This window comes from Salminus brasiliensis, chromosome 7 (assembly GCF_030463535.1).
Source record: "Salminus brasiliensis chromosome 7, fSalBra1.hap2, whole genome shotgun sequence".
NCBI classification, from domain to species: domain Eukaryota; kingdom Metazoa; phylum Chordata; class Actinopteri; order Characiformes; family Bryconidae; genus Salminus; species Salminus brasiliensis.
In genome coordinates, this window is record NC_132884.1 from 1,617,548 (window position 1) to 1,674,125 (window position 56,578).

The following is a 56,578-nucleotide window of genomic DNA, read 5'->3' on the forward strand; positions in this document are numbered from 1 at the left end:
CAAAAAGTCAATGACATAAACAAATCAAAGAGTTCTAACAGTTTAATTTGTGATGTCATAATGCCACGAGATCATCTAAGAGTTCTGATTGATTTATTTGTGATGTCATAATTCCGCTAGCATATTTAAGAGAGCTAAATGTTTTGTTGTGATGTCATAACGCCACGGGATCATCTAAGAAGTTCGGGGCGTTTCATTGTGACGTCATAACGCCGCTAGTATAAGTTCTAAAATTAGTATCAGGGCTCTTGCTGACATCAGCACCTTTATGACATCATAATGAAACCATAAAGCCGACTGCGTGCGTCCATAAGTGTAAGGGTCCTACACTGACCACTGACGAGGGGCTAGAGGACGACCACTGTAGCTATATAGTGAAGAGGGGTGGAGATAAGCGCGCGCCCACTGTGTTGAACTGAAGCTGAACATCTGCCCAACATCTGCTCAACACTAACGCTCCACAGACAAACCCCCAAAACCAGCAAGAGAGCCGCGACGCAAACCTCTCCCACCGCCGCTGCACCAGCTCCTCGCCTCGGTTCATAGAAGCCTCGGAGTCCCGCTGAACTCGGCGTTCCCCTCTTCCCCCTTCCGCAACGTGACGGCACAGAAGGGCGCGCTCCAATCCCATCACATGCAGCCTAGTTAGGGCACTGCGAAGGGACGAGGGGGCGGCCATTTTGTTGTTTCTTTCCTAATCGTATTGTTAAAAATGTGGTTAATTATCATTACTGTTACTTAAGGAAGAACATCCTCGCCACTTAAAATAAATAAAAATAAATAAATAAATAAACGAATTAAATTGTTGTTTTTTTTTGTTTTTTTTTTACATAAAAGTGAACTGTAATATCGTAGTATCTCAGAATAACGAGATAGTATCTCAAAATAATGACGTAGCAATGACTTAATGACTAAAAAAGGTGCACAGAAATTGATTTAATTTCATTAGAATATTAATTTATATTGATAATAGCTTCTTAATTGATCTGTGTTAGACGCTGATGGAGAGCATTTATCTTTTTTAGTGTTTTATTTTACACCAAAACATAAGAAGAGAGTTTAACCCTTGTTGAGGAGCTCCACCGTGGGTCCAGACTCTGTTACAGTGTAGTATTTTATATAACGCAGTGTGTAATGAGCGCCCTCTAGCGAGGAGGACTTCGTAGTGCAACCCAGAGGCACTTCATTAGGGGTCTTCTCCACGGCCTGGCCTCTTCTATTCCTCCTATAACCCCAAAGCATACCTTACAGACTGTCACTGATGCACAAAAGCCTTGTATCTCAACCTTTGCCGGGTCAGACAGTGTTAAGCAGTCCTCGAACCCGAGTCTGAAATACGCTGTGCAGTTCTGCGTTGAGGAAATCAGAGCAGTTTTCTGTATGAAAACACGATCTTTTACCCATAAATAGTTCTGGAGAGCCATAACTGCAGCACTGCAACAGACACACGGGTCACGTGACTGAGAGTCGGGTTTTACTGGAGAAATCAAACCCTGAATAAAAGAAGGGGGTCATATATGTTAACGTTATTACTAGTAGGCTGTGATAAGGGGATATTTACACAAGGGCAGCTGGGGTGGCCACTTATTTAAAATTATATTGTAAAAAATTACAATTATAAGAATTGAGTTTTACACACAATTCCACTTGGAACCTACAACAAACGATTCAATCTACTATAAATGAGTCAGTATCTTACTGGACATCCTTTATAAATGACTCAACATATATTTTGGTCTACAATAAACAATTCAGTATCTACAATAAGTGATTCAGTATCTGTTGGTCCTTACAATAAGTGATTCAGTATCTGTGTTGGTCCTTACAATAAGTGATTCAGTATCTGTGTTGGTCCTTACAATAAGTGATTCAGTATCTGCTATAAATGATTCTGTATCTACAATGAGTCCATATTTGAATAATTTTTGTAGATATTGAATCATTTATTGTAAAGACCAACATAGATACTGAATCAGATATTAAATCATTTATTGGAGACTCTGAATCATTATAGCAGATAAATGATTCAGTATCTGTGGTGGTCTTTTCAATAAATAATTCAGTATCTGTGTTGGTCTTATAAAATGATTCAGTATCGGATTCAGGATCTGTTCTAATTTTCCAATAAATGATTCAGTATCTACAATAAATGACTTACAGTGAAACTAGTAGGTAACTTAAGTAGTTGGATGGTATGGGCCCCACTTACAGGTCATGAGGATTTAAAAGGTTAAAATAAATAATAATAATAATAATAATCATTATTATTATTCTACTACTACTGCTAATAATAATAATAATAATCATAATAACAAACAACAACAACAACAATAATAATAAAAGACTCCAAACACACAAGGTCTCATAATTCAAGTTTAATAGTTTCAAAAATGTAAAGGCGCTATTTTGTATATTAATTCAAAAATTATTTTACACATATAATAATCTTCAGAGAAAAGATATGCAGTGTTTATGATGGGAGGGAGGGAGGGAGGGAGGGTACAGTATGTGCAGACAGAACGAGACACAGTGACGAACACGGGGGGGAGACTGAAGACACGGTTATAGCCCTCATACGCCAATGAGACCAAACACCCCGGAAAGACACACACTGATCTGAACATGAACCAGAGGCTGAGATTTCTACGCTAAGCTAAGACTCGTAGCTACTGACGCATGCTGACGAGGAGTAACGTCGGCTCAGATGGGCCCGGGACCACCCACACACCCACCCACCCCCACAGAGAGCTGAAATGTATCTGAACAGTGAAAATAAGACACATGAAAGATGTTTGCGTACGAATGAAGTCACGACTGTACAGGTTAGACGCTTCCTGGAGGGATGAACAAGATCGTTTGACCAAAATCACAATTTACACAATATTTTAATCTTAACTGATCGGTTTGGTGTCTGGAGGTAGCTTTTACGCTAAAGCTACGATGCTAACATGGCTAACAAGCAGCGAAAGTGTAGCAATGATCAGTTAGCGCCGTTTCTTCCATTGCGTTTGTTTATTAACTACATTAGCCTAGCAGCTAAAGAGGTTTTACACTAAAGCAGCTTCTAATCTATGCTAGCCCTGCAGCGCTAGAAGCTTTAGTCAAACAATTAGCGCAGTCTACCTGTTAGCCACACTGAACCAGTACAAGCAGCGAAGCACTGAAGCAGTACACATATTTGTTAATGCTTAGCGATGAGGCTAATGTAGCTAATATTTAATATGTTTATGTTAGCCACAGGTTATGAACCGAGATTTTGTAGAAATGGACGTTTTGCAGTTGGAGCTGTGAGGCGAACATGGCAAACATTGAGGCCTCCACACGTTCTCTAGACTTACTTGTTAGCCACATTAGCCTTTTATGTCTAGCGTAAAGCTAAAGAAGCAAACCAGACACCAAAACAAAAAGTTGTGCGAATCTGAAACCGGGTCAAACCATCGATTTAAAAAAAAAAGGTTCGGTTTCGTCCGCCGGCTGTAAACCCACCCAACGCACGACTCTGTGGACCCAAAGCCAGACTAACCAACCCACCACAGGCGACTTTTCTTCGTCAGGTTCTTGTACGCACTCCAGAGCCGGCGGCGTCCGGAGTTGGTGCTCGTTCGGGAGTTGTGTGCACAGAATTCCAGAATTTCTCTGGTTGTGCTAATGCGCTAGGCTAACGTCAACACAAGACATCGAGCTGTAGAGGAGTTTGGAGCTGGAGGCCAGGGCAGAGGCCCTCGTCTACTGCTTCGGTTGGCTGTAAACTGTTGAGGAAGGAACACGTGCATCTCTCAACACCCGGGAGTTTAGTCAGACGGGCGCGTATTCGCTCAAGCACGGCGTTAGCATGTAGCGTTAGCATGCTGCGTGTCGAGAACGGCGGTTTAAGAGCATAGAGCAGGGTTCGAATACGAACACGAGTGTAAAAACGAGAGAGTTTCAGGACAGCAGACGATCGTTAAACATAGAAAAACACAGCCCTCTGTTCTTTTACGACTTTTTTTTTTTTTTTACAGTAAAGCATTTCATGGTTATTGCAACACTCAACAAACGTTTCGCTTGAGGATACTCATGTTTTTTGTTGTTTGTTTTTTTTAACGTTAAAACAACCTCTTCGTTGAAAATAGGTTAAAAATCTTTATGCCACAGAACTGGAGTTCTTGTCTTCTTCTCTTACACTTTTCACACCACGTAGAAATCCTGCGTCAGCCAGCTTGCAGCTGGGCGACGGACGGCGCGCCCGGGATTTCAGGTTTGGGGCCGGTCCACATCCACCGCTGTAAACTCACCGCTCGGCTCACCTGACCGCAGTTTCAATTAACAAGCCAAATGGTCCACTTTTTTTTCCTTTTTTTTTTTTTTTTCAAGCCATAAAACATTTATCATCACCATCAGATTTCACAATCACTCTTGATTGGCAGCTCGTAGAAATGTCTTCTCAAATCCTCTGGTTTTGAAAAACTGTGCTCCAGAGGTTCGAGGACAGTCCGATTGAAAGTGTGTAAGTGTGTAAGTTTGTGTGTGTAGGAAAAATGTAAAAATCACCTTTAAACTGCACTCAGCTCCTCCAAGCTCTCACTCCTCAAGTCCACACTTCTTCACCTGTGCTGAAGCAGCTGGAACCTAAACAAGATCATCTCCTGAAACCTTTCGGATTCCTTCCTTCCAGTCTAAGCGTCTTCAACCACAGTGAAGGACCTCGGCCCAGGTTCCCCAAACGACATCTTGGTGTTATGGTAACTGGTAAAGTCAGAGTTCACCGTGATGCTCGCGAACATGATTGATCACTGAGCCCAGATTCAGCTCAGCTGATCAGTCTAGACAGGTTCGTTCTCTGGCATGTGCTTCCTTAGTTTACAGAGGGGAAGGTGTTAGGCTAATGCTGCTAACAAACTCTGGAGTTAGACGGTCACCAATCTCCGCTACGTAAATATACAAGCCCGTGTCTTTTTTAAAAGGTTCAAATATTTGGTGCAGACGAATCAATGCTGTTTAGAGCACGGCAGCACTTGCTTTGGTCTAGAAAAAACCCACAAAAAGAGACGTTTCCGCAAAAAGCAGAGGAAAACGTGGGTATTCCAGTTCCAGGGTTAGCTCAAGCTTTAGTTTATAGAAGCTTTATCCATAAACACCTCGTTTCCACAGCATTCCAGTTGAGTTTAATCAAGTGTATTAAGATTCTGGGATGTGCTTACTTTGGTGACAGTCCAAGCCCAGTGTTTGTTAGCAACTTTAGCCAAAGCAGACCCCGTTTTAAACTAAGGAAGCAAACCTCAGGCAGAAAACGTCCTGGATATCTGATCACATTTGGGGTCAGTGATGAACCACGTGAATCTGATTATTTTGCTGAACTTCTCCTTTAAGGAATTATCTTTGCACCAAGAGTGTTTTAGGAAACCCAGCCCTTCCTTCCAGACTGGATCACATGTCAACGGCTTGCTTAACCACTCAATAAACTGCAGGCGTCTGATCCAGTTATTAGAATTAAGCCCTATTATTCAGAAGCTGCACGTTACTCAGTAAAAGCTTTGGAATTCACATGCTGGTCATGTAGTAAATTGTACTTAAACCAAGCGAGAATGAAGGAGTGATTAGCGATAAGTCTGATCCGAATGTAACAGCCGCTTCAAAAACACTGCAGAAGCTCACTCCGGTGGGAACGCCCTCGCTTGGCTGTCGGCTGCACCACGTTTGATAAGGAGTGCGTTCATCCGACCGATCCTGACCAACCACCAAGAGAACTCCTCACGTAACAGACATTCAACCTAAAGGAGCAACCATGGCTCATGTTGATCTCATCGTGCTGCCGGCCACCGCCGAAGAAGAGCCGAGCTTAAATATTATCCACACACCAAAACTGATCACCCAGGAAAACGTACATTTCTCTGATAGTTTAACAAACATTCACAAAATTCTGACCTTCGGTGACCTCTCTGTAATAATGCACTACACTGTAACTCTTACTCACGTCTTCACTTCAAGTCTTGCAAAAGAAACTGTGAAGAAATATAGAAAAACATGACCTTTAATAACACATGACCTATTAGAAGATTTATAAAATAAAAAAAAGCACAATCAGCAATTTTTGAAAGTTTTTGACACTAATTTGAGTTTTGGGAGTGTTTAGGTTGCCAGATTGGAAGCTTTTCCTCATTTGTTTTGAATAATGAATACAAGGCAGGCGCAACAGCAGCTTTAACATATTCACACTGAACAGATTTAAGATGCCTTGTGTAACATTTCACATTTCCAATCAATTGAGACCCATTTTATTGATCAATACAAAAACTGTAGCCAATAGATCTGCATGCACCTCAGCTCTTTATACTGTGCTGATTGTAACTTCACTGGGGCTCAAACACTGCACTACACAACTCACTACAAAATATCAACCATCTCCTCACTCAGAAAAGCAATTTTGACCTATAAACCGCTAAAAACGAGCCCTCGCACTCAGGCCCGCTGCCTAACTGCATAGAAACTGATCAGTAGCAACTCTGACAATCTGTGTCAAGGCATTTCCATGAGTTCAAAACTATTCAAGCGACACGAGTCACAACCACTAGAAGCAGCGCCAACATCGCTTTGTTTCACCACTACCGCTTCCTAAAGCGCTGAACGTCTGTCTAGACTCCAAACCCAGAAGCCAGTAGACACTACACAGCTAAGCACTAGAGAGCACGTAGCACCCGGAAGACGCCGAATCCGTCTCCGAAACTATGGTTCGTAGTCCGATGATAAATACAAATTTCATACGGTAGAAATGTCCCCTAGTTATTGCTCTGGCGGACGCCTTGCCACACTTCGAAACCCGCACTTCTGACCTAGAAACGTTTCACTAGAAGCACGTTCTCCCAGTGATATGGCAAAAATGTAATCTATACAGTATTCGAGAAGTCTGTGTGCTGCGTTTGTGCACTTGTTTTTGTTTGTGTGTGTGTGTGTGTGTGTGTGTGTGTAACAGCGCATTCAAACAGTTCTCCGTTTCACAATCCACCCCCATTCAAAAGTTTGCGTATTGCTAGGTCCAGCGCCAGGTCCGTCGGCGATGTACAGATGTATCGCAAACTTGGAGCTGGAGAGGGGGAAAGAAAGAAAAGAAAAAAAAAAAACAAAAAAAACAAAATCAAATCTTGCCCATGAACTGACCTGCAGCCCAGCTGAGCGCTATGGCAACGCAGATCCAAGCCCTTTATAAACAACTCACAACCATGTTGCTTTGATTTCTGTATTTTTCTTTTCCTCTGATCTTCTGTTGTGCAAGCATGCTTCCGGAGGTCCTTGCTGAAAGGGGTTTAGGGAGGGTGGGGCTCATGGTGAAGAGGGTGGAACACACTTTGGGCTCTTTGATTGGACAGTCGAGTCCAGCTCTTCTGACAGAACGCGCTGTGGAGCGTTCCTGCAACGTTCCGCAGGCCCTCCGGAATCTACCTGGAGATCATGGAGCTGGACTGGGACTGGCTGGAGGACGTCGTGGCGGCACTGAGCTGGGAGAAGCCGCTGTGGCTCGACTCCAGACTCGTCATGGAGCCCCTGAGAACAGGACAGGGAGGAACAGTGCAGCGGAAAGAGGGAAGAGGGATGATGGGTGATGAGAACAGCAGCACACCTGGATCACACTCATGATGCAAAGCCATATTTTTACAGTTTTTCCCCCAAAGGCAGCCGACCAGCCAGGACATGCTGAGGACCTGAAGAGCCAAGGCTCCAGCTATCGGGTGGCCCACACTCAAAGTGCACTCAGAAGTTTGGAATCAGTGTGTATTTATTTATTTTAACAACTTAAACAACTTCCCTTCTAATACGGAAAATGTAAAACTATGTCCAAAAGTTTGTGGACACCCTTTTTTAAATGGATGCATTCACAGCCACGGCTTGTCCAGTCCCTGTAGAGAAGAAGTTCTGCCAATAGAATAGGACTCTCTGAAGCAGATAAACTAGATGAACCTATTGGCACCATGCTGCCTAATGCCAGGCGTGGGCTAGAGGAGGGGTATAAAGCCCCCCAGCATTGAGCTGTGGAGCAGTGGAAGAACTGTGCTCACTGGAATGATGGTGGTGCTCCATCCAATACTTGCGGTGGGGTGGGGTGATCACCTGAGATCAGCTCCATCCTGACCTCACCAAATGTTCTCTACTGTGAGGACTTGATTGCTTTCAGTGACAATCAACCCTAATTGTGACCCTAATGTGACTTAGGTTTGTGTTTAGTTCCTCGCTGAACTCTCTGAAGCTTAATAAGACATTCATAAACATTACTTGCACAAGTATAACAGTAAGTGATTCCAAACTTTTGAATGTTTTGGTATATATACACTGACTAACATGCTCAGATCCTCACACACTCCCCTCGAACCCTCTAAACATGCGGTTTCTGACGAGATACAAGGACAATTCTGGCTTCTCAAAGCTGCCACTGGTCGACTACATCTGGGGAAAAGAGTGTAAATTTGATCGTCACCAAACTGTTCCTTTATTAAAATGAGACCCACCATAAAAAAAGATCCCACTGTGATTCTATCCCAAGCCCAGTCCCCTGCCTACCACTCCAGCACAGCATGCAACAAAGACACCAACCACTACACTTTCATGAGCCTCTATTAGTGCACAGTGTTTCTGCATCAGAGCCATTACGGTTCAGGTGTTCAGTCCCAGCGGTGTACAGGCTGGGATCTGCCCTCTGCCAACACCTCCAGTAAAGTTCCTCAGGCTAGCTTTTAATGAATTAGGAGCGTTATTAGAAGGGAAGTTAACGAAACACTTCATCCAAAAACGCTGACGTGGTAAATATCGAACGGAAGCTAATGGAACCGTTCGCTTGGGGTTATATGCACTAAATGGACAAAAGTATTGGGACACCTGCTCATCCATTGTTCCTTCTGAAATCAAGGGTGCTTTTGTTGGAGTAAATGTCTCTACTGTCCAGGAAAGAAGACTTTCTACTAGATTTTAGAGCAGAGCATTGCTGTGAGGATTTCATATGATTGCATTCAGCAAGAAGAGCTTTAATTAGCGAGGTCTGGATGTTGGATGATTATAATGATGATGATCACCACCCCACCTCATCCTCCACTCCCCAACGTACCCCAAAAGTACTGGATGGAGCACCACGACCATCATTCCAGAGAACACAGCTCTTCCACTGCTCCACAGCTCCTCAATGCTGGGGGGCTTTATACCCCTCCTCTATCCCACGCCTGGCATTAGGCAGCATGGTGCCAATAGGTTCATGATGTTTATCTGCTCCAGAGAGTCCTGTTCTGTGTGGGTGTGCATTGGCACATCTACATCAGCAATGGGTGCAACATAAAGTAGCTGAATGCATTCATTAGAAGGGGTGTCCGTAAATATTTGGACATGGTGTATCCCAGTACGCAGAGTTAATTTATCCCACTGGGAAAGAGTTTTAGAAGCATTTTTGGATCAAGCATTCCACTAAAGTGTTCTTCAGGAGTTCTCCTTGGATTCTGGGAACATCAGTGTTGTGCAGATCAACTACAAGAACAAGTACGTCTGGCAAGAGTGGTGTGTGACCAGTGCTGCAAGTGTGACCACTGAACGAAGCTCAAACCAAAACAGTAATCAGGAAAAACGTCACAGCAGCCAAAACACACCAAGCCTTCGAAGTCAACAATTAGACCAAAAGTGAAAGCTGGGGACAATCCTGCTCGGTGCTGTGCCCACACCCAACCCAGTTAGTTAACAAACAAGAAACTGCAAGGTTACTGGCTTAAAGCGTGCAGTGTGTGACGTGTACCAGCAAAGCCTGCTGCTTTAAGAACCCTTAAGGAATCTGCATGCTAGCATGGCTAATAAGGGCTAGGTGAAAGGGAGCAACTCTGGGTGAATGGCTTGAATGCAGCTTCTGATTGACGTATATTAGCCATGTGAGCATTCCAACAATTCCTTTACGATTAACAAGTAAGTAGAAAGCCCAAGTTGAGGTTAGTAGGACAGACAAACTTACACCAACCAGCCACTTCATTAACACCACCTCCTTATCGCTACTCTCGCTATCCATTCCATCAGCCCCACTGACCACACAGGAGCGCTGTGCAGTTCTACAACTGGATCCATGTGTTTCTCTGCAGGACCCCTAGAGGACAAACCACCACATACAGACTGTAGTGTTTTTTGGGTGGTGGGTCAGCATTCTCAGCACTGCAGTGACACTGACTGACCTGGTTGTGGCGGCGAGTGTGTTAGTAGTGCACAGCAGTGCTGCTGGAGTGCTTAAACACTGTGTCTGTCCACTCACTGTCCACTCTCTATTAGACTGGACCTAGCTGGTCCACCTTGTAGAGACTGAGAATGCTGACCCACCACCCAAATACTACAGTTGGCTCTGTGGTGGTCAGTCCCGGGGGTCCTGAGCACTGAAGAACAAACAGGGTGAGAATGGACAGTGAGCGCAGCGATAAGGAGGTGGTGTTCATGAAGTGGCTGGATGGTGCATTCTCACTGTATAAAGGATTTTAGACTGAACATTAGTGTCTTCACATAAGCTACTGATTAACATTTGCATCAGGCCTTCAGCACAACCTCCAGCCAAACAGGCTAAGACACATCTGTAGTAAATTTGAGACACTGATTTTGATCATCTTCATCATCTCCAATATTAAAGAAATTATTATGATTTTTTTTTATTATTCTGAGAAGGTCTTTTGCAAATGTGTGCTAACTTTATGCGTTACAGCCGTCGTACACAGGCCTAAGCCAGCCTCACACATGCTTAGTGAACAGCTACACCAGGAGAGTCCAACGGAGGTCACGGAGGAGCGCAGTAAGCACAGTTTGGCGATTTTCCTGCTCTAGGTTTGATTTGATTTTTCAATCATTTTTGCTATTTAAACCCAAAACTTTAGATAATATTAAGAGAGGTTTACGTGCTTGATGAACAATTACTGGCATCGGACTGATGTTTAGATCTGACTGATATCTGAAGATGATCAGTGTTGTTCAGGTAGCGCTGCATTTTGCACAGTTTTGCTATACTGGAGCTGATCTACAGACCAGTAACTCCCAGCACTTTACACTGTGCGTATATCAGCTTTCTGTTCCTGAACCCATACTTCCCATTAAATCTCTTCAGTTCTGTACTGGGAACTGAGGGAAGTGGTGCGAGAGAGCTGCGGAAATAAATAAATAAATAAATAAATAAAATCGCCGGACTGTGCTGGACTCCAGTCCTGCGGGACCAGAGCTGGACTCCTCTGTGCCAGTTTCCTGACACCCAAGCCAAGCGTGTCTTCAGCAGAGCTTAACAGTGCTGTTTATAGCATGCTGTTAATGCTAACAAAAAACTGAGCTTTGTTAGCATGGTGCTACTGCAGAACGACAGGGGTTCATTAGCGTGGCGCTAAAGCTAAGCTAACGGCAAACAAGATCACTTACAAACTCTGCACATCGCAGCAAGCCGTTCTTTACGGGGAGAAACAGAAAGGAAAGGAAACCGTGAGGAGATAAGCGCAGAAACGTGTCAGAGAGAGAGAGAGGAGACAGTAAGAAAGCGAGACGCACTATATGGACAAAAGTATTGGGACACCTGCTCACTCACTGTTTCTTCTGAAATTAAGGGGATTAGAAAGAGTCGATCCTGCTTTTGTTGGAGTAACTGTCTCTACTGTCCAGGAAAGAAGACTTACTAGATTTTGAAGATGGAGCATTGCTGTGAGGATTTGATTGTGTTCAGCAACTAGAGTGTTAGTGAGGTCAGGATGTTGGAGGATGATCACCACCCCACCTCATCATCATCCCCAACTCCTCCTAAAAGTACTGGATGGAGCTCCACCACCATCGTTCCAGAGAACACAGTTCTTCCACTGCTCCACAGCTCCTCAATGCTGGGGGGCTTTATACCCCTCTTCTAGCCCACACCTGGCATTAGGCAGCATGGTGCCAATAGGGTCATGATGTTGATCTGCTCCAGAGAGTCCTATTCTATTGGCAGAACGTCTTCTCTACAGGGACTGGACAAGCTGTGTGTGTGCGCACGCATTTGGACATCTGTGTCGGCAATGAGTGCAAATTAAAGTAGCTGAGTGCATTCATTAGAAGGGGTGTCCACAAACATTTGGACATATAGTGCAGATAGAGAGAGAAAGAGAGAGAGAGAGAAAGAGAGAGAGAGGGATAGACAGAGAGATAGCAGGCTTGGACAATGTTCTTATGGGTAATATTGGGCTAATTGGCAGTTACTCTAGCAAAGCTGCAGGTAAATAAAATACAATAAAATGAAAAAAAAAAAAAAAAAATTCAGTAAAATCAAAAACAGAAAAACACCAAATTACGAGTAACGCAGCTAAGCTGGCATTAATCCATTAAAGCATAAAGACTAATTTTTTAGAACTAGACATCCCCATCTGAAGGTCTCCTAAATACCTCCATCCTCTCATTACTAAAGGCAACATTTCTTGCGAGTCTCAGACTCAGGTAGTCTGGCAGTAACGCTGCTCCACCTACAGTAAACAGGCCTACTCCGAGTTCTACTGGTGCTGTGATGATGCACACGAGACCGGCTGCGTAAGAGCCAGCAGGTGAAGCGCTGTAGACAGTTACCTGAAGTCCTCGGAGCCCAGGACCTCAGTGTAGTACATGACCTTACACTTATGGGAGGACACCTGCAATGTGGCCAGCACGTCGTCCACGCGCGGCAGGTTAGTGGTGGCACATGCAGGCATGGAGTGAAACTTCCACTGCAGGATGTAGAACCCAGGCCAGCGGGTCACGTGAGAACCCTGAAGAAAGAGTGAGAGAGAGAGGGCGGGCGAGTGAGAGCCAATGCAAAGCAATGAATAATATTTGCATAATAACAGGTTCTACATGTGGTCACCCAATCAAATGACTGCCTAATGCTTTGACAGATTATCACAGTCAAAGTCCCCCCCCACCCATTTTGTGTGTAGTGATGTATTACAGAGAGAATTTATTTTTTGTTACAGTCTGATCAAAATAACTTGAGTGTTTTGAATCCAGTATGAATCTGCAGTGTATGCAGCTTGTACAGTCTGCCTGAGATACTTGTAAAGTGATTTCAGTCCAGTATGAATCTGCAGTGTGAAGCTTTTGAATCTGCCACCAAAACTAGCCACGGTTAGTCCAGTAGGGGGCATACCTGCACGCTCTCGCCCTCTTTGCAGGTGAGTGGGGACTCCACCATGCTATAGTCCTGCCCCAGCTGCCAGGACTTATCGATCAGCTGCACGTTGTTTCCTCCGGGCGACGTGATGCCGTGGGCTGCCAGCGGGTCTTTCTTGGGCGGCTGCGGTGCCCTCTTAGAGTGGTAGATGTTGAAGACCACATCTCCCTTACACACGTCAAAATCCCATGTGATGACTGAGGAGGCATCGATGATCTCGATCAACAGCTGTGGGGTGAATGGAGGGGGGGGGCGCAAACAAAAAAAAAACAAAAAAACAAAAAAAATACAGTTAAGGCACGAATTACCATTGCATTTCATCACCACTAGGGGGCAGCATTTGCAATGAAAACTCTCTCATATGTTCATTCTCAGTCATATGTTCAAACCCAGGGGAATCTCTGCATTGCAGAGTTCAGTGTTTTCTAAGCTCCGACACACCCAAGGCAACTCGAAGCCAAGAAGATAATCGAGGTCTTCAACATTATGAAAGACATGTTCCATCAGGTGCCTTCAAACTTTCCGTCAATCTGTGTCTCTACAAGCGTGTCTTGCCTCATGTGGAGCTCCTTTGAAGACACTGGCACTCTGGTAGATGGTCTCGGTCCACAGTCTGATGTCGTCATTCTCCAGCTCCTCCGGTGTCCGGTACAGAGACTTGGGTACCAGGCCGCCCTCAGGAACCTCACACTGCCACACATCAAACCAGAAACATTCAGAGAGCTTTTCCTAAAATCCTAAATTATCCTACAAATCCACCCATTGCTGACACAGATGTGCAAAGTCTCACACACAGCTTGTCTAAACATGAACCTACATCTTGGCACCATGCTGCCTAATGCCAGGCGTGGGCTAGAAGAGGGGTATAAAGCCTCCCAGCATTAAGCTGTGGAGCAGTGGTGGAGCTCCATCCAGTACTTCTGCCACGAGTTGAGGTGGTGATCATTCGACATCCTGACCTTACTAAAGCTCTTCTCGCTGAATGCAATCAAATACGCTCAGCAATGCTTCTCCAAAATTTAATAGAAAGCCGAAGACCTTCCCTGGGCAGCAGGGCCAGAGACTGCTACGTCAACAAAAGTAGCAGAAACATTTTTTTTTGTTTGTTTAATTTTAAATACCTTTGATTTGGGAGGAAATAATGAATTAGGGAGTGTCCCAATACTTTTGTCCGTATATTAAAGAGTAGGAAAATGGTGTAGGTCAGAGTTTTCCCCAAAACTACTGTTTGAAATGCAACTAGATTTAAGAGAAGTGTGGACTAGAAGGATTATTATACACCTCTAAACTAACTCAACAGACAACCAGGCTGGAGCATCATGATCACGATGCATAAATAAATAAATAAATAAATAAATACATTAATTAATAAAACACCTCTGCCTTCCGGGTTTCTGTAACTATGAGGATGGCACTTACCATGCACTCTCCACCTAGAAAGTCGGGGATGATCTCTTTGTCAATGTAATCAACCAGGCCTCCTGGACCTTGGTAGTCGTTCCCAGCGTAGATCAGGAACTTTTTCCGTGTGTTCTCGTCGATGAAAGGGCTCACCTGGACACGGAGTTACAGAAAAGCGGAGTTTACCAATAAATAAATAATGAGCAGAAGGTTGTCATATACTATAATGCACCGCTCTTAGCCAATCAGGAGCGAACACAAGGGCACAGTGAGAAGCTTCACTAGAACATGGCTTGTGCTACTGTGCCACAAGGGGGCAGCACTCACACTGCAGTGCATCAGCTCATTTGTTTCTGTCCCAATGAAGCACATGGCAGTGCGATTGATCGTCTGTACTGGTATGACATAATACTGACAGACTGTTTTGCAATACTGTTATTGATATTTAATAGATAATGATCGTAACGTACACAATAATTACACCCTTGTTAACATGCAGCGTATTCTTAGCTTTTTAATTCTGTGAGCTTTACTCACAGCATCCACAATCCCACTGTTAACTGTAGTAGTTTAACTGTTGTTTATTAGGAGCTTCAAGATGTTTTTCCTAGATGTTTTGAAAGTGGTTTTACTGTCTGATTAAATCTGGCATCATTTTTAAGAGGTAAAGACAGTGAAATACTTTATTAGGCACAGGATCATCATCAACAACACACTCAAATACGACCTGATATGCACCAACTTTTGGAGAGATATTAAAGATAAAGATATTAAATTTGATCAATAATGTTTTTAGACACTATTCCTAAACATAAATGATGAAAATGACACTGAACTGCCTTCACTGAATCATCATCATTTTTTAATAGAAAAAAAAAAGTGAGAATTTCCTACTCACTGATTAATTATCTGTCCAGAAGCTTCGTTACACACCTGATGATCTCTAAATCTAAGCCTTGATATAACACTTTTAAATCAACAGATACACCAACAGCTAAACCGGACTAGTGTTTGCTGTAAGAGCTACAGACTGATGCGTCAGTGCATTTCTACAGCTCTATAACCTGCTATTAGATTTCGAGCAGTGTCTCACCAGAGTCCAGAGCACGGGGAACACCCGGGGAGCTCGCAGGATGAGGAGGCGGCCGAGAGTTTCAGGATAATTCGCTTCCACAACTTCGATGATCCTCAGCAAAGCTTTCACACCTGGACGCCACAGATGCCTCATGTTCAACCCCTCCAGATCCACCAGACACGTCCAACAGCTGAGAGAGGGGTGGAGAAGGAAATGAGTGTTTAACTAAAAACATCAAAACACTGAAGCACCAAAGCTCTGGAGCACAAACACTCCTGCTAATCTAAGCCGGGGTCATGTTATGAGCATCACTTAAACACCAACTATGATTACATAAGAGAAAAGCCAGGCTTTACACTGAACACCCTGGAATGATGATGTCACCGCTGGCGAGAGGCTTGTACCTGATTGGTCGACCAAAGACTTTGGTGTTCTCCTCACATCTCCTCAAGCCCTCCTCGTTGATGGACAACACCTGGAATACGCAAACAGGTGTAAACACAGGTAGATATATAACAAGTGGATGTGAAACAATGCATGCTGGGAAATGTAGTCCTTACATGTCTAAGTAGAGACTCCTCCCCTAGAGCTCGCACCAGGCCTTTAGTGTCCATCTGTCCCAGACGGAGGATATAGAGAGGACGGCCATCTGCAGAACACACACACACACACACACACACACACACACACACACACACACACAGAGAGTAAGTATACACAGACACTAAGGATGTCGAAGCCAGAGATTCAACTGCATGGACTTTAGATTACAGGCAGTCGTAATAACGTCACTGTCAATCAATCAATCAATCAATCAATCAATCAATCAAACAAATAAAATAAATAATTGGGGGCATTTCTATTGGTCCATTTATTATTATATATGCACATCACGTAAGGGAAGTGAAGCAGGTGTTGTCAAAGGATAAAAATATAAATAAAATGAACATAAAAAAATAAAGTTACCTATTTTAAGGCATGACTTATTACATAATAAATACATTAGAGAGGGGCATCAAATTCCTTTTTAATAATTAAAAACCCTGATTTATTGTTTATAGTCATGTTCTCCAGTTCAGTATTTAATTTAATTCAGTAATTTGTAAAAATAATCTGTGCGATTTCATGAAGCTCTGAATCATTTCCGAGAATCAGCTTCAAATCGTTGCCAGGTCGGAGATTCACACCCCGAAAAACATGCATCGTTGTTTTGCAACCAACCTACTAAAATGGTGGAGCGTCTGCGGAGAGAACAGGAACAGGCTTGCTGCACAAATGCAAATCATCTGAAAGAACACAACAGCTTCAGCTCAGCGTTTACCGGAGCCACGCAGACCGGTTCCTGTTTCTAGTTCTGAAAGCAGCAGGGAGGGAGAAGCAGTTCAGACGCTTCCCTTATTAACCACATGTGGACACAGTGGGGACGGGTGGGTCCAGACTTTTGCACTAGCTTGCATCTACTTACTTTACTGAGTATTTGATTCAGGTGTAGCTGAATCACATTTAGCTCCTGCTCAAACTGCACAGCACGGTGCTACACAATCACTTTGCACTAACCAGCCGTTTACTCCTTTCTCATTTCTATTCTATTTTTTTTTTTATATTTAGATCTGTATATATTTTATTTTCTGAACATACATTTTCTTTATGTTTATATCTACTTTATTATATAATTATATACCCATTTTATATATAATCTTTTCCATTTGATCTTTTCTGTAGATATTTTATTTCTATTCGATCTTTATTCTGATCTATTACTGCTTCCTGTGACTGTTATTAATGCATTTCACTGCTAGCTGTACAGTGTATGACTGTGTGTGTGTGTGTGTGTGTGTGTGTATGTGTGTGTGTGTGTAGCTGGGTGAAGCTCAGACGCAGGTTCTGTTTATGGGGTAAAACTGGTTACAGTACTGGAACACACACCTCTATAGAGAGAGGGACTGAGATCAAGACCCCTCTGTGTGTCGACTCCTTTAGTTCACATTACATAACCACTCCCTGAATGGACGTGTGTGTGTGTGTGTGTGTTCAAGGTGAAATTCTGTCGCAGCGCATACTTGCCCTCCCCAACACATACATGCACACAGATGGCATTCTCTACCCTGTGAAGCACACGCACACACCCACCCACCCAAGACTCATCCACAGCATTCAGGCCTGACAAATGACGTCTAACATAAGGGCCTCAGTAATCTCTTTCAGGGCGATGACAGAACATACACTATGCCCAAATGTATGTGGACGCCGCTTTTAACAAATAAAGTCAGCTACTGTAAGTTGCAGCCACACGCACACACACAGCTTATCTAGTAATCCTTTAGAGATGCACTGCCAATAGAATAGGACTCTCTGGAGCAGATCAGCATCATTAACCTATTGGCACCATGTTGCCTAATAATGCCAGGCGTGGGCTAGAGGGGTATAAAGCCCCCCAGCATTGAGGAGCTGAGGAGCAGTGGAAGAACGGTGTTCTCTGGAATGATGGTGGTGGAGCTCCATCCAGTACTTGGGATGAGTTGGGGAATCAGGAATGAGGTGGAGTGGTGATCTTTCAACATCCTGGCCTCATTAACGCTCATGTCAGTGAATGCAATGAAATTGCAAAATGCTCTTTTTAACACCCTTAGAAGAAACAATGGATGAGCAGGTGTCCCAATACTTTTGTCCATATAGCGTATAAGAGGTGAGAAAGAGAGAGAGGTGAAAAGGGACTAGATGAGGAGGATGAAGAGGAGGAGGAGAGCCGTAGGGTGTGGGTCAGCACTCGGACTGTACGACAGATTGTTAACTGAACTGACCCACTTTCATTAGACACGGCTCCAACTGGGCCAGTTAGATCACTGGTATGACCCCAAAAAATAAACACACACAAGCTTGGCTTTCAGGGTCTTGTACAATTTAGCGTCATTCCAGTCCAGCTCCCAGTACACTCCATTTAACACTCCTCACTTGATAATTAGAATATGACCCAAATGATGTGTGTTCTGGCAGAAAATCATCAAACACTGCAGGACATTTGACCCCTGACCCTGGAAAACGCAGCTACGGAGTCACAACATGGCTGTGGTGTAAGCATGGACAGACTCACGCCAAAAAATCGTCATCATCATCATCATCTCTTTGTGTAAGGTTAGGGCAACTTTCTGCAATGTCCTGACAGGCCAACCTCATTGTGGCCCCGAAAGCCCACCCTAAATATTATTACTCTGACAACGAAGCTAATCTCTCAGTGGTGCGCCAACTCACCTCGGTCGTGGTGGTGCCAGCCGCCGGTGTAGAAGTCATGGAGCACCTGCGGCGAGCTCCAGGTGTCCAGCAGGTAATCCACTTGGTGCTGCTTCCTCCAGGTGAGGGACTGACAGAGGATCTCCCGCGCTTTGTCCATGTTGAAGTCCCGCGCTCGCAGGAACCGCAGGATGTGCTGGTCTTTCGGGATCTGAGGGGACAGGATGGGTTAATGCTTGACTGTCGTTAAGATAGAATAGAAATGAAGCCAAAGAGTCTGCGCAGTAGAGACCAGAGTCTGCGCCAGACACATTTGGTAGACCCGCCCCCTTCTCCCAGGCCGAGCTGTAGTGTCTCACACCGCCTTCATTGAGCTTCCGGTGCAGAAGGAGAGCGGATTTCCCTCTGGAGTCCCAGTCTGTCCAGTAAGTGGACGATCCACCAGAAAAAATGCAGCTCATGCAAGTTCCTCTACAGTTCAGCTCCTCCATGTACTAAAAAGAGAGGACGCCATTCCAGCAAAGACTGTCTGTCAATCACTGTAGCCCCGCCTTCTTACTATAGAGCAGATCAAGGGTTATAACTGATTTCGGGGGGAAATTAAAAATGGGCCAAAATCAGCACCAGGAAAGCGACACTGGAGATGGAAAGGCAGTATAAAGGAGGATAAAGAGCTGGAAAATGGAAACCATTGAAACATATGGGGATGGGCGGAGCTACACATCAGACTGCAACCAGCCTTCAGAGCCACTAGACCTGTGGTTGCCTCACTTATGAAGGACGTTGCGCTGTCCATGACTTCTAGAGTCATTTGTTTAGGATAGTCCACATCTACAGTCTGGGAGACTAAATGCCTCGGGCTCACAGAGGGCAGCATATCTTCAGACCTTCAGCTTTTATCAAAAGCCTTACTGAGAGGCTGGTCTGCAGTGGAAAACTATACACACACATGCATACAGCTGATTTTCTCAGAGCAGCTGCGTTTTTTTGGACTGTCATTATCAGAGTACTGATCAGAGCAGGTCACAGACATCTCTGCATCAGAAGCATGTTTACGAAAAGCAGATAAACGCAGACATAACGCACTCCCATACAGCACCGGAAACGTTACATGCACTTTAGATAATGCCTTTGTGTGTGTGTGTGTGTCACACCTTGCCCTTGTGCGTTTCCTGCAGCCAGCTACGGAGGCGTATGAGGCAGCTCTCCTGAAAAGGTGTGAGATCTCCCAGGTAGCGGTTAATATAGTCGGCGTCCAGTTTGTCTGAAAAGCAAAACACATACAGACATGAGGAGAGAAATGAGGAATGCGTTACATATCCATATATAAGACTTATATAACTAAAAATTGGAATACTAATATTTAACAATTGGTCAAATTGTTGGATAAGGGTTTTCCCCACTGAAGGACAATTCCTTGGTGTTTCTGTTAAAAGTCTACAGCTGACTGATTAGTTATCCAGGTCCTAATTTATCCTGAATGAATTGCTAATACTATGCTGTACTGACATGAAAATACACAAGGCAGCAACACAAATCTCTAGTTACACCAAATGAAGTGTAGAATCAAGCAAAAGTTATATTTCTCTCTTTAGAGCATTGCGGTCATATAAAAGCTAAATTTTTGCTTTTTGTTTTTGTTTTGTTAATGTGAATCTGGCAGTTATTCTTTATACTGTATCAGAATGTCATGATGAACGGACAAATAGAAATGGTCCCGAATGACTTGGAATAAAATCTTTGTACAATGACTTCCATTGAAAGTTAATCATTTGTTTTCTTCTCTTGCTGATTTGAAAATGGTGTTAATAAATAATAATAATAATAATAATAATAATAATAATTGGGCTGGAAAACCGCTGCAATCTAGTCTGGTTTGCTCACCATCAGGCGTGGCAGAAAGTGCCTCTGTGGGGCTGCCCACTGGACTGCTGCTTTCCTTCACACCCAGACTTTCTTTAGAGCTCTCTACTGGTGGTATGATGGTGATGGCGGGTGTGGTGGGCGGTGCAGGACGACTGATGGGCAGAACAGCTTTCACGGGTGAAGCGGGACTGGCGCTCCATCTGGGAACATGGGTAATGCCCTCCTCCTCCAACTCCCGAAGGTAATACTCAATGATCTCTTTACCCTGAAAAGGAAACACACACACACACACACACATTCAGAATGAGTAAACCGTATTAGTAACTGAATTATTAATTATTATTATTATTATTATTATTGAGGCTGAACTGACTAGGTTTTATAATACGCATTATTATAATGCAAACTGTGGAATAGAGACATTCAGTACAGTACAATCAATACAGCTAGCAGCTACAGCTATTTTAATAAATGTAATATTAGAATTGGGTTTTAATTAAAACATTATGTAAGCATTTCAGCTGAATCGCCACGCTGACTGTCTTAAAGTTTGGTTGTTAATCTGCTAATCTGGTAAGCCAGAAAAACACATGCAAGCAACTAATGAGCTTTATGAAATGCTTAAGAAGATTACAAATGATTTAATGAATAAGTGACATTCTGTAAACAGATTATTTTAGTGTAGCTTTATGCAGCCAACAGGCCCTCTTACCCCACTATTATGACAAGACGGCCCTTTAAATGTGTAGTTTATCTTACCGTAAACAGCCTAGCAGCAAATGAATCATTCTTTAATACTGAGGTTTCCCCCCAAAATGTCATGTAATACAATTAAGTAATAAGTTTAGGTGGTCGGTGACAAGCAGACCACACTACATTAATATGGTCCCTGGGCAAGACTCCCAACTCTACAGTCTACCCGCGTTATAACCATTCACATGAAAGTCACTCCGGAAAACAGCATCAGCCAAGTGCTGTAAAATGCTGTAGCACCTTTTTGATGCTGTTGGCGTACTGCTTCATGGCAATCTTCTCAACAGTGCTCTCGAAGCCGAAGAACGATTTGATGTCCAGGCTGGCGGACTGTTCAAAGCATGTCCAGTCCTCGTTCTCAGGGTGAACCTGCCACAAAAATAAATAAATAAATAAATAAATAAATAAATAAATAAAAGTAAGAATAGCATGGAAAGAAATTAATGCACAAAATAATTAATAATAATTAATATATATGAAACTGCCTTTCCCACTCAGACACATATCTATACTATATGAACAGAAGTATTGGGACACCTGCACCGTCATCTGAAATCGAGGTTATTAAAGAGAGCTTTGCCTGCTTCTGTTGGAGTAACTGTCTCCTGCCCAGAGAAGGCAGCGGAGGAGCATTGCTGAGAATATGGGATTGCATTTAGTGAGGTCAGGATGTTGGATGATCACTGGATGGATGGAGCTCCACCATCACCATTCCAGAGAACACAGTTCTTCCACTGCTCCTCAGCTCCTCAATGCTGGGAGGCTTTATACCCCTCCTCTACCCCACGCCTGGCATTATTAGGCAGCATGGTGCCAATAGGATCATGATGTTTATCTGTTCAAGAGAGTCCTATTCTATTGGCAGTACTTCTCTACAGTCCATCTGTGTCAGCAGCAATGCATGCAACTTAAAGTAGCTGAATGCACTCATTAGAAGGGGTGTCCAGAAACATTTGGACACAGCACAGTTACACAGCACCTGGCCGTTTTAAAGAATAGCTGAGAAAATGAGGTGAGGAGTGCTCCAAAAATAGGGCCTCAGCGGCCGGCCGTTTCTGCTGAAACACAGAAACTACAGCTACGGAGCAAGTGGCCAGCTGTGGCATCTGCAGCGTGAATGTGCAGAACTTCAATGCGAGGCCAGTCCAGGTCAGTCCCTGACCCCAGGAGACTCGCTCGCACTCTCTCTCTATCTCTCTCTCTGCAGCGGTGCGATGCTGTGCGCTTCAGTGAAGACTATTCTTCTGCACACATCCCAAAATAGAAACTTCTGGAAGGCCTTCAGCAGCAATGACCTTATTAACTCACTCCTCATTCATTCAGCACTGCGCGCCATCACAGTGTGGCGTGTCTAGAAAAGGAAGTGGTTCTATACAGAACCAGGATAACAAACAGAACCGTCTCAATGGTTCTGACCGATGAAATGGCTCTGCAGGTCTTTTAATGAATACATTCAGCTACTTTAAGCAGCACCCATTGCTGACAAAGATGTGCAAATGCACGTATGCAGCTTGTCTAGCCCCTGTAGAGAAAAAGTACTGCCAATAGAATAGGACTCTCTGGAGCAGATCAACATCATGACCCTATCGGCTCCATGCTGCCTAATGCCAGGCGTGGGCTAGAAAAGGGGTATAAAGTCCCCCAGCATTGAGGAGCTGTGGAGCAGTGGAAGATGATGATGGATGGAGCAGCAACCATTATTCCAATACTTGATACTTCACCTTCAACTTTCTCTGCTGTAAGGATTTGATTGTATTCAGTGACCATCAACCCTAATTGTGACCCAAATGTGACAGGGAGCATAACTGGCCTTGCACTGAGGAGCTGTGGAGCAGTGGAAGAACTGTGTTCTCTAAAAATGATGATGGTGGAGCTCCATCCAGTACTTTTGGATGGGATGAGTTGGGGGTGATGAGGTGGGGGTGGTGATCATCATCATCCAACATCCTGACCTCACTAACGCTCTCACAGCGACGCTCCTCCTCCGAAATGTAGTAGAAAACCTTCTTCTTGATTTTAATCTGAAATTTGTATCTTTTAAAAATTCAGTCGTATTTCTGTAGTTTCCCATAATTCAGGCCATCTGTTGTATTTTCTGCTCTTCTCTGCACTCCTGCACACTCCCAGCAGGACACTTCTGCTGACGACTGATCTCAAAATTGTCCAGATTTGTGCTGAAGCTCATTAAGATCCTCGTCTATAAGGAAAATATATACACAGGCACTTTTCATCCCTACATCTGAAGCTAATAGCAAAAAACATGACTCCACACATTGGGAATGCTGCTTCAGCAAACAAAGAGCTTAATTTCCCCACGCAGCAAAGATTTTCCCATGAGGGGGGAGGTACTGGGTTAAGAAAACTCTTATTTGGGGTTGAGAGAGAGAGTGTGTGTGTGTGTGTGTGTGTGTGTGTGTGTGTAACACGCAGCACGTGGTAACTGTCAGCGCCTTGCCGTGCACATGATTAGTTGCCGTGCATGTGGGAAAGATTTGGGGCTGGATGATGGAATATGAACACAAGCTGTGCTATTTAAACTGCAGTGCTGAAACTGCGTAGAGGTTCTAGTCCCCTAATCCCATCACTCTAACCCCCGTCTCTCAGCAGTGAGAGGGTTTTACAGTAGAAGCTCCAGATCTCATCAGATCAGATAAAGCAGCTGAACATAAATCCAGTAAAAAGGAGAAACAAGAGCTTCTCGTTCTGAAGAAAGAAAGTAGTGAGATCTTGTCGGTGAGCTAGTCTGAAGAACAGAGCTCGGTTCCTCCAGGTTTCTCCTGGACGCCGCCAGTCCAGCCAGCACAGCGTGGAGGATGTGTTCAACTCCATCAGCACCAGCAGCAGCAGCAGCAGCAGCAGCAGCAGCTCACCTGATTTACCATCATTAAGCCCTGATTTACCACCAAACCAGGTGTTGATCTGAGGAGAACTCTAAATAATACTAGACTTCATGAGAGAGGAGAACTTTGGAGATGTTCTAATGATGAACACAGTGATGGAGAACCTCCACCACCTTCTGTAGGAGTGATATTATTAGTGTTTATTCTGATATCAGTGATTTACTGAGCAGATAAGCAACTTTTTTATATGTAATTTTGCACAATACTTCACATATAAAGATCTCTCATCCTCATTCTGCAGACTGCTTGAATACTCGGTCATTAAAACTCAATTCTGTGATGGAAACTTGTTTACACTGGTCATTATTAAACAGTACAGACTAGGATACATCCTTAATTCTATATTTTTGTACTAAAACAGAAGCATTGTGTCTCACCGAGTAGCAGCAGAGCTCATGGATGATGACTCTGTTGGAGAATGTCTCATTGTGGGACTCGATGTGCAAGGTTCTCTCGCGGCGGTTTAGAGTGTTCTTCTGGATGAAGTAGACGTAGTCCACCCCCGCAATCTGCACAGAGTCAGAACAGCCACCATCATTCATCTACTGCATCTACAGTCACTGCTGCAAGCCAGCGTCAGCATTTTAGCAACATCATCTACCTGAAGACAAATGCTCAAAGATCCATGATCCCAACTCTCAGCTCAAAAAATAACGTGTGTTTTGGTGACGAACAGTCGCTACAGTTTGCTGGCCATTTTCCAGACATTATTAGAGAGCAGAACATGAAGCTTGCGAAGCAGTATCTCACTATACACTCCGACACACCACTACATTGAAGCCTATCTAACAGTTCTCATTCCAGAAGCATAGAGCATCTCAAAATAAGAATTATAAAAATGAGAAAATATTGCAAAATAGAGAAATTAACAAAACAAAAAAGTACCTCAAATTAATTGATATCACAAAATAAAAAAATACATAAAAAAGATTAAAAAAAACAAAAACCAAACAAAAAAAACCCAAATGTCTCAAACAATTTAAGAAAAATAAGCAAAAACCTGATTTCTCAAAATAATAAGCATGCATCTCAAAAGATCAAGGAAGTTCTAGGAATTTGTCTCAAAATACTAAAATTTCCCAAAATAAAGAGAAACATGAAAAGGATCTCAAAATAAGGAAATGGAATTTCACTTGAATGAAAAACTAGATACTTGTGATGGATCGTTTTTATTATTTTAAGTGGTGGAAATGGGCGTCTTTACCACTGGATACAATCAAATGACTGGCAGCTACAAGGAGTGATGTTTGCAAAGCAGAAAATAAAGCCTCGTCAGGAAATCTGGCCGATATAGATTATCTATCTATCTATCTATCTATATACATGTCTATCTCCCTCAAGAGCCACAGAATCACGGGCCGTCTTCTTAAAGCTGTGGGAAACTGGCCTCCTTCTGTTCTCAGCATCACAGTAAAGCAGTGAGCTCCTCTGCTCCTCCTGGAGAGCTACTGCAACCCAAATCTAACACACCCCTGATTGAGCCAAGCAAGAACTTCTGAAGGCAGCAATACGCTGGATCAGGTGGGGCGGATTAGGATTGGATCCAAAGGCTGTGGGAGGGAAGCTCTCCAGTTGGGTTGGAGATCGCTTGTAAACATTACAGATACAAGGTGACGGAGCTGACAGCCAAAAACAAGCTCTAAAGACGAGGATACGGCCGGCAGCCTCGTTTAGGAAGGTTCTCAAAGCCAGTCGCTGACGATGGAATGTGGGAATTCTTGACATCAATGGAATGCTGCTACTGACACATCCATGCTCCACCCACTAATGTGCTCCTACAGCTACTGCTGGGAGGTTTATAGCAGCAGGAGTACCAGCTCAGTGTGTATCACAGTACCTACATTTAGAGCTTCATTAATATTCACCCTACTCTGGATGGGTTGGTAATTAAAGGCGGCTGCAGTAAAGTTTGGAATGTGGGAATTCCGATGTTGGGAATGCAGCTTTACCCTTTTCAGAAGGCGCGGGGCATCAACGTCCAGCTTGCACCTCCTCTCGATCTTGTGTGTGGAGTTGTCGTCGCTCTTTTCCTCGCTGATTACATCACTGGCCACAAACATGGGGATGAGGTGACACGTCGGGAACCTTCTCTCATAGGCCTGAGCGGGAAACACAGACAGAGAGACACAGAGAGAGAGAGAGAGAGAGAGAGAGAGAGAGAGAGAGAGAGAGAGAGAGAGAGAGATTTAACCCATTAGTGTCTGAAATGGCTCCATTGCCACTGGTCTATATAGGAAGCAGACTGCTACTGCACGGACTGTTCTTTTATTTTGTCTACTGATGGAAAGTTGATCAAATTAAGGAAAGCCAAACTATCTGTAAACTTGCCTGACCACATATTCGAAGAAAGGTCATTAAATTGACCAAAGCATTTGACTAAAAGGCAAATTATTAAATAAATATCTCTATTATGGTCTCCATAATGACTGGGATCTTTGAATTACAGTCTATTTAAACTAGCTGAGGTTATTCCTGAGTAAATGGTCAAGCTCTCTTTTTTTAAGTCGCTGTGGATAAGAGTTCTGCTAAACGCCGCAAATGTAAACGCAGTCAGTGTATCATCTATTTGACAAATCAATAGAAAAACCAATTAAAATCAAAGGGAAATAAAAGTGGGAAAATTCTAAACATAAATAAACGAACAAAAGAGAAAAATCTAAATAATATGTACAGTTCGATGTTTCATACCAAACACACCTTAGATCAATCAGATTGATCTGTGGCATTCAGGCTTTTTTAATATATTGTAATAAATGTTATTTATTACTGATACACTTTTTTATTTTAAGCACATTAAGCATTTCATCAGTGCTTAAAAGAACCCTGACCGGTTCCTAATAAAGAGCGTAATTCCATCTGTTTAACTCAATAGTGTGAAAATGTTACTTAACAAACCAACAAAAATAAATAAGTGAGTGAGTGAGTTGTTCTTAATCTGCTGCACAAATATAGTAATATTTCCATACAGTCCTATGTTGGACATGAGTTTCCCCTGTCTAAAGATTTCTCCTCGTTTTAAAGCTACAACCTGCTGGACTCATCAGCAGGACGTCGCTTCACAGAGCACACGTCCTGAACACCTGTACTTCACTTCTACAACGACTACTAAAGGCATGGAAACAACAGAGAGGCTCATTCTGCAGGAAACTGCATCAGAAAGAGGCATAGGTGTAGGTGTAGGTGTGGGTGTGGAGACGCAGGTGTAGGTGGGTTCTGAGGGGCTTTATTACTTCAGCAGTGCTGCTGGATACAAACACTGAACAACCTTCAACAAGGGAGTGGGGGGCTTCGAGCAGGACTCAGCTGGAGAGCTTCAGTATGCACTTATAAATGGCTCTGTGTATGTGTGTGTGTGTGTGTGTGTGTGTGTGTGTAGAGGAGCTGTAGAGGGTCAGGTCCTTTATCAGTCATCGCGTTACGAAACCTCGCCAGCAGTCCCTCAGGATAGGACTTAAGAACAGGTCTCAGATCAGCTTAAACTGCACTCCCACAGGGAATACCTCAATCCGAGGCTCACAGCACAGGCCTCAGTCCGGCTTAAAAAGGCAAATCTCGCAATCGAGATTAGCGCAGGTCTCAGAGCAGCTTGGGCAACAAGGGCGGCAGGGAGAAGCCATCCAATCATGATCTGAGGTCGGTGAGCAGCGGGAGTGGAGAAGGAGCTGCCTAGCGTGCACCACAGTACTGCTCGTTGCAAATGTGAGGTCACAGAAGGCTACAACAACATCATCATCATCATCATCATCATCATCATCGGTGTCGGGCAAAAACCCTGCATCTCCGAGAGCTGCTATACGAGCCCCTGAGCGAGCGGTGCCGTATCAGGCTTGATCTGGCCCCCTTACACACAGCTAAAATAACCAGCCCTGCTCTTCCGCACACAGATTAGTCTAAGCCCAGGTCAGGACAGAAGAGGATTTCAAACGCAGGATCCCCATTAACCCAGGTGGCAGAAATCCGCAGCGGTCAAAGATTGGGCTTAAAACACAAATAAAGGCTTTGAATCTGCAGTGGTACACCTCACGCGCCGCCCAACTGTTAGCCAGGATTTCTATTCCAATATCCTGGACTGTTGGACTTTGTACTACTGAAGAATCAGGATCTTGCATCTAGGGAGCTGTTTAAGATTTAATGAAGTCTGTTTACATTATTTTCTGACGTGCCTGATCAAAAAGAGGAACATAAGGAGGAGATGTTAATTGAGACGAGGGGTGAAGGAGGAGTAGAACAAAGAACAAACGGAAATAGGAGACGCTTTTGAAGAGTGTTTGTTTTTTCCTTGTCGGACAGAAAATGGAGATATGAAGATCTGCATAACGTCACGCACGTTTTCTGCAGAAGATCCAGAAGGTCAATTTTAGTCAGCACTTTTAACTCAAGGAAAATTGAGCAATCAGAGAGCCCTGATCCAGAAGACGAAGATGCAGAAGGCGACAAAGCAAAAGGCGAGGACGAAGATGCAGAGGGCGACGAAGCAAAAGATGCAGAGGGCGACAAAGCAGAAGGTGAAGAAGACGAGGACGAAGATACAGAAGACGAAGCAGAAGCTGATGATGCAGAAGGCGAAGACAACGCAGAAGACAAACACGTTGAAGCAGAAGACGCTGCGTTACACAGAGCTACAGAGGACGAGCCTGAGCCTCCATATGGGTGTGTGCATGTCTGTGTACATTCCTCAACAAGTCTGGATTGATCCACTGTGTTCTGTGTCCTGAACACCACATTCCCTGCTGTACCAGGCTGTACCAGGCCGTACCAGGCCGCAGGCAGATGCACTAGAGATGTGCGAGTGTGAAGAACCTTTTAAAAAGTTCGTTACAAAGGGAAGCGCGAGGGTGTAGATTCTTCGGTGCATGTTTGTCTTCACCCCTCTGTTCTAACCATTCTGGCCACAAGGGCGAGGCCTCCTGCTGTTTCGGATAATGAGCTTCGGGTCTGCCGGGTCAACCTCAGCTGAAAGCAACACTGTCCCCATCTCACTCCAAACAAACAACAAACACAGGAAAACCAGGAAGAGCAGAACGGGCTTCCGAGGAACCCGACTCAGGCCTTCGGAATGCTGTGTGCTCTCGGATGGAGGGGAAATACCAGGCTGGAAATCTCTCGCTATGCGAGCCCTCGAGGGCTGCTGATGGAACGGATTCGCACGTCAGCGCGACCATGTGAGGAGACCATCAACACGGCAATCCAGACACCGAGTACAGAGCAGCTGCAGTCTTCTGATCAGCCCCTCCAGCTCTGAAAGTGTGACGGCTCCAGCAAACACATGATCCACTAAGGGTTCTTTAAACGACACCAGGGTGGAACCATCTTTGTATTATATTGCAACTCCTTTCACACATCGAGTGAAGGTTCTTTAAAACCTTCTTCTTCTTCTTCTATGTACCTTCATACATCTCCATTACAAACCAGTTCTATATGGAAGCAAAAGTGGTTCTTCTATGGAATCAGTCATGAACCATTTGCAGCACCTTCACTTTTAAGAGCGTAGGAGAACCTCATTGTTCAGAGGTTCAATCCTGAAGAACCATTAATGTACTAGAGATGTGAAGAACCTTTTAAAGGTTTAAAGAACCACAAATGAATGGCTCAGAAGTAAACACTGAGCTCTGGAATGGCCTGGGAATTAAATCTCATCCAGCTGAAAGATTTCCACATGGAGGAGTGGGAAAAACGCTCTCGTGGTCGATGTCCGAGGTTGGTAGGTTGTTATTTCAGCCAGTGAGAGGAAATGCCAGCTATTGGAGCATAGGGTGTTCTAACTTATCCCTCAAGAGAAAATTACATTACTATCAATCATGAAGAACCAACTTTTTTCCATAAAGAACCATTGATGTACTAGAGATGTTCTGTAGAGATGTAGTTCTTTACACTCTCACATCTTAAATAAAATGATTCTTTACAGAACCAAAAGTGATGCTGATGGACCCTTGCCCCCTTTTTTTTTTACCACAAGAGGTCCTTCCAGTAGTGTGTGAACAATGAGGGTTCTCCCACACTTCTAAAAAAAAAAATAAAAATGAAAATAAAATAAACGTGGTTCAAATGGTTCTTTGAACGATGACAGAACACCACTACAATATCAGGGGACGCATAAGGGTGAAGAACCTTTACCACCAATGGGAAGGTTGTTTACCCTCACAGAGCTTTAGAACACAGCGGGGTTCTTTATGGAACCAAACCCAAGAACCATTTGCAGCACCTTCACTTTTAAGAGCGTAGGAGAACATCATTGCTTACATGCCACTAGAAATCACGGTGTATGACCGGATGGGTTCGATGATATCAGCAGGCAGGCAGACAGGAAGCCCATATTTATCATCAGACACAGGGGGAAGAAATCTAATCTACATCAGTTTGACCTTTTACAGTCTTGTGAATACGCTAATTCAGACCCTCGTGGAGTTCTCTTGCACCGCGACCTTCAGTAAATATGGGACCATATTTGGGTGTGTTTGCAGCCTCCATCAGAGATGAAGATACGGAGAGCCAGGGAGCTTTCCACTGCACTGTGGCCGCTGGTCTACCGCGATTTAGACTACAGTATTAGTACAGTATAGTATACTAAGTATTGGGACGCCTGCCCGTTCACCGTTTCCTCTGAAATCAAGGATATTAAAGAGTTGATCCTGTATCTACTGTCCAGGGAAGAAGGCTTTCTGCTAGAGTTTGCAGCATTGCTGTGAGGTTGTGACTGTATGCATGCATTATTCCAGAGAACACAGTCCCACAGCTCAATGCTGGGGGGGACTTTATACCCCTCTAGCCCACACCTAGCAGTACTTCTCTACAGGGACTAGGGACAAGCTGTGTGTGTGTACGGTTGCTTTGTGACCGGGTCTGTTGTTAGGGGCTAGAACTGTAAATTAATGTAAGACCCAGCTCAGGAGTGAGGGAGACTGAGGACACGTCCCAGGTGGTGAAATATTAGCGCTCATGTTTGATCACGTCCTAAAAAGCTGGCATGGATTAAAAAAAAGCTCGTTACAAAACAGGCTCGTACAGAAGCCGCCCACACAGCACACACTCCTCACCGTCAAAATACACAGCGCAATCTCACAAAATCAGAAACAAACACAAACAACCTCATCTACCATAACAAACCTCTAAATTAAATTACTAATAAAGACGCACCAATCAGATTTACTGGATTGGTAGAAGCACATCCACAACCAAATTGTGGATGGATGTGAAAAATTAGGCCACCTAATGAAAACCTAGAAAACCACACGGACATTTGATCTTATTTTGAACAAAACAACGAAACAAACACACAAAACTGCCGAAGTGTCTTTGAACATTATCTGAAATGTAGTTAATAGTAATGGAATTTTCTTATGAGGAATAAGTTAGAACACCCTATGCTCCAATAGCTGGCATTTCCCCTCTCTGGCTGAAATAACAACCTACCAACCTCGGACATCGACCACGAGAGCGTTTTTCCCACTCCTCCATGCGGAAATCTTTCAGCTGATGGTTTCCTGGTCGTTCCAGAGCTCGGTTTTTACTTCTGAGGCGTTCACTGGTGGATTTACAGAACTGTTTTGGGTCATAGTCACGGTGCAACCTTCTTTCTAAAGGCCTCAGAGCGCTCTTTGTTGAAGTGAGTGGAATCACCATGTCCAATCTAAGACCCGGCATTTCTTCAGTTTACCCCAAGCTGAGATACGAAGATCCGTTTATGGAGAGAGAAGGCTGGATCCATGCACTCCTATATTCTTAAGACTACTGTGAAGTGTGAATAGAGCTGGCTCTATGTACTAGTCAGTGGGCGCTGGTCGAATGCGGTTACGTGTCTGTTACAGAACAGCCTACAGGCCTGGTGGAGCTGCCAGGTGGCTCCCACACTTCCACAGCAGGAGAATGGGGCCAGTGGGGCAGACCAGTAGAGCCAGCAGCACTGCTGTTGATTCTGCAGTCAAGCACTAGTTTAGCTAGGGCAGGCCAGCATCGCTTGACCTGTAATCTCAAAGGCCAGACGATGGATATCGAAGAGCTGATGACTGCAGATCCAAACAGTAATGGTCAGTAGAGCTGCAAGTGTTAGTCAATAAGGTCAATCAGTCGCCGACAACATCATGGAAAATAGCTTGTGGCGTTTGCAAGAAAGACTAATGATGTGAGTTGTTGGATGGAACATCAAAACCATGGAGGAACCTCTTATGGTGCTTTGAAGAACCCAAACCTAACCAATGCTCTTGTGCCATCAATCATCTGAATGCAATCAAATCCTCATAGCCATACTCCAAAATCCAGCAGAAAGCCTTCCTGTAGAGACAGCTACTTCAACAAAAGCAGGATAAACTCTATCTAATCCCCTTGATTTCAAACCTGAAGACTGCTGCAACAGTTGCAGACAACAGATTGTATCCGTGCCTCTAGTTCAATTCTAGAACCTCAGACGCAGCTCCTCCAACGGTTTTAGACAGGAGGGAGGATTGCTGCCCCCCCTCCCCCCCGTGCGAGAAATCACAGTCCATGGAGCGTTTAGCCGTTCTTCGCAGGGCGGAACCGAGCTGAACCGGTCGCCATGGAAACAGTACAGTGGAACAGACTGAAGGCACATCACGCCGACGCAGAGCAACACCTCCAGGAACGGCAGTCTCGTTTGCCTGAGGTCAGCTGAGGACTCGACAAAGGCCTTTCGTCGAAGGGAGCTTCGGTAAACATGCATAAGAACCGGCTGGTTCAGGAGGACGAGCGCAGTCTACACACTCCACTTTCAGCAAACCTGCCGACGATCCCGAGACACCCAACATTTAACAAACCGCATCCCGGCAAATCAGCACAGCACTCACAGAAGCATGCTTAACTACACAACATGTGACTGATTCCGGCTTTGTGTACACACACACACGTCTGAACTTTAAGCCACATTTTACACCAGAGAGAAAAAAGGCCTGGACGATTCTCTCAACTTTAATCGCTGTTTGCATCAAATCAAATTTTTATATATATATATATATATATATATATATATATATATATATATATATATATATATATATATATATATATAAAAAAAAAAATCAATAGTGAGACCCCCAATCTAAGAAATCCAAGACCCCCAGCGAGGAGCCAATGGCGACAGTGGCAAGGAAAAACTCCCTCAGAGCTGGAGGAAGAAACCTTGGGAGAAACCAAGACTCACAAGGGGACCTGACCCATCCTCCTCTGATCAGAACTATTAAGAAATAAATTAATATATTATTGATTAAAAAGAAATAAAAGTTTTACTGCTCGTGTGAATTTTATGAGACTATATATACACACACACACACACACACACACACACACACATTTTCATTCATAATCATAATATAATAATCATGGTGTAGAATAATGTAGTCATGAGGCTTTAGAGGCTGAAGTGGTGAAGACTGCAGTTTTCACTTGCTGGACCAGAGAGAGAGCGACTCACTGCAGATGCAATACGTTAACCTGACAGCAGCAGCAGCAGCAGCAGCCTTGCCAAGGTCATACCGCTGCACGTCCCTCCGTTCTTCCTTCCTTCCTTCCTTCCTTCCCTCCCTGCTTCCCTCCCTGCTTCCCTCCCTGCTTCTCCTGTAGCTACATTCCTAGCCTTTCCCACTCATACACACCGTATCTGCTGTGCGGCCTTCCCTCTTTCAGTCCCTCACTGTATGCTCAAGGTCAGGGGTATTGAATTAAATTTGAAGGGGCCCACCTAGCAACCATTAAAAGCCACGCAGCTTTTACTAAAGCCATTTACTAAAGAAAAATACAGCCACCATCTACACACCCACCTACTGGTCTACCTACGTTTCAAGCTGGACTGGTAATTAATTATGCAAACCTTTATAAGTTGCAGGCCTTGTTGAGAGACTGCAACCCTGCGTTTACATAAAGACCTGACCAGGCCGCGAGTGGATTCGCCATCTGATCGCCATCAGTGCAGCATTGTGAAGAAGCCGCGCGGCTGAAGCACACGGCCGGGAATTGATATGCAAAGCAATGCCGTTATTATTACATAACATAGCAAATGAGAGAGAGTGAGAGAGCGCCAACCCACTTAGGGAAATGAGAAATCAGAGCCAGCTGTGTCTTCTCTCCCTGCCCACCCTGGAGATCATCATCATTTCAGCAGCACTCCGCACGCAAATCCCACCGCTTCCACCTCCAATCAGCGCCAAGTTCTGACCCACTTCAGGGTTGGATTTATCATCATTTTCCACGGGATACGACAGGAACCGTTTTCCTGCCCGTTTTCCAGCAACGGACGCACATTACTGAGAGCAATATATGGATAGTTAAAGGCAGGGAAGCCTGAGCTAGCTCCGATCCTTTGTTTTTGCTGCTGTGTTCTAGAAGAGCCCCATCTGCTATTCCCAGCCCACAGCGGGGAGGAGCGTTTAAGCCTTCAGGCCCAGCCTTTCCAAAAGAGATCACTTCTTAACCCCCCTTCCCAAAGTCAGATGTGTTACTGTGCTGTTTCTAAAAGCTGGCGTGAGAAGGACTGCGGACCATTCTGAGCCAAAACTCCAGAGGGGGGTCTTGTTTAGCCTGGAAGAGGCGTATGGGTTATACAGCCCAACGGCCAGGCCCGGGAAACACCAGTCACACACAGAGGAATTTAACACGCTTGGAAAGCCGTCAAAGGTCAAAGACTATTTATAAGACCATCCTCTGACCAGCCAGAGCCAAGAAGCCATCACTAACGGCAGTCCTCTGAAGATACGGACAGCAGAGAGACGAGGCCGCGGGGGGGTGGGTGGCTTGGCTGTTGCTGTGAGGCTTGTAAACGAACCCAAAAACAACTGAACGGACCTCCGGGAACAGAACGGGAACAGTCTGCTCGCCTCAGGGCCCACCCCCCCCCCACATCCAACCCCCACCCGACCCCCCAAAACACACACAAAAAAGCAGATTAGGGCGAGAAAGGCCAGAAGAGGTTGTTCGTTTCGTTCGCGGACCCTTATATAAGAGGTTTAATTGCTGGCCCTGAGCCAGAGTTTGTTTAGGATATCATTTTATTATTTTGTCCGCTTTAACCGGCCGCTCGCTCTCGCGCTGCGCTCTCGCCTGCGCGAGCACCGTACACAGAAACGAGCACTAAACAAAACAATCGCTCAGTTCACAGCTGGACTCCAGCCCTCATTGTGTGGAGCCGGACAGAGCGGCTACTGTCGCGCTTTCACAGCACGTTCCAGGAACACGCTGCAAACTGCATCGCCCCCGCAGCCGACACGGACAACACGGCCCGCCAAGCCCAGACAAAAGCATTAACTGTCTCTCTCCCTCGCTCTCGGTGTGTGTGTACACATGTGACACCTCCATTTTAGCAATTCCAACATTTCTAGAAGGACGAGGCCAACAGGAGAACGTACGAGAGAACAGAGCGTAGAGAGGAGAGACAGGAGACGCGATAGCCAGCAAACAAAAGCTCGAAAGACTGAGTAAGAGAATGAGGGAGGAAGGAAAGCTTTATTCAGATGGGGTTAGTCTTTCATGGTGGACTGTAATGGTTACTAGAGTAAGGCCCGTCCGAAAGCGCCACATCCATCATTCTTACAAACTCCTGCCCTCCTTCTGTAAGACGAGCTGATATCAACCCCGTGTGCGGCTGTTCTTTCGAGGAAGCGGTTAGCCTAGTCCTGCATGGCACGGATACCTTGGGTCTGCGGGTCAAGTCTGTTGCCAACCTCGGTCACATACAGAAGGCGAGCCGAAGGACTCCGCAGAGGCGCGGCGCTGCTGGCAGCTTTAGGCGAGTTGGTGTTAGCGTAGCCTGTAGCCTGCAGAGGTGTTGTGAACATGCAGCTGCTAAAACGCTTCCTCATCATTACCGTCAGTGGGTCAGAAGACTGGCTGTTCGATCCAGTGGGTTCCTCTCGACCCGAGGGAGATTTTATAAACTTGAATAGAGCATGAATAGAGTTCTTATCCCGTGCAAATCGGTCCGAAATTTTACTGGTAGTAAAACTACATTAATTCTACATTAGACTACATTACTCCGCCCGGTGTTACTACAATACCGCCCCGTGTTAACCTAATCCAGCGGGGAAAAGGGCTAAATAGTGGACGAGGAGAAACAACAACAACAACAACAAAAAAGGGGTAAAAGAGCAAGAGAAGAAAACTGAAGAAATAAAAAGAAGAAAAAAATAAAAGTGTCAGCATGAAAAACTAGGAGTAAAACTATTCATGAAAGAGAAACCAAAAGAGTTTGGGAAAGAGTGAAAGAGCAAAATGACGAAAAGAGCGAAAGCGTAAAATAATAATAAACAATGAAACAATAAGAAAAAGAAACCCCAACGAAATTAGAGAAGAGGGTTTTAAACAGTACTGAATCAAAATTAGACATGTTGTTGCCTCTTATCCCTCCTGAAGACTCAGGCGGATCAGAGCGGGGCGGGTCGACTCATGGTGAGAAACTCCCCTCACACAGAACCACGGTGTTTTCCTGACTGCATCACCACCAGTCCTGCCATTCTAACACCCACACCACTGATCTGCAGAGGCTGGGTACCTCTGAAGGTGTTCTGTGGCATCTTTTAAGATCTGTAAAGGCCTGGAAGTCAGCACCTGGAGGTGGGGCCTCCTGGACTTCTGCATAGTGGATACACCCCACAAGACCTTCAATCTTGTTGAAGGTGCCAATTGGTTGATGTACATCTGCTCCAGTGAGTCCTATTCTATTGGCAGTGCTAATTGCCAGCTTGAATGCATTAATTAGAAGGGGTGTGCACAAATATTTGGACATATAGTGCACACCAATCCTTTAACAGGTGCCAGATAAATGAACAAAAATGTTATTCACTTCGTCCGTCAGTGGTTTTAATGTTACGGCTGCCGGTGCAAAGTGGTATAGGGAGTAGCAGTTACCCAAGGTTTCGCTTTGGTATCCTGCCATGAAGTGGAAAGTGGAACAGCAGGATCTCCAGAGAAGATCTGCCTGAATGATGTCAAGGTCAGAAGCGAGGCGCAGAAAATGGAAAATTACAACCAGGTTTTAACCATGCAGCTACGCTCACGCCATGGCACAGAGCCATGTTCATTCATACTGAGAGAACTCTCTCACACACACACACACACACACACACACGTTATACAACATGATTATGAGTGGACAGTGTAATGTAAAGGAGGTCAGTGCTGAGCTGTAGGTGTTCAATAGAATAACTGCACTTCATAAAGACTGAAGTCTCAATTTCAGCCCTATTTTGGGCTCCTGTGATGTAACGAATTCAGAAAGTAGGTCAGTGGGAAAAATACAGCCAGGCAGCTTCATCGAAGGAAACAGGCTGAAGTTAGATACTGAGGATTTATATTGGTTTCTCTGCTGGAAAAGAAAAGGTTTGCAATCAAACCCTCACAGCAATTCTCCACCCTTCACAATCTAGCAGAAGACCTTGTTCCCTGGACAATAGAGACAGTTACTCCAAAAAAGCAGGATAACCTCTTTTTAATACCCTTGATTTCAGAAGAAACGGTGAATGAGCAGGTGTCCCAATACTTTTGTCCATATAGCATACGTTCAAGATCATCATCTTGTCCTTTAGGCTGGACCAGGATGGTAATTGTGGGCCACCGTCTGAAGTATCTGTTGATTGTGATACATAAACACGCTGAGCAAAATAATCAAATTAATTAATAAACAACTAATTAATTCTAGGACTGAATCAGGGTAACCATAGTTAGCTGTGCTCCTTTTGTAAGAAGGCATTCAGTTGGTTGGTGTTTTGACGAAATCCACAGAACACACATGCCACCACCCTGAGACCGCCATGACCCAACGGACTGGGCTTTACTATGACCAAGGACACAGTACTGACATTATTATTATTATTATTAATAATAATAATAATAATGGTTCTATGATCTCTAGTTTACTTTAAAACTGGTCTGGTCACTTCAGCTCCTAATGGCCCGAGGCGCGAGCTTCTGTGTGAATAGAAATTACACCAAACTGAGCAGAACAATAACAGTAAAGTGAACCACACCCCACCTCCCAGCAGGGTGAAACCCAGCCACAGGAAAAACACCAGCAACAAAAGTCAAGTACACTCCTTGCCATTTGAGAGATATATATATATATATGTATATATGTATGTATGTGTATGTATGTGTATATGTATGTGTGTGTGTGTATATATATATATATATATATATATATATATATATATATATATATATATATCAGTACTGGTTCTATACTGAACTGACCTAGATTAGGCTCTATAGAGTATGGGAGGGGGCAGATCATGAATCCACATCCACAGAACATGTAGAAGAAGGGCTGGGCGATATGGAAAAAATTCGATATCAAGATATTTAAAGTAATTTTTCTCTATACATAATATTAATCACGATACATGTATGTAATCACAGACTAAAAACATCAGTATCGACAGATTCTTATAAACTACTTTTTTTGATCCTCTCCTGTTCTGAATACAGTGATATATACTCTATAACCTCTGCTGCTCTTCATCTAATGAACCCAGTCTAATTACACTGTTAGTAATGAAACCTGCAGCTGATCAGCATTAATCATTAAGCACAGACAGTCTCCTTGATATGCTTGAAAAACGATAACAAAATTGATCACAATACGATAAAATATCGTCACATTGCCCAGGACAGGACAACGTTGAAGAATCCTCGAACCCCCTTTATTTGAGCTGAGGTTACACAACACTGATTTTAGCCCCAAACCTCAGTCTGGGTTTTTCGAGTAGTGTGTGAGGGATGCGGACTTCCCATCACGTTTCAGTCCAGTCGGGTTGGCCTTTGACCGCGTGATCTAATAGTGCGTACTGCCCAGCAGCTCAACAGCCAATGAAAATTGAGCATTTGTCTTATTTTAATTTATGCTCCACCTTAAATGATGCAGCAGCTACACTCTGGTGCTAGTTAGAGCTGGGCAATATGACAATATTTTATCGTATCGTGAGAAAGTGTGTTATCGTGGTACACAATATGCTTTTACGAGTGTATCGTGAATATCATCAGTGCTTAAAAAGCACGTATTTACTGCATGTTTCATAATAATCTGTCTTCTTTAACTCTATTATTCAACAGAGTGAAGCAAATTTAAGTAAAAACCACGGCGCTCAGTATGGGACAGTATTTGGATAGTAGCACTTTGACCACATGACAAAATATTGTGATAAATATTGTATATCTTTGAATATCACGATATAAATGTTTTCCATATCGCCCAGCTCTAGTGCCAGTACATGTCTGCTACTGCAGCACCACATAAGGTAAAAGGGGAAACCAACACCTGCCTGGTATTTAGGGTAGCCTCAAATATGTGGTTCCCCACTGTAATTAATAGAGGCTGAAACTCTCAGTAAAACCTCCACAGCTTTCACTTGGTGACGACAAGCTGTTAGCTAAGCTGGTGGCGCAGCAGAGTGCGATCACGCTCCTGCAGCACACTGCGGAGTCTCGGCCTGTCCGTCACCAACGCTGGCAGCACAGAGTTTATCTGCAGCCTGATTGCAGGCTAGAGTTGCAAACACCCTGTTATTGGCTGCGAGCGCTTCAGTAATGCCACCCTTCAGATTGTAATAGCTGGTTTAGTGTGTTTAAAACGATACTGAACGCTTAATTACCACCTTCAGCAGCAGGTTTACTTGATACCTCATCAGCAATACGAGCGGAACGCACATTTATCAGGCGTTCAACGCCGTCGGGGTGCAGGCACTCGCTGGGTAAAGGCATTGTTCTGGCCAGAACGCAGCGTATATTTAGCATGTCTACAGCGGCGCAGTGTGAGCGGCAATAATAATAACCAGCATGACTTTGTTTCCTGGAGAGGGAAAATTAAAAAATGCTGCACACTTTGATAAGAGGGGCTTTTCAGCACCCTGTTAATTCCCAAATCCCTCCTGATGCAGCAAAAATAACTGAATGGTTGGTTGAGCTATAGCTTTGGAGGCCGAGGGGCGGCGGCTATAGCGTGATTACGACTTTTCCTAGAAAGGAGAGCAGGGTGAGGGAGCCAAATATACAAAACCAATATACACCAAATCAGCCAGAACATTAAACTACCTCACTAAAATGTTGTGTATGACCCCCTTGTACCAGCAAGACAGCTCTGGCCCATCAAGGAATGGACTCCACAGACCTCTGAAAGTGTCCTATGGTATCTGGCACCTAGACTAGAAGTTGGGAGGTGGGCTATCCATGAGCGTCAGTGAGCCTTAGAAGACCCATGATCCTTGGTTGTCCTTCCTTGGATCACTTTTGGTAGGTACGGAGCACACTGCATACTGGAAACACCCCACAAGACCTGCGAGATGTTCTGGAGATTCCTACACCAACTCACACTGGGCCTGGGGCTGCGAGTGATCCAGTGCTTCACTGCTTGCCATCAGCAGCCAGAGCCAGACACAGCACACTGGCCCAGGTCTCTCTCTCTCATGTGGGTTGATGGATCTTCCCACCCACATCACTCCTAGTGTGAGGTTGGTCAGCTGAGGCGTTACTGCGGCAGCTCCATATCGAGTGTGGTTTCAATTAGCACTTCATAGAGTGTGTGGCGATCAGCCTCACTTGCGTAGGCAGCACTGTGCGCATCAGGATGAATGCTCATTAACATTAGGCAACGGTTGCCTAGCAACACTATGCAAAAAAAATACAAACAAAAAAATGAACGGTTCGAGCAGCAATTGAGAATTCAGCTGATCTGAAAGAGGGGGGGGGGGAGGAGATGAGTTCTCCGCAGCTGCCTGTCGCTGACGTATCCTTCCAGGCAGCACCGTCTCATTTCTGAATCGGACTCGGCGCGCTTTGGCTGCCGGTCAGGAGCAGAAGCAGCCTGCCAGAACGAGACGAGACACGAAGCGAACTACAGAACCTTCTGTACTACGCTGCTCCACATCCCGGTTTGTGAATGAGGGGATACAATGAACAGGGTCCAGCCTGAACGCATGCAGAACGGATTACCTCCAATGGCAAATGTGGACCATCATACAGCCAGTAGACTGTGAACCATTTCGGGCAGATTAACAAAATAAGCACAAACACAAACATCAGATTGGATTTGAATAGGAATTAATTAATTAATAGATTTCGAATAATAAACAAAATGTTCAATGTATTTAAATATGTTTGAATTTAGAGACTGAATTAAATAAATAAGAGACATTTAACTGTAAAAAAAAAAATATTTTCTCTGTCTACCAAAAATAAAGTATTTTGCAATGCAGACAGGGCGGTATAGTCCATAGTCCAGAGTTTATAGAACATAAACAATAACAAAACTACAACTAAATAATAAAAATATTAATAATAACAATAAAAAAAAAAAATCCCCCACACCCCCCCCCCCCAAAAAATATATATATATTGTAATTTGGCAAACGATACTTAATTCCTTTGTTCAAAGCAATACCAGTTATAAGAAGTTTATTTAATAAAAAGATTAAATTTAGTCACATCAAGTTAGCTGAAAACGAAAAATTGCTATTTAATACAATAACCTGTAAGTGCTTAATGTGTGTTTAATAATAAAATATCGAGCACCGTGATCCCACACCACTGGAAAACTTCACTTTTTGCATTGTGAAAACTGGTTCTGAAGGTCAGCCCTGCAGCACCACGCTCATGTTTGTTAACTCCTACCAAAGGATTAGCCTGGGTTCCTTTGATAACGGGGCCGAGGCACATTTTACAGCAGGGCGGGTTACAGGTGAAGTGCACAGCACGTGCCAGGAGGATTAAACCAGAGATGAAAGGGCGCTCAAAAAAAAAAAGAAAAAAAAAAAAAGAAGAAGAACAGTCCGGAACAGGGAGAGCGCCCAAAACATCTGCTCCAGTTCAGACACAGCAAACGGCCAGCGGACGCGATTACCAAACACCGGGGCGAGAGGCGCTTGTCTGAAAAAGCCAGACAGGCCGACACCTGGCACAACAAAGCAGGTCAGAGACAGCTTTCCTGAAACTGAGGAGCAAACAAAACCCAAAGAGAGTGAAGAACAGATCTGACCGCTTCCTCTGACTGAAGGGAATCGCAACACACACACACACACACACACACACACACACGTTTGCCCTGTGTTTCAGAGCTGAGATAAAGATGAAAAAAAAAGTGCGAGAGTCGGCAAGAATGTAGAGAATGAACGCGAACGCTGGGGCTGCTTTTCAGGCCTTGAATGAAAACATCTGACCCTGTTCTAGAAAATCAGAGGGTATTCAGCCTGACGTCAGCATTCCAGAAGAGCGAGCGGCGAGGGTGGTGTGGCGAGGGTGGTGCGGCACGCTGGAAAAAAACAAAAACAACAAAAACAGCGCATTTGGGGAACCTTTTTCATGCCGTGCTAAACAAGCACTGCGGCCACTTCCCCCTAATTGTGCAAACAGAAGAGGCTTCTCAACACAGGGTGGTTTCCTCCCATTGTACACCATATGCACAAAAGTATTGGGACACCCGCTCCTGCACCCGGAGTCTGTGCTGCTTTTGTTGGCTTTCTACTAGATTTTGGAGGCACGCTTTGTACCCCTCCTCTAGCCCACGCCTGGTATTAGGCAGCATGGAGCCAATAGGGTCATGATGTTGATCTGCTCCAGAGAGTCCTATTCTATAGGATATATAGTGCGACCTCAAGACGTCCAGCTGCGGTCATCTCATGCAAAACAACTTGTGCAGCCCATTAAACTTTGCCTTTGCACTTTTTATTTATTCATTTTTTTTGCATATCCAAATATCCAAGCACTGCAGTCCCTAATCCACTCCGTCTGTGCCCTCAAGAAACCTCCAGCGACACCAAGTGCCCCTTCTTTTGGGCAAATGCATGCTGCATATTGCAAGGGTGAGTTTTGGTTGTTCGGCCTCACATGTCCACATCAGTCTCTCATCAGGCCAGCCGAAAGCCCCAGCACTGCAGGCACGTCCTGTGCTTGTGGGCATTAACGCCGCAACCAGCAGCGCTTTGTCCTGGCGGATTACTGCAGCCTCATTTGAATGGGTAAAGTAGGCTTAGTGTGCTAATGCCCGCTCCTCTGTGGACGCCGAACAGGAGTCAAAGGGGTTTCTGCAAGGACACCGCGGCCTAGCTTCAAAGGCACGTTCATGCAGGGTTACGAGACCAGGTTCTTCAGTTTAGGAGGTGATCTGGCCCTACTTATAAACCAATAGAAAGATCAGCATCGAAAAGGCTGCCATCAACATCCTGACACCCATTCATTCCTACCGGACCGGACCTGTAGAGCTCAACTGGTCGGATCAGGAGTGTTGGAGTAATGCTGCAGGATGGCATTTCTGCAGAAACAGGCTTGAGCAGGTCTGTGGAGCACATACAGTTCTGACCATGCAATTTTTTTTAATGCCACAATGAAGTCAGATGACTTCCCTCTCCGAGTCTGGTCCAGCCACACTGGCTTGCAGGTCACCAAGTGCTTTTGCAAATCTGGCCCCTGGGCCCGGTTTAAGCCCAGGCTTAGGGTAAATTATACCAACATCTGGGGAGATGAAGGAGCTATGATGGTACTAATGAAAAATAAAGCGTTGTGGGGTTAGCAAGGTCCTTTTACTCTAAAGCCAGGGCAGGTTGCATCATGATTGGGGCAAGCAAGATTAATGACCTTAATCCACCAATTAAAACATTATCTTGAATTAGGAGTGATTGACCATGTTCTGAACATCTGTGTGGCATGTAGAGCTGGGCAATATGACGATATTTGACCGCATCGTGATAAGATAAGCAGAATAAGCTTTTCTAAGCATATGGAGGAGACTGGTGGTGCTTTAAAAAACACTGATCAGCTGCAGGTTTCATTACTAACAGTGTAATTAGACTGGGTTCATTAGATGAAGAGCAGCAGAGGTTATAGAGTATAAATCACTGTATTCAGTACAGGAGAGGATCTGAATAGCGGTTTATAAGAATCCGCCGCTACTGATGCCTTTAGTCTGTGATTACACACATGTATCGTGATAAATATCGTATATAAAAGGTCTTTAAATATCATGATCTGGTATTTTATCATATCGCCCAGCCCCGGGGTCATCTTGTCCTAATCGAATTAATCTGGAATCTCTGAGACTCTAAACAAAAGTGGTTTTATTACAACTGCAGCAAATACAGATTGATTTTTCCATCTTTATTTAAACTAAAGAGGCCATAAAACAATAAAAATAATGATCAGTGCATTAATTTTAGTATCTGATCACTAATACATATGACATTAAACCAGGACAACAGCTGCAAATTCAGCTTCTTTTAGTCTTGCTGACTAAACTAAGGCTAAATGTACATGGACTGTATTCATGTTTATATAGTAGTAGCATTATTATTATTATTATTATTATTCTCCATCAATCTTACTATTATTCTCATTAGCACTCATTATCCTTATCTCCACCACCACCATAATCATACTATTGCTAAGCAAATCAATGACTATACCAGCACACCAGTGCGGAACAATGGACTAACGTGGGTTTAAGGTGATTTTCGCTCATTTATTATTAGTTCATTTCTGAGTGTTTTTTTTTAGCAGAAGAGGATGGGTGCGAGTTGCAAGTCTTCCCTAATCACTGTAGTCTTGGCCTTATTCAGCTGGAGTTAAAGGTTTTATTCATTCTTTATTTTCAGATTTTCTGTAAAGCTGCTTTGAGACATGGGATTGTAAGAAGCTACGCAAATAAGTTATAAATGACTGTGGTGTAATCGGTTACACAACTGCCAGACGTTTGTTCCAGACAGATGTAAACGTCATACGGCCATTGTAAACGCTGAAACAACAAAAAAGTAGTTTCCTCCTAAAGCGCTGAACCCTGCTACTATTTTAGCTCGGCATCAGCCCTTTTAGCCCCCCCTCCACACTGTAGGCACTCTGGGACCACTGGCCAGTCACGGCAACACACGGCTCCAGCCCAAATTCAGCAGCAGTCAGCCCTGTGTCGTTACTCCTCACGTCCTACAAAACAACCTCAGAAGCAACATCTGGCTACGGACCCAAGCAGCAATTTGCGCAAGGACCACACGAGGACCAGAGCCTGCTTTGAATAAGACAATGTTCAGATTCTGCAATTTGCATGTCAGCGACACGGTGCACTCACCCAAGCATTGGTTAGTGACAGCATTCAGCTTCACGAATGCAGCAGGGTCTCAGAGCTGGGTTTACAGAGAACCCTGCAAGCAAGTGCACATTCGAGAAGAATCGGGTGAAGTAGCTACTCTGAGGTTTAGGCACCACACCGCTGCACTGTTCTCAGAAACCGAGGAAATTAGCTGCACTGATTACAGGCACAGTTCTCTCGCTTTCCAGCGAATTTTCAAGTCCAGATGTTTGTGGACACCCCTTCTAATAAATGCATTCAACATTCACCGTTGCTGACAGATATGCAAATGCACCCACACACAGCTTGTCTAGTCCCAATAGATAGGTGTCGCCAATAGATTAGGACTCTCTGCTGCAGATAAACATCATGACCCTATTGGCACCATGCTGCCTAATAATGCCAGGCGTGGGCTAGAGGAGGGGTATAAACGAAGCCCCCCAGCATTGAGAAGCTGTGGAGCAGTGGAAGAGCTGTGTTTTCTGGAATGATGGTGGGGATGCATCCAGTGCTTTCAGGAGGAGTTGAGGTGGTGGGGTGGTGATAATCCAATATCCTGCCCTCATTAAAGCTCTTGCAAGCTCCAGAACGCAGCAGAAAGTCTTCCCTGGACAGTAGAGACAGAGATGCCAAGAGAAGCAAGAATTTATTCATTTTTTAATACCCCTGATGTGAAGAAAATAAATAAATAAATGAATAAATGAACAAGCAGGTGTCCCAATACTTTTGTCATCATTTTTGGAACAGTGCAGCAGCACTTAGGAAGATTGGGTGAGAGGATTCCAACTCTGAGCCATTAATAACCAGCCCTTGGTGTTCGACAGGTTCAGGAAAAGGCTTTTCGTCACCGGCGTGACTGCAGAGGTCTGGCTTTGCAGAGACACTTCTCTTGCCGTGCTGCTGTGAAGTCAGCAGTTCTGTTCTCAGGAACAGGGAAGTTGCCAAATTCAGTTGTACTGCGCTCATCAGCTTCTCTGCACAGCCCATTGAGTTTCAGGCCCTTCTCAAGGGTGGCGCAAGACAGATGGCTTTCGGGTACGCAGTGGGTAGCAGTCATATCCATAATCTCTCCCTCACACACGCACACACACGCACACGGTGAACTACAAAGCCGGATTCACCAGTCAGCAAGTTCAACCTAAGGTGGCTGAAAATCAATCTTTAGCTCAGAAGCTACAAACAGATCAGCAAGAAAAGGAAAGGAAGGGGGGTGAAAATCTGTGACGTAACCGGAGATACGAGCTCATACAGCAAATGCTGGGTGATGACAAGCCAGCACCACACTCTGGAACATTCCTCGGCCCAGCTGACAGACGGCAGCTGCAGAGACGTTCAGGTGAAGCGTGGTGCAGGGAGTTATTTGTGTAGCCTGGAGCGACCTGAGAGGAACGAGGCTAACTTAGCAGCAGAGGACTGCAGTGCTTTGGCTCACGAGCCACAGAGACTCTCAAGAACAGACTTGAGTCTGAAAGTGGTTTGTGGCCCAACTGACAGCCAGCTGTGGGAGATATAAACACTGAAAGCAAACCGTGGAGGTTCATGCTTATTGGTTCTCTTAGAACACATGCAAAGAGAGACACAATGTCCTGTACTTCTGGGCTGAACCACAATCCTGCATGTTAGGTTTCAGAACTTGTGCCATCTAATGTAACATCAATCATTACCACCACAAATGGTGTTCGAGCATTTCCCCGAGCATTACAGGCCGGGTCCGAAACGGAAGGCAGTTGCCTCGATGCCTTGCTGCCTATGCATTACGGGCTCAGAGTGGCTCAACAGTCTAATGCGCTGCCACTATGGCCTGGGGGTCGTGAGCTCTGATCCCAAGCCATGCCGCTTTGCCATTGGAAACCAGAGCCAGAGAGAGCGTGCAATTGGGTGGGTAGATGGCGCTCTCTCCCCCTCCCCCCTCAACATCCTCAAGCGACATTGGCCGGTGTGGTGGAGCAGGGGACCCGGCGAAGAGAGGCGGTGGCTTTCATGGGACATGAGTGACATGGGAGAAAAATAATTTTAAAAAAAGTAACTAAAATAAACAAAAAATAAATAAAATGACAACAACCATTAAAAAAAAAAATATTACGATTTTTTAATAAAAATAAATAAATAAATAAATAAAATAAATTATATATATATAGTTTATCTTTTAAATAAAAAAATCGTTAATTGCAATAATTGCAATTAGGGCTGGCCAATTGACAAAATATATATAAAAATCATAATAATTTCAAAACATTCATAACTTCTAATCAAATTGCTATCTAATTTTTTTATTATTAATAATAATAATAATAATAATAATATACATTTTATTATTATTAACAACCATTGTAATTAGGGCTGGGCAATTTACCAAAAATAAATACAAATAAATGAATAAAAAATAAATAAATTAATTAAAAATAAATAAATAAATAAAAAATAAAATAAATAAACACACATACACATTTAAAAAGCCTCATTTTAAACACCCTACCTCCATCCTATTCAGTCTGCAACATGGAAGCATGTGCAGAATAAGCAGAGGTTGGTGTAGCATAGGACTCCACACCACCTTGCCCGTGGCTGAAGGGGTCCAGGGGTAAAACCCCTAACTCTACATTCTCCTACCTGTGTAACTTCATTCACATGCAGGATCTCTGGATACGAGAGTCCGGTAAATCGACATTTAAAGGTCACATCATGACCTTGAACCATTATAGAAATACAGCAAGTTACCACTGACGTCGAGAAGCTCTGTGCCCTCGGCCTAGGTGCAAACGCACAAGCATCTTTCATCTAATGTAACTTAACACCCCATTACCCTCACTTCACACTTCACTCAGCGCGAGAGTGCCCAGGCCTGTAAAAGCACTCACAACTCAAACCACCAAAAAACGTGACCGCGGGCATGTGCACGCAACCCTCTGTAAAGTGACACTGCAAAAATCATATGCGCAATTTCTGCTTCCAGTTTTGGCACCATATTTAATAGCATTAGAAAAAAACTCAGCATAAACAAATACAGGCAAATTCAATATGGAACTAAATGCAGATCAACTGTAACTGCAACCATTTTACTCCTGAATCAGATCAACAAAGAATTATGATCAGATTTCAGGGTTAAACAATATTTTCGGTCATTAATGCGAAACCCTGCTCCACGGCCGTGTACTTAGAGGCCTCTGTTAGCCGTGCTCTCTGCCCCAGTTAGCGCCTTGCACAGCGGCGACCATCCCAACAGCGAAAGCCTTGTCCTTTCTAAGCCGCTGCAGGTTACTGAGCTATTTTAGTGAACACAGATCCACACACAGGGGGTTCTGCTCACATGCGCACACCCATAATCACACCCCCTAGTACATCTGCCTTAAGGTTCAGATCTGGAGTCTCGGTCTGGGGACTAGGCTTGTTTGTGTTTATGCTGAGTGAAGGTGAAGCTGATGGATCTATCGAGTCCCAACAAGTCTGAAGTGTTAATTGGCGAAAGCGTAAACCTGCCCAACGCTCAGCTCAGGGCTTCAACTCACAGCTGAACCTACAGTAAGAGCTGTAGGTGGATCATCAAGGGTCATCGTTTGAGGGAGACAGTAATGGCACAGCTTTTTAATAAATATATAAATAAATAAATAGAACAGAATGGAATAGAGTCTACCATTCATTTCACTGGGCTACAGTTTGTCTGCTGAACAGTGCCCATTCTGACTGACGCATTAAATATAAGCAGCTCAAACCTGGCCACGGGTGAACTGAGGGGAAAAACGAGTGAAATCAAGGAAAACGTAAAAATGTAAAAATTTAAGTTATTGAATTGAACTGGATTTACAAAACCTACGAAGAAAATTAAGATTAAACACTAAGGGTCGGTTTCCCAGACAGAGATTAAGCCTAGTCTTGGAGTACAGAGCATTCTGAATGGTATTTCTCTGTTAAAAGTAAATATGTAGCCCATTTCTGAGAAATCAGCCCTATGAGTTTTAATAAATAAATAAATAAAAAATTACAACCAAGACAATACATGAAATCTTACTAAGATTAATATGGATTAGCAATGAATATAAAAATACCAACAATAAAGCGTGACGCTAAAAAGAACACTGTGTGAACCCACTTCTTGCAAAAGAATAATGAGGTCCAATAAAAAAAAAATAATAATAATAATAATAATAATTAAAAAATTATTAAAACATAAGCTATATTAAAATCTGTAAAGAGTGATAGCAAAATTACAATGATGATCTGGACAAAGTTTTTCTATTCATAAAATTTTCTATATATATGCTATCTATTTTTAATTTAAATTTAAATAAACGTATCACCATCATTTTAAATTTTCTTTTTATTTTATTTCCATTCTTAATTATTCTATTTGTATTTTAGACATCATCTGATTATCTTATGTTCTTGTCCCATGTGAGAGGACAGTTTTCACAGCATTCGCCTTCTAGCTCAAACTTTGATTTGAGCTTTCAGAAAAAGAGTAGCACTCACATTTTCCATGCTCCGATACTTCCATAGATTGAAGGGATTTAATAAAATATTAAATAAATAAATAAAAAACACTACAAGCGGTCCAGCGCACACCGCTCACTAACAGCACATGTGTTCTGAATATAAACCTGTAAATGGAGCTAGCACCAAGCACTGCAGCTTAACCTGTAGTTTTCACAGCAGTAGAACATGACAGCAGACCACTCTGTCCGGGGAGAAGAATCGCAGTACAGTGATAACGGGCCGGGGCGGGACTACTCGAAAATAATGACTTACATAAAGGGCAAGTTTTCATTGACAGGCCTTCAGTGGCCAAAACAGCATGACCTTTTCACTGCTTCCAAAAACAAGAGTACAATAAACGGACGACGGGGAGGGAAAGGCCACACTTACCGCCATGACCAGCTCAAAGGGGTGTTTGTACACACGCACGGGGGACTGATATTTCTGCACCATGGTGGAGCCGGAGTCTGTGCCAACCTGAAAACAGAGGGAGAGACAACCAGCAAAAGCCTTAATCTCAGGCCTACAGAACAGGCAGAGTGAGAGTATCGTGACTTTTGTTACATTAGGGTTCCCCACTCTTTCTGGTTAAAAAACATAACAATAATATAAATAATAATAATAATAATAATAATAATAGAAAAAATAATAATAAAGATTTATAAATAAAATCAATAAATAAACTTCCATATTTCCCTAAATAAACACATATATACACACACACACATATATATATATATATATATATATATATATATATATATATATATATACACACACACACACATATACATATATATATATATATATATATATATATATATATATATATATATATATATATATATATATACACACACACACAATACAGAGGTCTACAAAAATATCAATATATCAGAACTTCCTCAAATTATTAGATTAGTTTTACAGTATCAATTAACGATGTATTGGGTTTTAAATTAATAGTTTACACGTACGCTAACTGTTTTCCCAAAATATGTTTAAAAACATACTTTGTATTCGTCAATAGAAACCCTTTTTAATTTGTCATTCTGGAGCATTTCTATTGGTCAATTCATGGTGAAATTCTGATACAATATAAAGAACAGTCAGATTTATATTATGTCAAAAAAGCTTAAAAATATTTTTTAGAAGAGTAAGATGGCTAGTTATGGCAAAAGGGACATCATACACTACATGGTCAGAAGTATCGGGACAGCCGCCCATTCATTGTTTTTGCCAAATTCAAGAGTATTTAAGAAAAATCTGGAGCATTGCTGTGAGGATTGGACTGCATTTAGCGATAAGAGCGTTCCTGAGGTCAGGATGTTGGATGAGGATGATGATCATCACCCCAGCTCATCATCCGCTACTCCTTATCCCAAAAGTACTGGATGGAGCTCCACCACCATCATTCCAGAGAACACAGTTCTTCCACTGCTCCACAGCTTCTCAATGCTGGGGGGCTTTACACCCCTCTACTAGCCCACGCCTGGCATTAGGCAGCATGGTGCCAACAGGTTCATGGTGAGGGCCTATTCTATTGGCAGTACCACAAGTCCACTCCAACAACTCCTCCAGCATCACTAATGATATTCAGGGTAGAACGTTGGGTGGAAGTCATTCTGGAGAATTTCTATTGGTCCACTGATCGTGATATTCCAACAACATAAACAACAACTGCCAGACTCTCAAAATCTCCACAAGTGGACATACATTAGCATGGCCAACATTAACATGCTCAGCCATGCACTGGGTAAGTCTAAGGCTTGCACCACGGCCTCACTCCAAAAACTACACCCCTGCAAATTACAGGAAACAAGAGGCAGACCTGACATGTAAGAGCAAAGGGCAGCGCTGGAGGTTTCTCAGGCAATTGAAAAGCCTCTCAGGTTCAGTGGAGAGGAGGCCCGTGTCTGGCAAAGAGCCTGCGAGTCTCCAGCTTAGCTGCTTCTGTGATTTACTGCAGAGAGAGGGGGGGGGGGGGCCTCATTGATAAATTCAGCGCTCGGTTTCAATCGATCAGCAATAAAAACAAAGCACTCTGTGAAAGAGCCGCCCTCATTCTTAAAGCGCTGAAAGGAAGACGACTGCAGAAGGTGAATGAAAGTCGAGAGAGGTAAAGCAAGAATGACGTCAACCCATCGAAACGGAGATAAACGGGCGCTGAGAGGACTGAAGCACTACAAACTAGTAATGCGGTCGTCGTCATGATGAGTAATAAGATACGCTTTTCTGAGAGCATGTTGAATACGCTGCATACCGATGTGGTTCAGTTCTATAAAAATGAAGCCGTGTTGTCAAATTTGCAACCAGGGTCTGCACAGAGACCTGAGGCTAGGGATGCACCGATCCGACATTAAGACTCGATATCGGTCCCGATATTAACAAAACTTTGCTGGTTTGGGTATCAGATAATTAGGTCGATCCAGCAAATTTTGTTAATATCGGGACCGATATCCCATCCAAATATCGGATCGGTGCATCCCTAGCCTCAGGTCTCTGCACATACCGATGACTGGTGAAAACGCTGGAGGACGCCGTTCTATTAAAATGAAGCCGTGTTAAATTCGCAACCAGGGTCTGCGCAGAGACCTGAGGCTAGGGATGTACCGATCCAATATTAAGATCGGATATCGGATAATTAGGCAGATCCACGGAACCGATCCTTTCACTTTAATTTGAATTCACGTTTGATTAGTTATTTATTTATTCTCAGGATCATTACTGTGTTTGACAAAGTGGAGCTACTTATTTTTTTACTTTAGTTTTGTCTGATACATTTCATTTATTTTAATATATTTTAAGAAGTTTGCCTCCTTTTTTACTTTGAATTTGAATGCTGTGTCAAGGTCCTGCACAATTGTTTATTATTTTAGTGACAAATAAATAAAGCAATTTAGTACATTTATATCCACATGTTTGTTATATTTTGTTTTACAAAGTTAGTAAAGTAACGTCTAGGTCAATCCTGATGCCTTAAGTCTCTCCCACATGGTGAGGTATACGGGTTATATTGGTATCGGGTATCGACCGATACGCAAAGTACATGTATCGGTACTGAACAAGCCGGGATCGGCGCATCCCTACCTGAGGCAGAGCCACAGTCACCTCCTCGTTCGGTAGACCCGCCCCCTTCTCCAAGACACATACGGCTGCTGTTCATTTGTGTCCATTTTTGCTTTTTTTGTTATAAATACATTAATAATTTGAACACATCTTTAATAAATAGAAATAATGAGTCTGTAAACAGAAAAAATTAATATGAAATATTGTCTTAAAAATGTCTGAGGTTTGATTTTGTCAATATCGTCAACGCTCACTGAAGAGCCATCGCAGAGAGCCGCCGTTTCTTGTGGAACTCGGAAACGAGCCAAAACACATCTCTGGAAAACACGGCGTACTGTAAGGAAAACGGAAAGTGAGGTGGGTTCCCGTCTACGCAGAGAGAGAAGAAAAACATTCCAGGAACCGCACTTCCTCTTAACGCAGCGTTTCTTTTTCTGGTACCTGATTGCACAAACAGATGTGCAGCTATAGGATCATCTGGAATCCTCACAGGAATGCAGCTTACCCACTTTTTGGAGGTCCCTCAGCAGAGACACGGGTTCTAACTACACACACACACCAGGACTAACTTCTATGTGTCTATTAACTACACTCCTAAAGAGGTCCATCAGGTCTAGCTAATATTCTTCTAAAGGTTCCAGTTACCAGCATCGTTCAGCCAGCGTGTTCTAACAGGCAGCGGCGGGGGAAAGAAGGCAGGAAGAGAAGTCAGCAGTACAACAACAACAACACTGCACAGAGGTGCTGAAGAACCCTGAGACGGTTCTACAGCACAAGAGAACGTGGCTTAGAGCTGGGCTGGGCTGGGCTATATATCACCATATATTCTTTATTAAGCATAACTTGGGTATCATCAGCATGATACACACATATACATCTCCAACCGGCCACAAGATTAGCACCATTAACAGATGACGCAAAATACCATCATCTCCAGAGTCACCTGTCGAAGACTGGACGCATTAGGCTTACATTAAGTAACCAGCCAGCTCTGAAGGTGATGTGTTGAAGAACCAAACTATGATGTTCTAGACAACGACTGAGTCAGAACCTCTCCAAAAACCTCAGGCAGATCTTGTGGGGTGTTTCCAAGAGACCAAGAGAGTGCTCCAAAAGAGTGAGATAGTGACTCACTGATGCATATAGGGGTCCCACCCACCTCACAATGTACGAGACCTAAAGGATCAGCAGCTGACGTTAGTCTTGCTGCCAGATACCACAGCGGGACACCTCTAGAGGTCTTGTGGAGTCCATGCCTTGAAGGGTCAGATTGGTTGTGGCGGCACAAGGGAGCTGTACTCAATATTAGGCAGGTGATACTAATGTTATGGCTGATTGGGGTGTATGCTTAGGTGATGCTGGACTAATAATCCGCATTTTACTGGATATTCTAATATCTATGCTAATCAATAATAGATTCTGTCCCAATTGCTGCATTTAGAAATATTAATCAATCACCATTCACAGATATATACACACATGCCAAACATCCCACATCAGTGTATCCTTAATTTACATCAACAAAACATACTATTTAGACGATGCATTTTAACCCGACAGCCCCAAAAAATACAATAAACCATATGCACTAATAATAACAACCAAGTTATTTGTTCACCGTTAACTAAACAACATCAACACTGCGAACAGTACCAGGATAATAGTGCAAACCATACAGTCCAGCGTCAGCAAAGCCCAACCTAAACCAACAGCGTAAATCATTTTAAATGAATAACATGGCCAGTTACACCTCAAAAGACCTAACAGGTCCTCCAGAAACATGGCTGAACGCTCTGCGCAGTTCTGGAACATGTTCCTCGCTCGAACACACCTCAATTACAGAGGTCGGTCACTTATCAAGCCCTGAAACCAAGCTGAATCAGGCGCTTTAGAGCAGAAAAACCATGAAGGAGCCGGGATCATCCTGGATCATCTCCACCAACATCACGAATGATATCCTGAGCTTCTACAGAGCTTCAGCTTGTTGTTTTTTGGCACTTTAAGACGAGACTTTTTAGACGAGACAGAAGGGGGCTCTTCCTCCAGGTCCAGGGCTTTTTTTTGTATCTTGCATCTGCAACACCTGCTGATCCCAAATGACCAATGATCAGACCATCACACAACTACACCAGGGGTTGAGAACAGCTCCTGTAAGATCACGGTTTCCAATGGCCGGACCCTGGAGATCCCTCTCACTGCTGTGCTTCAACAGGGTACAGGAGCCTGACAGATGCCTAGTGTGCCAAATTACAGCAGAGGAACATTCAGGAACCTGTAGAAGCACTGCTAGTGTACTGCTAGGGTTTATCTGGCTCCTTTACCCTGTTAAACTGATAGTGGCCTTAATGAAGACGTGTTTACATTCAGAAATGCCCATAAAACCTGCAGTATATGGGATTTAATCCGGACTAGAATTGAGAGCCACTGTTTCTACTCCCCTGTAGAGTTAAAAAAACAAACCTTCAGTTAAAATAAGCTTAAAATGTGCCTCACAGTTAATAATAAATAAGGTTTATCTTAAAAAATAATAATAATAACAGCAGCAGCAGCAGCAGCAGCAGCAGCGCAACCTACGTGGCCAAGGCAGCAGCAGCGTTAGCACCTCAGCTAACAGTCGGCTCCAACACACACCCACACATTACTATCACTGCCTAATGTCAATTACAGCAGCTCCACGGTTTTAATAAATGTATATCTAAAGCAAAACAAGGCAGAAGCCACCTAAAACAGCCCCTTTTACTGACTGACACCGTGTTTACAAGTTTACGTCAGTTGCGTAAGCTAACGGTGGCTAAGCTAGTTAGCTGGCTAACCAGTACTCCACCGGCGTTAACCGTAAACCGCACCAGCGAGGCATTAGGCTTTAGCTGGTGCCAATAACGCGCTTAAATTCTGTTTTAACAGCCATCTCGACATTTTAGAGATCAATTGTCACTTACCAGTCACACAAAAAATAACAGGACAAGGTTTAAAAAGCATCCAGGTTGAGGTTAGTTAGTTACGCGGAGCTCCGTCTCGCCGTGTGCCTGAACGCGTTTATCGTAGCGCTGTATTTGGTTTATTTTTAAGACTAAAGACTATTTATTCACCTTAATTCAGCCGTTAAACGTTAAGAAAACGCAAAAGAGGGTCTTCCATCCATGGTAAGACGAAGCTCCGGCATTTCACGCCGGGCTTTTCGAGGTATTAGACCGACTTATGACGGTCCCTCACCAGCACAAGTTTATATTCTTCCCCTCCGCAGCCCCGGCACTACAGAGGCGGCGGTGGGCGGAGCGCCTGTCAATCAACTAACCGCATGAGCCAATCAGGTTACGGATCTCAATTGCAACTCACGCAGTGCAGCCAATGAAGACGCGGAGTGGTGAAAACCCACCCACTCATTCTGAACCATTGATATATGAGCCGGTCTTTCATTTATTTTTTTTTATTTTGATGTGCAGAATATGCTGGCGCGTTTTGATGGACAGGTGGATGCAAGTAGTGGTTGGCTGGAAAAATACTGGTGGCTGCCATGCCCCGCCCACTCCTGTCAGTCAGTCTGTCAGTCAGTCTGTTTGTCTGCTGTGTGCTCATCATCCAGTCTAGATATTATATTATATTTCCAAATCTTATTCAACATTTAATCTAAAATCAAGGGTTTTAACGAAGAGTTT

General features: G+C 43.8%; 2 protein-coding genes across 8 annotated transcripts in view; both read right to left on the minus strand.

The window, feature by feature from the left end:
- LOC140559307 (endonuclease V-like) overlaps window positions 1-584 on the minus strand; it is a 35,262-nt gene extending 34,678 nt beyond the window's left edge. For both annotated transcript variants that reach the window (XM_072682785.1, XM_072682784.1), the window contains exon 1: window positions 504-584. In XM_072682785.1, coding sequence (XP_072538886.1) covers window positions 504-544 — 41 coding nt within the window. In that variant the 5' untranslated portion in view covers window positions 545-584. The remainder of the gene's footprint in view (window positions 1-503) is intronic.
- A 1,776-nt stretch (window positions 585-2,360) lies between these two features.
- Window positions 2,361-56,159, minus strand: LOC140559769 (SEC14-like protein 1). 6 transcript variants are annotated; one of them, XM_072683383.1, is made up of 18 exons: window positions 56,012-56,159; window positions 54,754-55,360; window positions 50,244-50,330; window positions 26,296-26,445; window positions 24,724-24,855; window positions 21,687-21,815; window positions 20,712-20,958; window positions 19,982-20,091; window positions 18,849-19,038; window positions 16,160-16,248; window positions 16,004-16,074; window positions 15,618-15,789; window positions 14,543-14,677; window positions 13,679-13,813; window positions 13,100-13,351; window positions 12,544-12,722; window positions 11,380-11,406; window positions 2,361-7,518 (listed from the first exon to the last, which is right to left on the minus strand). In XM_072683383.1, the coding sequence occupies exons 3-18, from the start codon at window positions 50,304-50,306 to the stop codon at window positions 7,413-7,415; spliced, it is 2,187 nt and encodes a 728-aa protein (XP_072539484.1). In that variant the 5' UTR covers window positions 50,307-50,330; window positions 54,754-55,360; window positions 56,012-56,159; the 3' UTR covers window positions 2,361-7,412. The 6 variants fall into 6 exon arrangements, with proteins under 6 accessions (XP_072539484.1, XP_072539483.1, XP_072539482.1 ...); XM_072683382.1 differs by lacking the exon at window positions 54,754-55,360; XM_072683381.1 differs by lacking the exon at window positions 54,754-55,360 and having other exon boundaries at window positions 55,862-56,159.
- Window positions 56,160-56,578: the final 419 nt, after the last annotated feature.

Bases quoted from the DNA above. Each gene is read 5' to 3' on its own strand.
- LOC140559769 (XM_072683382.1), bottom strand. From the start codon at position 50,306: ATGGTGCAGAAATATCAGTCCCCCGTGCGTGTGTACAAACACCCCTTT. The intron at 19,039-19,981 runs GTGTGACACACA...CTGTCCCCTCAG, and splicing joins AGGAAACGCACAAGGGCAAG to ATCCCGAAAGACCAGCACAT. The intron at 7,519-11,379 runs GTAAGTGATCTT...TCCTGTTCTCAG, and splicing joins TGCTGCGATGTGCAGAGTTT to GGGCTCCATGACGAGTCTGG.